The 72,089-nt window shown below is 36.6% G+C and overlaps 1 protein-coding gene across 1 annotated transcript; it reads right to left on the bottom strand.

The window, feature by feature from the left end:
* Nucleotides 1-12,735: 12,735 nt before the first annotated feature.
* On the bottom strand, nt 12,736-71,013 carry LOC149793803 (uncharacterized). Its single transcript, XM_089966464.1, has 12 exons — nt 70,942-71,013; nt 53,767-53,820; nt 43,078-43,160; nt 41,552-41,620; nt 35,582-35,708; nt 28,669-28,757; nt 28,189-28,263; nt 27,590-27,689; nt 21,630-21,808; nt 17,481-17,628; nt 15,905-16,026; nt 12,736-12,926 (listed from the first exon to the last, which is right to left on the bottom strand). The coding sequence occupies exons 1-12, from the start codon at nt 70,997-70,999 to the stop codon at nt 12,771-12,773; spliced, it is 1,260 nt and encodes a 419-aa protein (XP_089822590.1). The 5' UTR covers nt 71,000-71,013; the 3' UTR covers nt 12,736-12,770.
* Between the last annotated feature and the right edge of the window lie 1,076 nt (nt 71,014-72,089).

The raw sequence follows: 72,089 nt of genomic DNA, 5'->3' as shown, positions 1-72,089 counted from the left end.
ATGACAGATTGTGTGGGTGCAAAATCTAGGTCCAAGCAAATATATTACTCAAGATTTTTATGCGTGTGGAACGAACATCCCTCATTGAAGCAGAAAGGTGTGGGTAAACTATATATATCAAGAGTGTGCAGCGTTATTAATACAGTGTCATGCTAAAGTAAAGACACAGTGTATATGCATATACATATGTAATTACTATCAACAACATTAAGTGTCAGTAATAAGCATTTGAAAGAAGAACTTGAAACGTGTCACTTTCCACCACCTTTCTTACTAAATAATCCATTTTGGTTAAACATCCCGTCTTGAGACATGTATAAAAGAAGGACTATTGCTGATCTGCGAAAAGATTAATACCAATTGCTAGGTGTTTGACATTATTTGCTTAAAATAGATTACCACATCATATAATATGTAGGTATGAATCGGCTGAATTGACTGACCAAATGAAAATTCGAACACAATTTTAACATTGCCTATATCTTAAGAATCAGGTGTCTGACTTATAAATATATGTAAATAGGTGTTACGTATATCTGATGTAATTCATATTTATTTTAATTTAATTGTTTGTCCGTTTTAAATATTTTATTCTATTATATGCTATTATAATGTAAATTTATTCACTAGAGATGATACTTTTTCAGAAAATTGTTTGACCTTGACTGCTAAGTTGTAAATACCAGGTGTTGATCTAAATTCTGACCTTGTTTCAGAACTTGTAGATACCTTTGTAAAATTATATTAAAATGATTGGTTGTTTCCAAGGTCATGATGGGCCAACATGAATTAAGATGCAAACAATTTTGTTTTATATTTTATTTCTTGGAGTAAAATGATTGGTTGTCGTCAGGGTCATTTTTAGTGCAAACACGATTCACGTGATCTCTCCCGCCCCCACTTCCTTCGATTTCGCAATTCCGGTTTTTCCATTATGCGCATTTATTAGTTCAATATCAATGCTTTGAGAGAGATTTATCAGTTTTGGGGATCTTTACAATGATGTCAAGTTATTTTGTTGTAGCCAGATTTTAAGTTATAAATTTCTTCAGATAGGATGGATTTCAATAGGATTAATTCTTTTTTCTCTTGAAATATTTTGAAGAATGCTCACACATAAATTTTGGAAAGACATTGCTTACAGGTTTAATTTTGGATTTCCAACACCGGATTGCCATTATTTGTATTAGAATTCTACAACGAACTGTAGATAAGCACATTACTGACTACATCATATTTCATCGTCATCCATCTTGGGTTTTCCATCAGGATTCGAACTTGAAATTATTAGAACATTTGTTACTAGGACTTTTGCAAATTAATTCGTGGATTATTCTTAGATTATTTTTGGAATTGATTCTTGAAACTGTAAGTTCACCTTTTTTTTCAAATTTACAGAATCTTTCTAGGGAAATAAATTATTTTTAAATTTTAAAAAGCTTTTTGATTTCACTCTTTCCGTGTTACTGTTTATTCCAGCCTAAACATGTAACAATAGGTCATTGAAATGGAATCGTTCTGCTCATTACAATGACGTACCAATTACTGAAATGTGCCTCTGTATATGTACACACCATTAAGACACGGAGATTTGCGTGTGACATAGTGTAATAAGAATATTTAAAGTATTAATATGAAACTTATATTACGTAAAAGATAAAAACAAATAATTTCTTTTTAACATGTTACATAATGACAACACATAGGCATATCAGCTGTTCGATATTTATAACTGACGCAAGCCCAACTTTAAACGATCTTGAAAACCAGATTCTGCGTCTATTTGGTCCAGTAGATCTTAACATCACGATCATTTTTACATCATATAAATCTACAGGTGTTCAGTGTGCTATACTCGAATATACATATCATTTTATGAAACGTTATTTTCTCTGTCGATCTGCATCAAATATATTGACAAGTTCAAAGATACCAAAATGTTATAACAAAATATTTAGAACGATTCAAAACACCCTCGTACTACAGCTATTAAGAAGGGTAACAGGTATGATGTATTGCGAATACAACTTCAGGTTATATTATGTTACATACGGTGTGCTGCAAATTCTGCACATTTAAAGAGAAAATAGCAAAGGGTGGTACTTGCTTTGTCAGATCTTGCTGATATACAGAATTCATAATTGCCAGATTTTGGCTTATAAAATGGTGGATGCAGATCACTCTACTCAGCTGCGACGCTGGTACCTGGAAAGCTACCGAAACGATAGACGTGAACTGTGTTTCAAAGATAGACATGAACTGTGTTTCAAAGTTATATATATATATATATATATATATATATATATATATATATATATAGAGAGAGAGAGAGAGAGAGAGAGAGAGAGAGAGAGAGAATACATACATACTCTTAATGAGTCATTTTCAAAAGCAAATACAAAACAGAGACAAACATATAAAACAGAAAAACCGTTGTCATGCAAAACTGTACATTGCTATGACTTGTTGCGGATGCTGGAAGATATTTTTTATTGACCTAGAAATCGATGAGCCATAGAGACATTTGTTATTTGATGTAAATTTATGCATATGCAAATTATATCCCAGATATTTCATTGTTATAGTTGTAATTATTGGCTATTGGGTGACTAATAAGCAAATTTAGAGTCTTATTGAAACGAAAACATACCGGCCGCAAAAAGATAATTTTATTTGTGGATGGCTGTCTTTGTCCGCAGCTTCTCACACACACACACACACACACACCACACACACACACACACACACACACATATATATATATATATATATATATATATATATATATATATATATATATATATATATATATATATATATATATGCTTTGGTGATGCCTTACTTTGTGACAGTGTATGTTATAAGCGTATAGCACAATGTAGTCCATGCTAGAAAGCTCTCAAAGACCTTTGATTTGATATCCACGATGATATACTTTGGTGATGTTCTACTTTGTGACTTTTTGGAAATATCATGTTCCACACAGACCCAGGGTCACACTAGAAATCTGAAACCTTATCGCAAATCTAAATCTCATGTAAACGTCATATACAAGGTTGTGGGATTGATAAAGAAAGTACAACTTGAGTTTCATGACATCCCGTGTTCTTTGTCTTTGACCAATCTCCTGGAAACCCAGAGTCTAGTTAGAGGACAAATAAAATCTTTGATAAAAAATATTTTCCAAAACTATAAATTTAACATTATGAAGACAAGTTTTGGGACCGTGTTAATGCTTTCCTGCCCTTGGGTAAACAGGGGCCATATTGGAATTCCTACAACGTCCTGCAAATTTACACCCGAAACGGATGTCACATTCTTAATTTGTCTATTTTCTCAAGACAGGTTAGAAAATCTCTCTTTTTCTTCAGTTTCAGTGCTCATAACATGCTTTAATGACATTATGCAGTGTAATATAACCACCACTTTCCTTGGTAGCCGTTGACGAATACTCCATGATTACACGCTTAGGTCATATCCTATTTTTCCCAATTAGCCTCTTTCACCACACAATAGTGGAGGTCCTAGGGCGGACTGAAAGCAATACACTGCTTGTATACTATATCTTAATAACTTTACTACCTGTAACAATAAAAAGCTTGTTCAACAAATATGATTATATGTATATTTGGTATTTAACTATGCTATTGGCTCCCTGGAAGTACCGTAGTCAACTAAAATTTCAGAAACTTGACTGCACATATACATCCTATATGGAAGTGAACGACTAAGTATGTCCGCTTTATTAGCAACCGTAATAGGGTTTTGTATTTACAAGGAACGTGAAAGACATACATATATATGGACAGACACCTGGATTAAAGTTCCTCATTTTTTTCCACAGTAAATGCCCGCCCCATGTGTAACAGTCGTATGTGTAGGGACCAGTAGGGCATGCTTGAGATTGCTAACCGGACTTGAAATGAAATTACTCTGCAGAAACTATTTTTTTTTTTTCTCTTCTGTTTATACTTACCATAACCACGACGGTTAGAATCCCTAATCTATAGGTGTTTTTATTACTGTTATAAGTGCAAGCCCCATCACCACCCATGTTTGCTCAGTGAACTGTTCGTTCATAAACCAATTTCTGTTATTCACAGTGACATCGATCTTTGACGTTCTGATCCCAAAATCAATGGATTTCTTCCATGTCCCAAGTGCAAGCCATCTTCAACAGTTTGGTCCAGGGCTTTTGTGTAGAATGAATGTCATTGTGCAACAAACATTTTCTCTTTCAGTCAAATTAAGCGTGACCATTGACCATGTCTCACAAAAATAAACAAGCTTCCACCTTATCCCTAGAGCAAGCCATCCACAAAAAAAATTTAGGCCGTAAAACCGTAAAATAGAACTAATGTTATTATGAACAATCCATTTTGTCTTTCTTTCAGTCAGCAACCATAACTATGACTTTTTAAATACTTCGATTGATAGGCATCTTCCTTACAAAACGTGCAACGCACTCACAAAATATGGTGCGATGTAGATAGTGGAGTGCTATACGTTTTGTGCATAACACAAACGGCAACGAACTGAAGCGTGGACAACATCATTGCTTATCATGCTCCGATTTGTGGCAGGTGTATCAAATATTGATATGGATTGCAGACTAAAGCCATTATAGCTTGAATAATGTACAGTTGATCCATTTGTAAGAAAAAAATGTAAAGGGATCTTGCCAGTATATTTTTGAACAAAATAAGTACATATAAATTACAAACTATAAAGAAAGTGACTGTTCATTTAATATTGAGCCACGTTTCAGGATTTGAAAATAAATAAAGCATATTTCAACAAAATAATATAAGCCATGTGTAACTTTCACCTTCATACAAAATCTTAAATAGTTCCACCCAGGACAAATGACCCCCAATTAATGAAAAAGAAAAGAGAAACAAAAAAAGATTTATTAAACAGTTAAAATACGCATTTAATAAGGAATGTTCAAACCTTTTCCACTCAAATACTCTCATTTTGTTTAATGAAAGGTATATTTTTTATGATGTATATTCCACCTTTGATTTACTTTTACTAGGTAGATCTGCTTCGTACATTGTGATCTTCCACTCCAGTACACGTATGCAAATCAAAATTTATTTCATAAGTTATTATAATAATCAACTTATCCGTCTTGTGAAAATTAAATGTTGCAAGTGAGAGGGTAAGTAAATATTGATCCATCACCAAAGAAAATTTAAAAATAAATGTTGATTCTTTTCTGCTAATAACAATTTTATTCCACTAGACCATGTTACATAGTTTTGGGACTCCCTTTCCGACGCGAAGCGGAGAATCACTGATATAAACATTTTTATTATGTTTAGATATGCAGTTTCTATCGGTAGTTAAAATTTCTGTATAAACACAAACAAAGCCACACACCTGGTGGCCATGTTTTCAACATATCAAGTCGGGTTAAATAAACATGACAGAGGACCATACAAACATAAATTTTGAGAAATTATTTTGAACTTGAACAAGTAGTTTCAAAGAAGATTTTTAAAGTTGTGGATATACGTTTATAATGAAAATATACGTTTATAATGAAAAGATGCCTTTTCCTTGCATTCACAGGTTTTTAAAGTGTCTTCTTTCTCGTGCAATGACAACCAGAATTCATCATCTGCATTAACTTAACGACGTTTCTGGTTTCAGCGATTGCCTAAGCAGTTTCAGAAGAGATGTCTCTTGAAGTAAACCATTGACCGTGAGTGCTGAGAGCTAAAAACGCCATCAGTATATCACATTTTTTGATACACTGTTCAACAGAAAATACCATATATTATCCATAAGGTAATGCATGATTTTGAGTTAGACATAACGTAAATACCCAAGGTTAGCTTTTATGTTTGTCACGTGCCTCCTACGGTATTATTTATAACTCTGTAGAAGGACGCACAATATAACTTTAAGCAGCTGTAGACCCACAGCCAGCAATGTATATAAATGATTAAAAGTGAAAGGTATAACAATTTAGCAAATATCAACGTATTCAACTATTTCATCGACCATTTCTCAACCGTAATTCTTCGAGAAATACAAACAACGACCTACTCACAGTTACCAGTTACTATCCTCATATGAAATAAAAGCCTTAAGAAAGTGTGTTCCCATCCGGTGTTCGGTGTTGATTATGTGACGCATCTCTCCGCGTCTCTTTTCTCTCCTTTTGGTACCCTCGAATCCGTGCTGTCCTTGCACTTCCTGAACTCTCTTCCACGCTTCCTATAGGTACTATGCATCCACTCAAACTTCTTCCGTCTCAATAAACATCCTACGTGTTCCCAACGTGTCATTCTTTTCTCTGATTCGTTTGCTACGTTTACTAGATACATGTTAACAGATATTTTAGCAGGCTTTTGCACACACAAAATATATATATATATATACACGATCGTATCACCCTTTAAAAGAACGTTTAAAATCCTTAGCAAATCGTTGTAATATATTACTAAAATGTTCAATCGGCTAACTAACTTTCATAACGGATTCCTATAATTGATTGTTAACTAGTTCTAACGGATAAGTATATTGTCATAACGGGTTACTAAATCTTTATAAGGAAGTATTATTTATCTTGATTTACTTTAGTTGATTTGTTGCCTTATCAGCATATTATGTAAATTAATTTTTATCATATTCCCACATTATCAAATAATGATATTTACATTTTTAGCGTTAATGATAAAATTACTTCTGTTGCTTTAAGCTGAAGGACATTCTGCACTTCGTTCAATTTCCAGCTTAAATCAATCGACAGTTTGAAAATTATTAAATCCTTCTCACATATAGAACTCTTCTGTGATGCCTTGAAGTCCCAACGAAATCGTGAGTGATAGGAAGATAATGAATAGATATTCATTCAAAAGGAAATATCAAAATTATTTTACAACAGGCAGGTCAAGACATACATATTGAGTCCGTACCCAAGCTGCATGCTAAATCAAAGGCTTTGATATAAAAAGAAAACAAATTACTTTGACATATTTTTCAATGTTTGTTTGTGAACGAACGTATGGATATACATACTTGTGTTAAATTGTATCGCTGTGTTGATCTTCCGCCAAAGCCAGAGAGAAAATAAAAAATAAATAGTTTCCAGGAAACTTTAAACTCCAAAAGGTAAAATTGGACACGTTGGAATTGAGAGTTGTCTAGTATAATGATGTACCGATATGTGAAGGTAATTTAGTGCCATGTTTCACCATTAAACAAAGATAATATAAACTTTGCAATGTTAAGTTAGACATTTATCTCACGCGAAATATGCATTTGTTTCATTTGCTTCTAAATAATTTTGGATACCATATTTTAAATGAACCGATGCTGATATATTTTTTGATCTATGTTTGAAAGGTAATACATGTTTAGTTTTATCTTTCTCGTTATAGTACACATCATATATAGGTGGCTATATTGCAATGTAAATTTTTGTGCCAAGCTGTATAGCATGATTAGGGTACTAAATTGTGATGTTGCTGCGCTCAATCTTAACCCACCGTTATATACATACTTCTACTCTTGTTCCAAAGGAAAAAGATTTGGACGAAACTTCCACTGATTATTAAAAATTGCCATTGTGCCTTTTATTCGTTTTGAAGTATGAACAACAAACCACAAAACCATCAACACATATATGAGCGATACTGAAATTAAAAGAGGACAAAATCAATAATAATAATAATAATAATGACTTTGTATAGCGTTTAATCTTTATAAGCTCTAAACGTTTTACAATATTAGACAACAAATATAACATAAAAAACATATATAATGATAGCATTACACAAAAACACCATGAATTCAGAAAACGTAAAAAACATGCTGAAAATATTTAAGGCAGGAAACATTATCACGTCTTTAAGTTTGTTCTTGCAGTCAAAATAAGTGAATTCCAAGAGCACTCTTAAATGAGATCACGATGTCGTTGTGTCAAAGTTCAGTGGGCAATTCATACCATGTTGCTGGGCCCTGGTATGCAAAAGAACGTTGTCCATATGACTTCGTTTTCGTAAGTTTGAATAATTAGTATACGAGTGTCAGAATAGGAGTGTACGTATCTTGCTGGTGTGTACACATGGGTGAGGTTGGATAGGTATGTTGGACTAGAGTCTGTCAGTGAGACGTAGCACAGAGAACAAATTTTGTGTTTGATTCTGGATCTAATGGATAGCCAGTGTAGAGTAAAGAGCAGCAGGGAGGTGTGCTCTGATCGTGGTACTCTAAGTATGATCCAAGCAGCTATGTTTTGAACGTTGTGAAGTTTCTGGAGTAGATATTGAGATGAACCAGACAGAACTGAGTTACAATGGTCCAGTCTTGAAAGTACTAATGAAAACACAAGTGTTTTAGTGGCATCAACTGAAAGATATTTGCGAATGGAGCTGATGCGTCTCAGCTCAGGATATGCAGCCTTGCATATGTTCATGACATGTTGGTGCAATATGAGAGTACTGTCCAGAGTGACACCTAGGTTTCATACTGACTGTGTGAATTTAATGTTGGTGTTACTGATATGTATTGTTTGAGGTAAAGAATGTGACTGAGAAAGCCTTTGTGTTGTGATCAGACTGGCCTCGGTTTTATCATCATTCATCTGCAGCTTGTTACATGTCATCCATGATTTCTCATCAGACATGAACCTCTCTGCACCTTGGATGGTAGCATCAACTTCATTTGGGTGGCTAGATTTGTATATTTGCGCGTCATCAGCGTACAATTTGTGAGACACTGGATGATGATCTATGACACTTAAGAACGGCTGAGTATGTAGAATGAAGAGAACAGGTCCAAGAACACACCCCAGTGGCTCAAAGATAAATGACTTTAACGCGATGTGTTGGGTTATATGGACATGCATTAAACCTTGACATGTACTTATATTTTGAACCACCTGCCTTGGCTACTCTATGTTGATAGCTTGCATTTGTGACAGGTAATATATTTATAGATTTAGAGCTAAAGGTCAAAGGTCAAGGAAAGAGATACTTCAAAATAACAAAAGTCTTAAGCCACATTACATGAGCAATGTTTATGAATGGCTTGCAGTTGAGATTTGAAGAACGCCTATATATTTTGGGGTCAATAGATCATAGGTAAGTGACACTAAAACTGCATAGAGTAAGTATGGCTCTCACAAAATAATTTGACGTATGAACACTACTATTCTGCTCATGTCATATCATTAAAATTGTTGTTTCATATTATGAAAAGAATGTTCTTTATATTGTTTAAGATCTCTTATTCCCTGTCACAGGAAATGAAAGAGAACAGGTCCAATAACAGACCGATGTGGAGCACCACAACATAGATTTACTGGGCTGGAGTGTATTACATTTGCAGCCAAATTTTGTGTCATGTTGACCAACTAGGACGTGAACCACACACAGTAAGACTATATCATGAATGATAAATACATGCTGGAGACGGTGAAGTAATATGTCATGGTCTATTGTGTCAAATGCTGCAGACAAATCAAGGAGGGTGAAGACTGTATTCTTTCTGCTATCCAAAGCAGAGAGAACGTAATTAACTACTTTTAGAAGAGTAGTTTCAGTGCCGTGGCTGGGGCGATATGCAGATTGTACATTGATAAAAACACTGTTTGAAAGAGCGTTAATCAAATGTTCATCTCTACCGTCTTCATATCAATCAGAATTATTTTGTTCTAAGTATATAGTACATGTAGTTACGTCATGGATTTAAAGTTTGTTTTGGGTGGATTGTACTGTCCTTCAACGGTCCAAAGATTGCAAACCTTTACGATTGATGTGATAGAAAACGCTATACAACTCCCCACCTCACATTGACTTGAAACTATGGTCATGGTGTGATTCCTAACTAAAAATATGTGGGTTCCATTCTCACCATAGTAATGGATCGGTTCGGCTACCGTGGTGTGTCCTTAGGCAGACTAGTTCTAGCTGTCTCGTCGTGATATAACTTTAGAAGTGTTGTTGTGCATTAAAACGTCAAGCCAGGATTTTATTCATCAGAATTCATTGCTGCGTTCTAACTAACAGCTTCTTTAGGCACCTAACAAGCTTCTTCCAGACGATACATGAAAACGTGTAATTTGTTAGCGTTTTGTTTGTGAGTAAAATAAACCAATAGAGACCAAGACAGATCAATAGTACTTAGTCCACCCATCCTGACGTTTCCACGAGAGCAGTCTGGTCTGAAAAGACAGACAGGTATGTTTTTCCTTGCTGGAAAACTAAATCCTTATCGAACACTTCAAATCACAAAATATAACGAGTAACTGACCCAAATATGCTACTGATATTCTAAGACAAACTGTCATTAATATGCATTTGGCGATATTGTTTTTCTGTCCATCTTTTTCCAAATGCCATACAAATCACAGGTACCTTTTTTCAAAGTACCCACAATGATGCTCCCAAATTTTAAAATATATTCTTAAATTAAAAATAACTTATTCAGGACAATCTGATTTAAATACAAGAATATAAAGTCGATAAATTAGTATCTCATACTCTTGAAAACTATTACAGTCGTCTTTTATTCTTGCAGCTTAGGGCCGGATTGGGTTCTTCATTCGCGGAAGACCTCTTCTATTCCTACTCTTGATCATTTTGTTTGTTCTCTTTTGTCTTATGACACTATAAAGACTTATTTCCTTTCCCCTGACCATGATAACAGGTATCTTCACCTTTCGTTCATTTTTGACAGTGTGGGCATTATGGATTTCAAAATCCTTCCTCCTGAAGATATACAATTATCTTGACTTTAATATCGATGGGTGGACTAGTCAGTCATCTTATCTAACGAGTATGTTCGTATGATGCGTCTGATAGCTCTGACCAGGAGGGTAAGCCATGCTGAATATTCCATCTTGGAATGATTAAGAGTTGTCTGAATGAATAATCTGTTTTAAAGACACCAGCCCTATATATAAGAGCTCGTTTCGTGTAAAACCCAGTCAAATGAAATTTTACATACACGATGACACGCTCACATCATTTCGTTGAGAAATGACGACACAGTAAGAAGCAATGATGTGACATATCACCTCACACACGAGATGAAGTGTTGTCTCAAATCCATGCAAGCGATGTTAAGACGACATGAGCTGATGGATCTTACACCATATTGATGACACTTGGAGGGAGGAGGACATTCAGCGTTACAGTGACATCAAGCGTTACAGTGACTGCCATCGCTATGCCACAGTAAAAACTTAATTTCTCTGGACACGATGAACAATTTCTGTTGAATACTATTCAGAACAAATTCATCTGGAATGGAGATAAAATTATCAAGATGAAATTGGGACTGGTAGTGTAAAGTTTCCATTATTTGTTTGTATTTGGGTCGAATGTCTAAAAACGTTAGGAATGACAGAAATGGCCTTAGGGTATTTTCCACGAATTTTTAGTACCGAAGCCAATTAAAACGCTGTTCTCAGGCATTTACCAGACGTTCATTATTACGACCCAGACAATATGAACACATACCAACGATAAACATACTTCCTTTGGTTCTCAGGCTTCCAGCCCCTTTTGACATTCAGGAAGAAATGTTAAAGTATTGTCAATCCTATATGGATATTTTACGTTGTTGCTGTAAAGAATGTTGTCAATTGTTTCTGGAACACATAGGGATAGATACTTTGAAGGTAGCCTCAACTTTTGCCAAATCGTGCTCCTTAGTGTATCGAAACAAATGCGTGCCAGAGAACACACTGGCCATCATACGCTCTCAAACGTCCTAGTTAATCAGCCGCTGATACTCTGACAAAGTTCCGCGTTGGTTGCATTAATTGTGCGTGAAAGATGACATATGAATACAAGATGCCATTCATGGGGGGGGGGGGAGAAAATTGAAAATCTTTAGGTAGATGGCTGAGATTTAGAAGAGCTCAATACTACGAGTTACATGGACACTTATTTCACTGGTGTCCACCTATTAACCAAATCGTTACATGGAAAATCAATTAGATATGCAATGGACTATTGGTAAGAAAAAACCTATAAACGACGCCTTAATTTAGAACAACAAGCATACCGACTGGTATAAATATGGCAGCAAGACTACAATCAACGTTTCAAAACCGACTTAAGTTTAAGGGTTTTGTCGAAAGTTACGACGTGGTGGACTTGGAATCTCTGAACTCACCCAACAGTACATTTGGATGAAAACAAATGCCATGAAGGCGTGTCAAGATGAAGTCTTACTGCTCACCGACTTGTATCATCGCGTTTTTCCATACCATTATCAAGGAAAACGGATGTTTCCGTTGTGCCGTATCTGTGCCGAAACATGTACCCAAGACCAATCTTGTTACTTCCCCGAGTAGGATCACGGGATCGTTCAACTGTTTCCTGCTCTGGATATGGGATTCCATTTGTTAAAATTCAATGCAATTTACCACTTTCCCAAGCACAAAACTCAACGAAAAGGCTACGAATGCCACAAAAGATTTTCCCGGCTACATTAACCAATTTCCTAACCAAAAACAAGAATCCAGCGGCTATCCGTCTTACTTAGAGGTAGTAAAAGTTTGACAGGTGTTGAGAAAAGTGTTAAAATGGTTCTACATCTCTCTTTTCCAGTCTAAGTGTTTTCAAATTTTGTTCTATTTGAATGGTCCCAAAACATTACTCGTTAAGTTGGCATTACAAATTATCCAACAAGGGGCGAAATCTTAAACCTACAAAAACACAGCTCGAAGTTAAATTAAATTTATTTTATTCGAAATTAGATATTCACTGCTTTTATTCATCCATTAACTTTGCCTGTGGATTTTAGTTGACGAACGTGTCTATTGCAATAGTTGCCAGTTTGTTTATTGCAATACACGTCCAATTTCCTCGATTAACTTCAGGTTTGTAGCTTGAGAGGTACACGTTGTCGTCTCTTGGAAACATCACATTCGGTGGAATAAAACACATGCCATTTGGCTATAAAATTAAAAAAGTATATCTAAATTATCAAATCATGCAAATTATAGTATTTAAAATTTTACATTTACAAATTAGTACCTGCATACATGCGTACCCACATCCATTCATACAGAGCGTTAGACATACGTATGTACTGAAAACCTTGTTAGCTGCACATAAATCAGAACCTTGGGTCTAACAAAATTCGCTTTCTTTTGGACATGTGCACAGTCGATCGTATTGAAATCATTGTCCTTAAGGTTCAACGTCATCGTCATTCCTACAATTGAGTCCCAGTTTGCTACACAATATAGCGTCGCCATTGTCTTCAAATGTTGTGTGAAGTGAGCATCTACAAGGCATCCATATTTGAGAGAGAAAACGAATATAAAGCATGAACGCTGAGACGTATTTGATATTCATAGAAAATACGGACAAATATGGTATAACAACTTCAGCAGTGGTTTGTGTCGACATAAATACAAGCTGTGTTCAACATCATCTAAACCACCAAGATGTGAATGTACTTTAATTATTGATATTTCCGTTAATTCTTTGGACCTTTGTATCTTTATTAACTATTAAAAAGACGCCCATAGTTTAGTTATAACACAACATATTTTGTATTCACTATAACACTCCAATAGTTTTTCTAAAGACATGTAAAATATAATAACCATTATGAAGTGTCCCCGAGAAACAGTTGCATTCCATTTATAGGTCCTAGCATCAGTATTATATTCTCAGCTGGCCTCTTTATTACATATTTACTTTCTTGCATTGAAATGAACATGTAATTTATAATTTTAGTAATAATCTATTGCAATCACTGCTTTAGCTTGTTGTACTCCTTTTAAGAATATTATTTTCTCAAAAAGATGTTAATACATATGGAAAAGAGTTTTGATTTTATGAATTTCGATACGTGTGAATTTGTATGTGTAGTTGTGCTTATAAATTATAAGATATTCACATACCAAAAGTCCAAACATTATCTACAATTTTACACATAAATTCCATGCATAAACTCACATACGTACATACATAAATAATAAGTGACACAACGATATACTAACAAATGTACAAAGCGCCAGAGAACGTTTACACAAGCCAGAAAGAAAAGAAAAGGAAATGTATTTATTTTAATGAATATATATGTTTGCCTGTATATATTAGCAAAGACGATATAACAAAATTAAATGGAGGAACAAGGTTTTCCGGTGCTAATTGTTACGATGCATTGCCTGAGAATGCGAGTAATGCGAATAATAGGTAACACAAAAGAATTTAATTAACAAAGTAAAGATGTGGGTCAGTAATAGAACAATGAGCGCCATCGGTATGGTTGTTGAATGTTCTCCAATTACAATATCCCGATATAATATTCTGATTTTTGACTGGCTATCAGAATTAATACTAGTGTTGTTTCTAATATAGAATTAAACCCTGTGCTGTGATTAAGCAATCAAGATGCCTCCGTAGGGATTTTCATACCAAGAATCCAATGTTTCCTAGCAGGCTTTGATTCCTTCGATAAATGAGATAATGAAGTATAAGGAACAAATAAGAGTCATGTCTCAACGTTTGAATTTCGGAGTTATTTAGGATGCATAGTATTATCTTGGATAAACGAAAACAACCTTTCTCCATGAAGGGAATTGTAAAATAAATGTAAGAATATTTTTCATTGGGATGACGGCTTCTGAAAATGATTGACTTAACACGTTTACTTTTGTGCCTTTTATGAAACCAAATTTTACTGGTTTAGGATCAACCAATATGAAGTAAGTCAATGCTTTATCGGTATTTTGTTATCAATGTGTATAGCCTTCAGCATTTCAATTAATGTCTCACACACAGGTGTTCCAGCTAATGAGTGCTCTTTTTCCTGACTGAAACTTGAGCGCTCCCTCACTATGTCACTACCGTTTAGTTTGCTCCACGTTCACATTTCTCCTTTTAGCATGTCTCATTTGTTTCAGCTTGTTTCACTGTGTTCAAATACAGACTCTTGAATCGATATTTAGTATGTGTAATCATGGTACTTTAGGCTTGTAACTTTCCAAACATCGACGGAAAAAATGTTTCCTCACGAAAACTGGTTTTATTTATAGTGACATAAAATTTTGATAGACACGTTGTTCGATTATAAGCATGACACATTTCGTTCTAAATTTTTCAGTGCTTCCTCCAAAACGAATAAAGCCAGAAACCATGAATTTATGAAGGCATTCAAATTTAAATTATATGTATGTTGAATTTTGGGATGACTTGAATTATTACAAATAGTCGTAACATACCAGTTTTGGAGTATATGGCTGCCTAAAGTACTGAGAATATGGAAACTTTGTCTTGCCCATGATGCAAATCTGCATAAAGGAAGATCGTTATGTAAGCAACAAGAGAATATAAGTGTCTCCAACTAAGTTTTCCCTTTGGGTCCCCAGTCATTTTTAGAGTATAGCTGGAACGCTTGAATTGTGCATGACGTGTTCTAGTTATAGAAATGTACATGTAAATATGCAGCCTTGCCAATGTCCATTTTGTTTCACTTTGGAACTATTTGCAATGATTTTGATATTATGAATAGTCTGTACTTCTTGTATTTCTCGACGTCATTGTGTTTCGAGGCACTTATAAAACAGATGCGATTCTGATTTTAATATCCATACCAAACTTTAACTGTCTCCATTTCAGCTTTCAAAAAGTTCCTCCTGAGAAGTCCTTCTGACGAAATAGAATGCCTTTCTCTGTATGTATATGCATTAGCAAAGATATATAAATACATGCATACCTACCTACCTACCTAAATACATACATGCATACATACATACATACATACATACATACATACATACATACATACATACATACATGCATACATTTCTACCTACCTAACTAACTACATACCTACCTACCTACCAACCAAGCATGCAGACAGACATGCATATAGGCGAAATGTTTTATGAAGAAGAGAAAGGGAGAGACTAACTTACATTTCTAAAGCTCCAGTGTATTTCTGGTACTGGGTAACCAGTTACTACACAATGAAGATTAAGTTCTATGCCACTCACAGCGGGCACTGGCCATGACGAAACTGAGACAACACGGGCTGGTGCTGTAAGGCAAAAGAAAGAGATGATAACATCATTCCCATATATCATTGATTTACTTAATAATAAATTGCAATATCTCTGCTTACTGGAATAATATGTTTAGCTATCACACAACACTCCAAATAATATGACGAGTAAACAACATGAACGAACAATAATAATATCACTATTATTAGCCACTTCTTGTAGTTTTGATTATCACATTTAAAACTAGAACAAAAGTATTTCTTTAAATATTCGTGCAACTAAGGCCACAACATCATCTGATACCATTATATAATTAACAATATCACCAATATTACCACTAAATGTACTAAATAATTCAACAACTTAAACTACTTTCGTGATCAATGAAGCTAATGTCATTGACATCAGTTGGTACTACTTATCGCCACACCTATAAAGACAAGAAAATGTAAAAACAGCTGATGTTTATCAATACATACTGCTACTAAGACTACTTTCATTTTTACTTTCTCATCGCAAAACACAATATAATAATACTGCTTCTACAGTTGCAACTGTTCAAAATTGTGTTTTAATAAAATTCATTCCTGTATTTATATCGGTATTCTATTTTACCATTCTGAATATTAAGAAATTATTGACGATTTGTCCTTCGATAAAAATCGAAATGAAGCCTCTGCAAACTAAACTATGTATAGCAAGACGTTATTGCATATATATATATATATATATATATATATATATATATATATATATATATATATATATATATATATATATATATATGTATGTATGCATATATGTATATGCATTTCACACCTGTTGCAAATTACTTTTTACTTAGAAGATACAACCGAGACTTGAGTTTGGGAATCAGTTAAAACAATTATTTTATCAAATCGTGACTATGTGTTTATGGCTTACGATAGACGTCTAAGTCTTTTATATTACACATTTCGGAATCCTTCTATCAATATGTCCAGATTTAACTAAATTAAATTAGCATATGTTCTTGCTATTTTAATTTTAAAAAATCACTTTTGAAACAAATTTTTATAGAATCCCCGGATGGAACTGTTCAATATAGCTGAGTTTCTGTCATTGATTACTGTCCGTTATCATCGCTTATCGAATGTGAAGAGAATGTTACAGCATTAGTCATTTCAGTACAGCTCTTAACCATGGTCATTTAATGAAAATGTTGATGATGGAGGACGATGCATTCAGTCAGAGCTTGGAAGGGTCAGTAAATAAGAACGTAAAAGAGAAAAGAAGATGAATTGTATCCCTTTACCAACATCGACCCATCCTCAAATCATGTCTGAATATAATTAACAAATATTAAAACAGGACACGTTGGTGCTTGTTTTATGTCTATTATAAATCTCTACAGCAAACATACAGGGTGTACGCTCATATATATATATATATATATATATATATATATATATATATATATATATATATATATATATATATATATAATTACCTTCTTTAATTGTAACTTGGATAGAGGCATCTGCTGTAGATCCACTTTTAGACAAAACGCAGGTGTACGTCCCAACCTCTGATTCCGTCATATTTCGTATTACCAACAAGTTATGATGTGAAAGAGCATGTGGGGCAAGGATTGAACGCTATAATAATAATAATAATAATAATAATAATAATAATAATAATAATAATAATAATAATAAAAAATAATAGTAATATATAATAATAATACAATTATTTTTTTCTTTCGATTTCGTCTCTTCCTCCTATAAAACTTCCTCTCCCTAACAGAACAATCAAGCGTTTGGTAACATGGACTATTTCAGCCTATTTTTCACAACAGAGAGCTGTAATGTGCAGTTGTTACTTGCAAACCACGGCCAGGCTATGCAGGGTTTGCTGCTTCAGGGTGTGCTTAGGAAAGGCAGTAAACTCCCATCTTCTCGCCATGATATAGACAATATTTCTTACACAGTGCCGTTTAAAGCCAATAAGTCAAGTTTGACATAGACATAGCAGATCATGTCATCTAATCCTTAGACACTGCCAGGCGCACTGTTGGGAGAAAACTACAGGATCACTCAACTTTACGCGCTCCAGTCGGAAACGCTGCAGCTTGATTGAAAGACTTGACACCACCTGTTTCAGCTCACCCTTTTGTCAAACCAAATGCTATAGCTAGTCACTTATTACAAGTGGCAAAATCACCCCTGTAGAAACATACCGACGTCAAGAAGGAGATGATTGGCAACAATACTGGCGTCGAAAGTCAGACGAACTAGATTAAAATACTCCAGAGGCACTCGCAACAATATAATTTGAAATGGTGCTTTGCAGCATCAACCAAGACAAATCAACAGGATATGACAACATCTTGCCTGAGTTCTTGAGGCATTTTGGCCGGAATACAAAGGTATGGATCGCCACATTTTACACTCGTGTTGTTAAGGAAAAGTACATGCCGAATGTGTGGAGCCTGGAAAAGATTATTGCGATCGCAAAGCCTGGTAAAGATCTCCACAATTCAGCGAGTTATAGGTCGATCTCCTTGTTTTCATTTTGTTTTAACGTACTGGAGCGCCTGATTTCTCAAACAATTGGTCCCGACTTGGAGAACATAATAACCATTGAGCTGGCAGGCTTGAAGCGTCTTGTACATTACCAATGCAGATGCGAACTGCGAGCTTTGCATCCTCCTCAATAGGTAGCAAATAAAACATGACCCGACACCAACATACCTTGGTGTGACACTAGACAGATCGCCGACATTCTGAATCAACCTAAAGAAAATTGCAGCAAAACTTAGTAATTTAAACAACCTACTCCGCAAACTGGCTCAATCAACCTGGGGCGCTAGTGCTCAGACACTAAAGACATTAGCACTGGCCCACTATTATTCGACAGCAGATGCTTGTGCTCATCTCATATCTGGGCTCAATCACCACCACACCAAGTTAATAGATGTCAAGCTCAACGTTACAATGCGCATTCTCTCTGAAATACTAAGTCCTACTCTTTTCTGTGGCTACCGGTACTCAACAACATGCCTCTTCCACATCTGAGTATCCATGAAGTAACCACAAAATTGTTGGCTAAGGTCTATGCCAGGGAGAAATTTCCACTGCACATGGACATCACCTCACATCAAGCAATCCGCTTGACTTCGAGACGTCCAATCTGGTTAAGTTGGTTGCAGAAGGATATGACAGCTATTTCTGCATTGATTGTCGAGTGGTATTAGTCAGATGTTGTTAGCCACTCCCTCGTACCCATCTCTCTGCCCTCTTTGATTCAACTTTCCACGTCATGTGTGTACCACGCGGAACCACATTCGGACGGGACATCGTCGTTCAGCAGTCAGCCTTGTCCAATGACGTAAGGTCACTGACTATTCCTGATGCTCTGGAGCTCCAGAGATCATGTCACATGGACTTGAGGCTATGTACCTTGCTGATGATGACGCTGCTAAAGGGCTGAGCACGCAGCGCACACGATGAATAAATAAATAAAACAGTTTTGAATATAAACGAACTAAGTATCATATATTTTAATACGAGGACAGTATGTATGTATGTATGTATGTATGCTGGTATGCAATTATGCATTTATACAATTATGTAATTATGTATGTATGCATGCATGTATTTGTGGATGTATGTTAATAGTTAGGTATGTTATGATGGATGGACAGATGGACAGATGGATGACTGGGTGGATGGGTCGGTGGATGGATGGATGTACTGATGTATGTATGTTAATGCTGTGTAATGGTGCGGTGCTTGTCATGTGTAATGTTTCACTTTCTGTCCCCAAATGTGCTAATGTTTGCATTCATGTTACTTTTTAGCTTTGTTTGAGAGATTTTTGGGAGTTTCTTGAAAACTAATATCGTAACTGTAGGGATATAAAAAAGCAATTCCTGTCCATTCTCAAGCAAATAATAAAACAACCGGCCCAAATATGCATCTACGAAAAATACCTCTGTTTAAAGCATTATATAAAATGCATAAATTTACAATATTTTATTGTATTTATACACCAAACCACGGGAAGCTAATGGAATGGATTCTCACATACCCACTTTGGTCAAAGCTAAGACTCCAACCCAAGTGGATAAAGGTGAGTTGTGAGAGATATGTAAAGGCTAGTGCCTTAGACCACTAGGACGCCAGAGGCACTTGCCAAATAACTGACAATAAACAGTGCAAAACTGATTATTCGCTAGCTTAAGCACTTTTGGATATTTAATGAGCTCACCGGAATGCAGTAACAAGACAGATACATAACTAACACAAAATAAATCGTTCACGTCGCAAACCTTTACATCTCTATGTCTAATGAAATAATGTTTGAAAACGTTAGATGTTTCGTCAAATGGGTTTGTACTCTTATTATGCAATGGTAATCTAGATAAGACTGACCTACATAAAAAGAACAAAAGTGTTACATATTTTGGTTTTGTATAATGGAGTAATAGTAGATTATATTTTGAATAATTTATTATTTCTGTAATGACATCTGTAAAGCCAATACTACTACTACTACTACTACTAATAATAATAATAATAATAATAATGAAATAATATCTGAAAGTGAATGACTAGTAAAATAAACGAGCGAACCATTGAATTGAAACATACGGGCTTCAGACAGACAATGGTTTTATTTGCTTGTCGGTGCCTGCATTGAATCATTTTGGTTAAAGACGCCTGGTTTCAAGCTCCTTAGTTGGCGTATGCAGATTCCTTTTCTTTTTCTGATATCGGAACTCCATTTGGGGCTGTGTGCAATTATATTATGTATACAATCACTGATAATATGGCCAGCGGAAGAGACATGTTCTGAACCTGGACATCTACGCAGCTTTCTTGTCATCTATTCCGACCTCTGAAGACTGGTTCCTTGGACAGATTTTCGCTTTCTACAACACGCTGGTAACAACAATATTACCTGTGATGAAATAAATCCCATTCTCTGTCTTGCACGTTCTATTTGGTCTATGCACACAAAATTTGTGCTTCTCAAAGAGTTAGAGAACACATTTTTCTCTAAAGCTTGTTCACAAGTTCAGCAACAAAGGACACGGATGTGTCCGTATTGTCTTGGTTTGTGATTGGCGTTAGCTTTCGTCGTACAACGATATTGCAAAGGGTTTTCAGTCTGGATTTGGGCCTGGAATAGACTACTAGTCTTTTTTGTGTTTTTTATGGTTTATAGTGTGCCACTCCGCTATGGAAGAGTATTTATAGATCGCATCTACGGATGGTTTCAGGAAAACATTATCCCTTCGATTGTTTCCTTTTTCTATTTGTTAAGATGCTTGTTGTTTCTTTGCTTTTTGTAATGTTTCTTGTTTGTGTTGGCTTGTTGTGTGCGGGTGCCTCTGTGCTGCATCCGCTATTATGTCTTTGTTGCTGTTAGCAATGTTTTGTATTGTTTAATCGTCCGGTAATGTTATTAGCAGTGTCTGGCTTTAGGGGATGTTCATAAAATAGTGTTTTGGAAGATAAATGGATTGGAAAAGATGATGGTGTTAACCACCATAATTTGAGTAGGTGCCTTTGTGGATTATGCTTTCAGTAAGTTTGGTTGATATGCAAAAAAATACGTGATATGAGTTGGAGATATTGTTTAAAGGTCATACCCCATTAAATTGCCACGTGTACGTGACGTCATGTACAGCTGATATACATCTGAAATTTCCATTGCCATGGTATTCTAGCGACCTCAGTCCATTTATCACCGGAGCGTAAAGCTGTGCGGTGCTTGTTGGCATAGTCGTAGTTACTGTGGATATTGGTTGATGGGTAGTATGGTAGACAGCTGGAAATAATAATAATAATGATAATAATAATAATAATAATAATAACTTTAAAGCGTTAAATAAACACTGCATACTATCTGGAAGACCACCATGCTTACATATTTAGACTGAAACAGATATAAAGATGCCATCTTCTATTAGGATAAAAAAATAAACACTAAAAGCTGTATCGAAGTTTGCTCCTCGTAAATGCAATAAATGGCTACATCAGCGATTACGATTGGATGAGCTATAAATAACGCTGTCGCATTTGCACAACATTATTTGGCTATGGACTCTCTGATTAAAAAAAGGATTATACATGACGAAATAAAAGCGTACGATACAAAAACTAAATAAATGTCGGGAGGATAAATACAAAGTGGGATGAAATTAAACATCGGAACAATACTGTGTCTATTATTGAAGATTGCCAACATTGTCAATATGAAAGAGAAATCAGCTCACATAATTAAGCTAATTCGTAGTGAATTACGTCTTGAAATACTGGTATGGGCGATCGTTGATAGGTCCAATTATACGTTTAATGGTTTTAGAAAAGGTAAACGTTGTTTTACTGTCTTATACAGCGAAGTCATGAAGGCAACGAAAACTCCTCTTGAGAATAAATACTTCTTACCAGATAAAAAATTGAGAGTAAGTTTGAATATACCTTGAAAGAGCACACAAAAACTTAACAGTTAATGAGGTAGAGTTTCGTTTTCATTTTAGGCTACCTGGTACAGGAGGAAACAAGCAGGTACACATTGCCCTTGGTATGATACTAATGATACTATTAGCATACAGCGATGTATTTATGTCCTCAACTATAAAACATTTTTTGACGTCATACATATGTATTTACCACAGAGTGGTGATCAGCTTTGAGAACTACGTTTTTATCACTGTGAACAACGATAAAGACTGCATTTTTAAAAGTCGCATTTATTTTATATCAGTGGTTGCATTAAGCTATAACTTTGATATAATCTTACCACAATCTTTCATGTTGCTATTCTAGGAGATGCTGCTAATCTTGTATCACCTACTTTTATAAAATGCATTTAAAGTATACGTTTTTGCTGGTCCAACATTTTGTAAATCTTTTGGTTGCAAATACACTTATATATTCAACTGAACCTTTGTGATAATGTTACCTTGTAACGCAAGGCCACATGATGACAAAAAAGGCGTTCAAGTCTTGTCTGAGTCGTCTATTTTTGTGTTTTTATTATTGACAATCAACTGTCAGGATTTTATAAATTCCATTAACACGGCGCGACACTGTGTTTTGGGAATTAATCAAAATTATTCAGAAGTCTTGACTTCGTAATTATATATATATATATATATATATATATATATATATATATATATATATATATATATATATATATATATATATATATTACATACATACATAGACAGACAGACATACATATATGTATGCATACATACACATTCATATATATATATATATATATATATATATATATATAGAGAGAGAGAGAGAGAGAGAGAGAGAGAGAGATACATACATACATACATACATACATACATAAATACAACAAAGTCTTCTTATACATAAGATGATGATTTTAATCTCAAAGGCAATTCGATTTTTATCCTCGGTAACGTTACTGTACATTTCATTGCTAGAACTTTATTTCTTGCAGGTTTGGTCACTAAACAGAAGCCCTGTTCCTTAAAAAATGTTTCGTGCATTTTTTAAGGTTTATTCATGTTATTCGTAATCAAAGTTGTATAGAAAAATGTTCAATTAGAATTTTCTGCGTTTAATAAACAATTATGATTATAAATTAATAAGATTGTTCCCTTGTTAATATACTTCTTTTTTTATTCTTAGTGACCAAATACTTTTAAAATAATTCAGAAAACTTTATTTAAATTATCGGTATGACCCTATTGATATAGTGCTTCAAAATCTAATAATGAGCCTTGATTTAAAAAAAAATTGTGTTTGACATGTTATTTTATTTGACATCTGTTTTGTATGGGAATGAAAGTTCTTAATATTAGTAAAAATTAGAATGTCATTTGACAAGTGTTCTTCCTGTAACGAGGGCTCCTCTTTCCATGTTGCGACGTTTAGTATTGACACAATTTGCTTATGTTACACATCCAGGGTCACAAGCTAAGTGACCCAAAGAAGCAAAACCAACAAGATTTGTAACACGTAACAAACAATTTAATTATCAGTGGTACAAATGAAAACTGGAGAGGAATTACAGTATTATGAAGTGAATTCAAAATAATCCTGATAATATAATATTAAGTTCCAAAAGAATGAAATGTTCTGCATGCATTTCAAAACCGGAAATATACTGATCCGCAAAAATTTGTGATTTTGTCAAAATGGCATTTTCCAGAACTCCTTTGAAAAATTCATAATAGTTCCAGACAATGAGCACATTTCGTTTCAACTGAACAGTCCAAACAAATGTTTTGCTCTCTAATAATATATAAGTACAACATAAAGCATGTCTGCAGACTTATAGCATTAAGACAATAAATAAGAATTACTTCAACATAGGAATGGATCTGATTGTTCATTTCTCTTCTTATATACACCTTCAATTACTATTATATTTAACAGCATACCCCAATGGGACAGACCTTACTACTCAAAAAATATTTCGAAATGCATATTCATGTGACATAGCCCATCCAATGGGGAGTTATTTATTTCTTCTAGAATCGATCAATCCCCACCATCCTATTGAAATTAACCTAAAGTTGTCAACAGGTCTTATTAGTGAGATTAACTTTAGCAATTGTCAACACATTTATAAGCATCTATTTATAGAGCCTATGTAATTTTAAGCTTTTAATAATCCTAAAACAGACCCTAGAATTTAAGCAAAATCTAACTAAAGAAAATCACTACAAGTTACAGCCGTGAATACAAAGTTACAAAAAGATAGATAAAATCATGCAAATCAGTTACAATAAATACAGATATGCATAACACTTATCTATGTTAATTATGCTTTAAGATCTGGAAGCCTTCCTAAAACTTGTTTTGTAACCATATTCTGCCAATGTCCATCTTCATTTTCAGTAAGAGGTTTAACCAAAATTACCTTCATATGTTGAATAAAAGTATCACTTGTGGAACTTAAATATTATTTTCTTCAAGGTATGGCCTATATAGAATAAGGGAGTAGGCAATGCCGAAAATACATTTATACATTCTGATAAATCAATGAGATCATCAAATTTATTATTTTCAAAACGGAATAAAATTCTAGTTATTCAGCAAGTCAGCAGGTTTTAATTTATTTTGCTCGAGTTTAACTCCACCATATCGTCAATGTTAGGAAACCCATTCATTTCTAAGAGTCGCATTCAACATGTAGACTAAAATGATTTCAATGTCTGGGTTTATATGGTCTCCTCAAAATATGTTTCTTTCTGTCAAGATGGCTAATGGTTTTAATACATTATGATTTCAACCAGAGACCAAATAAATTCCTTAAGAGCTGCAATGGTATACTGTGGAGTTCCACCCAAAAGTAAGCAAGACATCATTCTTTTTCTGGCCCACTTTAACATCTCATTGTAGAAATATAATACTGTTAATATTGATATTCTTCGTAACATTAATGGTTCAAAGGTTTATTTCGGTAAATGGCTAATATATCTCCCTGTCGATACCATTGATGTAAAAGAGAGAACTGAGACATGTAATCATTTTTATGGCACTGTTTTGGGTCCTGTTAAAGAAATGCTATGAAGGACCGAGGCGAAGCATTCACAAAATCAAGATTTCAGACCATTTTCCAAAATTCCCACTCGATATAATCACGTGTTGTTGTCTTGTTTGGTACTTTTTATTTTGCTGTTTTCTTCACATAATAATTTAATAAAAGAAAGATAGGCTGAGCTCTTCCTTGAAAGTTGTCATGTTATCACTTATCATCGAAGAATTCTCTTCTGAAGCCTATCTAATACTGAAACTGATGCCATATTATAGTTAACATTAATTAACGAAGTTTGTCTCTAATTGTTTTCTTCATCTGCTTTGGAAAATATTTGATAATTCCCTGGGATGTACATTCCAAAAGTGTTGTGTGTGCCTGTGCGTGTGTGTGTATGTGTGTGTGATTTGGAGTTTTAACGTATCTTTAACAACTTCTAGTAATGTATCTATCATGTTTTCAGTTTGGCAGGTCATAATAATGTCTAGCACTGGGCATCATGCAGCATACATAGTAGCATCATGTCCCACTCAATCATAGTATCCTGACACCAGATCTGATCTTAAATTTGTAATACTGAGGCACGCAAGGCAGATGTGACTCGGCCGGGGCTCGAACCAGCGAACTGTAGCATCTGAGGCTTGCGCTCCTAATACTTAGAAAACCGGATCTGTTTCCGAATGGATTTGTTTATATATACCCAAAATTCAGAGATATCAACAAAATTCTTCACACACCCTCGGAAATCAAATTATAAAATCCAATAATGAATCCATCAGAGCAAGGAAAATTTCATTTTTCACGTTTATAATTTACATCCATACTCAGAAAATGCCAGCTTACCTTTAGAAAGGGTTTTTCAGCAATTGTACGTTGGTTTGTTTGTATATCATGCACGATTACAATCTTCATACGCGTGTAGATTACAATTAGTCTGGATTTGATACAATTTTTCACTGAAATAGTTTTGTCGAGTTATTGCCTCCTTTTGATCCGTCTTTTTTTTCTTCATCCAAAAATAATTTTTCAATTATTGTGTTGATGGAAGTTTGCTTTTTCTGTCCATATTATGTTTTGTGCCTATTTAGGAAAAATAGACAACATTATTTTGTGCCAAAAGTTTATGAACTTCAAATGCATGGGTTACACTCACATGCATACACATGCAATACAGTCATCGGGTTCCAAATGAAACTAATGTTGTTGATCTAAGCCTTTGTATGTGTGTGATATTATCATTTCGTATAGTTTATTTCTTGAAAGGAACATGATTCGTAATTAAATAGTCATCTACATTCTATATTCGTGTGAGAGTTGATGTAAGGCATGTATATATTATCTTAGAAAACGTATTTTGCACAATAAAATTCATTTTTTGGACTCATTAAGCCCTGGGACAACATTTGATAGTAACATATATTTTTCCCTTTCTTATTCTAAATATATAGATTTGGGAGGGAATGGATTCGGTTCAAGTCTTGTTCGGTCTGTTTCGAAGATATCACGTATTTGTCTTGTATAACACTATTATTGGTTTCACGCGTGAATACATACCTAAAAAAAACTCATGTCATTTTAGAATACATTATGACACTGAAGGACAAGCAAACGTACGATCCCATTGTCTGATGCTCAAACAAATATACAAATGGACAAATGGACATGACTCATGTCAATGTATCAACTCAAAGTGTATGAATCTGAGTGTGCAAACTTTACTATATTCTCAAAGTTACACATAAAATACGTATTCTTCTTGTATATCTAGCGTTCTTTCAATGTTGCTGCCTGTGCTGAAGCACATGAGCTTAATTGTTTTTCAAACATAAGACTCGGATATAATTTGACCAAAACGATTTTGAGCGCCAACCACAAGCTTTGTCTCTGCCAAAACCGATAAGCAGGGATTATTTGTTTTTGTTGTCATGACACCGCCAAAACATAGCATTAACATTTGCAAAGCAGATATATAGCTGTAGTAAATAATTAACTTTAGTTGCCAAAACAAGTATGTATGTATGTATGTATTTATGTATGCATGCAGGCATGCAGGAAGGTATATTAAAAAGACATACTAACCTGTCCAGTTTAATCCACATTTGTTCATGTTACACATGTGAGTATCACAACACTCATAGCACTGATTAATAACAGTTAAACGTGCAATGGCGTCGCATTGCTGAAAGAAAAAAACATCATTGTAACACAATTACTAAACCTGTCCTTCTTTGCGTCAACTTTATAATAATAATCAGAGAATATGGCTTTATTATACAATGACACATAGTCACCGGTGACATACAACAGACTGGCATGTATCAACGTGTTGCTGCAAATGGGTACTGTATCATCATTCCTCTACACGTTTAGTTGTTGCTAAAATTAGCTACAGAAATAGTCATTGGAATTTTAAGATGAAAGTTGTAGTAGACAATTAACAATTCAAATTATCCGTCTTCTGCAATGCCACACATAGATCAACACTTACAAACGATTGTACGCAGCGACGTATATACCTATATATACACCTGATTGTTTTACCTTCATATCAACCTACAAAAATACAATACAAACTAGCACAAATACATTGCTGTAGATGACGTTAATAAGTCGATAAACATAAACTGATGACATGAAATACACACACTTAAAGTGGGTAAGCTTCGATTTGTACTTACAAGTTTAGGAAGACAACCGGTTTGATACCGCGGCATTAAATCCGTTGACCTGTGTATTTTGTGAGAGTAGCATATCTGGGGAAAAAGCAATCATTTATTGATCAAAAAGTTTCATATTACGATAATGAAGGAATTAAACTAAGAATAGAAATAGTATTTTGGTCCAATATATTCAAATATTTTCACTTGCTAGCCATTATTCTCGGTTTTCTGCCACAAATGTACATTTTTTAACGTAGATGGCTTGCTGAAGCGGTTTTAGCTGTGACACTCTGACTTACGGGTATATTATTTGAAGAGAACCGGAAAAGCACCACCTTAGTCACAATACATGTTATTTTCGGAAATGTCAACAAATGGTATTATGTATAAGCTGTATGTACGTATGTATGTATGTATGTATGTATGTATGTATGCATGCATGCATGTATGTATGTATGTATGTATGTTGATGGTAATGTGTTTGATCTTTATACCTACATAATCTGGACTACACTGTTCAAAACGGTCGCAATCAAAAATGTTGAAACTCTCCACGCAGCTAATACATCGTAACGATGCTGCAGCACCTTGGCAATAAAACACAATATATATATATATATATATATATATATATATATATATATATATATATATATATATATATATATATATATATATATATATATATATATATTAATAGGTCAGCAAAATTATCAGCCAGGAAACCAAGTCAATATTTCTGCTTTATTTATGTACGTATCAAGTCATACGTCTACATGCAAACCCATGTACCTCCCTATATACCTATGTATGTATGTATGTATGTATGTATGCATGCATGTATGTAATTATGTATGTATTTCAAGTCAGTCTTTATAGTTTCGGTACAGAACAGTTAAGATTAATGTCCATGTTTAGTTCGTTCGTTGTGCACAACTATCAAAACTACTAAACGTGTAGCTTAGAATGGAACTCACCACAGGGTGAAAAACAGTGCATCAAGTGAACGTCCAATGCACACCACATTAACGTTATGGCAAAAGCGTAGTGCATTTTGTTTTTCCTGTAGGAACAAATTATCGGCGATTGATAAATACGCAACAATTCCCTATTTGAAAATATTCATTATGACGGCCTTCATGGCTATGCTGTCTTGTGCGTAGACGTCACCCAGGAAAAACTGGCTCTACATATTTGGAACGCTACTTATTCTACCAATCCTTGATCATGACATTACGAATAATGTTAGTACTTATTACTGCTGTCTTTGTAATTTCAAATACAATTTTGTAAAACAAACATCCTGTAGTGCATTTACTTTATTTCATTAACAAGAGCATTAGGTGGATTTAGTTGTTTTCGTCCTTTTTCTAGTTTTCTGATTGGGCAATTTTTCAACCTTGCACTATCATATAGTGATTTTACGTATGATTCTCTCGTAGTCAGTTAAAGGTCTACGAAATTTAGAAGTGTATGGTTATTTCAGTCCAGTAATTGTCTTATGAATTCCGTTTAACAAAGCAGAGGAGATCTATGATATAACCCCTGGAATTTGGGTTGGAGTCTGCTCGTATAAAACCCAACACATGTGAACAGCCTCAATGTATCTCGACCATTTTTCATGCAAAAGCTTGGAAGGAGTTTCCTTGCAACTACTGTCCAGAGAGTAAGGGAAATATGGGGAAGGGGATTGTTCATACGTGTACATGGCTATACATTTCATATCAGGTTTTAAAACCTGTATACACACTGGTTTATCTGGTATTGCGACAATTATTGAACGAATGCATCTTTGTGACTACTATATCCTTGCAACAAACGCACGTCACTGAGATCCATTTTAATGCTTCTCTGAATTCGGTTTAAGTTTATTTTGCAAGGTTTATTCGTTCTAGAGTAATCAAACTACATAATTGTACGCATCTGTATCTGCACAACGCTTTGGTCAGTCTCACGAGACCTTGGATCTGCTGATATTTGTTTGGCAGTATATACTGTGTCTACAAACTCCGATGCTAGCGTGGTAGTCTCACCATACTTGTTGCTCTTGTGATCTGTAGTTCGATTATTTCCTTAATGCTGGGCCTCTCTGTGGATCCGTTATTCTTCTGCTTTCTGCCTAAGACCACGCTCGTATTTTGCGAGTCGTGCCTGAACCTCATATTTCCAGGCATTATTATCTGTGGCGGGCTGTGCCCGAATGTTTGTTTTGATTCTAAGTACCTTTAAAGCACGCTTGCATGTATCTTTATAGCGTAGATGAGGTCTTTCAATAAGCCAATCACTGTTTCCAGCTCCCTGTATAGAAGGCCCTTTGGAATGCGGCCATCCCCCAATTTTGACACCTGGCCGAACCATTGCAACCGTCTTTTCCTGAGAAAGGCAGCGCATGTAGAATACATGAAGTTTCCTTTATTATTGTTTATACAAAGTCCAAGATTCACTCCCATATAGAAGAGTGTTTACCACACATGTTTTGTAGACTAGGAATTTGGTGTTTTCCGTCAGTTTTCAAATGGCCCATACTCGTTCTAGAAAGTGTGTTGGCAGTTTACTGAACCACTAATTAAGTTCGCTCTCAATATAAATATAGTGAGTACTGACCCCAATTACACGAATTAAGTAGGTTACTATTACCCATATTTTTCACTTTACCATGTTAGATTAAACTGTGTTTTAAATGTCTATGCTAGGAACAATTGAATATGTATTGACAGATATTTCTATTAGCACCAGTCTTCCATAAAAAGATCTTTCTGTCCTAACATTATGATTGTCTGGATTAGGTAACGTTTTCCCTTTAGTTCAAGACGATTTATGACGACTATGTACATAATATTCCTCTTAGAATGATGAAAATTGTTGAGGAGATGTATGGTGATGAAAACTTTTTTTTTTTTTTTCATTACAAAAGTGGGTCAATATCATCATAGTTGACGCTTCTATAGCTAACTTATTATAATTATTAGAATCACAAAATCGATGGTGATATCCTTCTCTGTTTGCATATACAAAATCTCCTCGTGACCTATCTTTCGTATTGGGTTGCTTTTGGGTACCTTATCAGGTTCAGTTCACAACCAAACGAGTGATTTAGCACTGACGTTTTTTCGTATGATATCTAGAGTCATGTTAAAAAAAATACAAAATTACCGAGATTAATTACAATGGCAAACATTTTGAGAGACGGATCTCATCCTATGCGCATTGTTCAGAAAGGTTATTCTTCCCATCATAATGTCACCATTAATTTGTTATTTATTTCCGTTAAAGTCAAGTAAACTACATAAAAGAATCTTACGTGTTTTGTGTTCTGTAACATATATAATCTAATTGACAAAAAGTGTTTACAAAACTTAATGTATAAATTTTATATCTGTGAACAGAAAATGGCAGTATTGCGGTGCATGTAGTAACATGTCCATACGGAAATACATGTAGTCACTAAAGGAAAACGCCATATTTTTTCTTTATTTGTTGATACAGTTATTCTGGCAAACATTTTTTCTTTATTTGTTGATACCGTTATTCTGGCAAACGTTTGATCTTTGGTTAATTTGGTAAGAGAGCAACAGCAGTATTAAACTTATTATTTCAAATCTTATTGTTCACTTGCTTCAAATGTTAATATATGTATATTTTTATCCAACTAATATTTTCATATGTATTTTATCATTTTCATATATATATATATATATATATATATATATATATATATATATATATATATATATATATATATATATATATATATATAGTGGGCAAAATGAATAAGCAGTGTTAAATGTGCTGTGGGTACAAACACTTCAGAACTTTTAATGCATGGGATTTAATTATTATTTTTTCTTACGCGTATTGTGTCAAGTACAACGTTTCTAAAATTTCAAAATCCTTTGCAAATCATTTAGCGATTTCTGAACAATGAGAGAAGGAACAAAGCTTCCATTTATGTAGATAAACGTATGATTAAGATTTCGTTTTCAAATATTTTTCAAGGAAAGAGTATTGATTAAAATCATTACTAATTGATTCATTTTGAATTGCAACGGTATGACAACGAATTTGTCAATTGCATATAAATTTTATCAAAACAGTTTAATTATACAAGCAAATTTTCTAAAAATATTTCCTTTATTGAAACAGTTTGCTTGAATCTATGTTAACGACAGGACATATAAGAAATCATCGATTGTCTCCAAAACATAAGTGAATTAAGATGAAACGAAAATTGAAACTTTTTGAAAGCTGCTCCATGTTCTTTGAAGAAAAACCTGTTCAACCAAAAATTGGCAGATATGTTTCTGTTGGTTTTTGGAGGTTTTTTCTCCACCATATATGAAAGCTGATCGGTATTATGACCATTTATAGTACGGCTCTCTCTCTCTCTCTCTCTCTCTCTCTCTCTCTCTCCTTTTTGTTCTCTATACAATGAATACAAGCTGAATACAATATATGAGACAGACCTTTCTATATGTATTTCGTAGGAAAACGATGTATTTACAACATTCATCGATATCGCAATAAATGGGTCTTCTTCGACCGTGAAACATGTGGAAACCCTGTCAGAAATCCCATAGTCTCATGCCACAAAACTCAAGCTGGCAGACAGAGCAACAAAAGCGTTTAATCGATTTATGGATTGATTGAAGATCGATCCTGTGATTTATAAACCGTAATATATGTCGTTATACTGCATCATCTGATCCACTTATAGTCTTTCCAGGTGATTTAAACTAAATGAAAACAAACCCAACAAAACAACATGTACTCGAGTTTCTTTATCCAAAGAAGATTACAATGTTTTTTCTACAAATGACTTTTTATTCTCAGTTTCAATCTAATTCATTCTTGTAATACTGAGCAATAGAGGATAGCTCCATATTAGTCAAATGTATTGCGTATTCCTAACCTGACTACTGTATATATAAATAAAGTCTGGTCAATCATTTGAAAATGATATTGCAGGTGAAATTGTTTTACGTTAAATATGAGCGTTGACCACATCATCCCCGCCATGAAACCACAGAGAATGTAGCCAAACTATGCCAGTAATGCCCAAAATGATGCCAATATATAAGCACCATTATTAGATGTATTGGTCCATAATTATCCCTCTTTGGTATGTCATAACTGATTTGAGCTCTTTGTATGCCTTGGTGGCAAGACAGAAGAATGACACAACTGACAATAGAATGAATACTTTATAGCCAGTAAATCTGGTCGGTGACTGTAGGTAGCACCGTTATAATACACGAATTTAATATTACCATGGTAGGTGATTAGAAACTTTTGTGACCAATGTCAGATGCCTCCATTATTCCAAACTGTATGGTGTTTCCTCAACCTCCACCGGCGGTTAGGTAACGCAAATAGACTTGTTTAAATGTTAGATATTCCTTACCAATAGTTTTTCTATTCAAAGAAACTGAAATAATTAATAAATTTGTAAGAACATATACTTTAAAAACTAAATTATTCCTTCTACAAAACTTCTAATCAAGTGCTGTAAGATTCACGACTTTTGTCATATACCAATATTTGTATAACTTTCCAGGTTTAATTGCTATAACACTGAACAAATAAATACACACATATATCAGTGGTCCGATTTTTGTTTAAAGGTCTCTTATTTATCATCTTGATTTTATGTTTAAACAAGGTTGAGTCATTAGTATGGCTTGCCAATAAATAGTCCACAGAGTAGAGAAATGGTTCGGTATGACATGGACGAGATTTTAGATACTGAAGTTATGTATATATCTACCTGCTGTGCGGATACACTATAGCAACTGGGCTTCTAATTATGTAGAGGGCGTAACATATAAGATCTGCAAAATGTACATTAAATGTGTTTGATGTCATGTTTAGATTTATATAGCATGTAACATCGATATTACACTATTTGGTGGCAATGTTTTCACTTCAGTCAGCTAAGTGAATTGAGAGATAATGTTGTTGTTGGTGGTGATGTGGTGATGTTTTTGGATTGAGTTCTATTTTCAGCACCTGATAGAACGTGTATAGCAGACAGTATCACTGATGAAGGAAGAACGCTTTCTCAAATAACCCGCCTGAGCCGAGCGGGCCCGAGACTGTGACCTACTCAGACAAAAGTGAGATGACAGTGATCGGTAAAGGCCAGCGCTTTAGACAACTTGGTCACCTGGATCGACCGAAGAAAACGTGTTTGTGTTTGTATATTTAACGTAGCTTGATCAATGTTTAAAGTCATATTGCTACATACACTGAGGAATCAAACCGCAGACATGTAGCATAATGTCCCACCCAGACACATTATCCTGACGCCAGGGCGACCAATCCATGTTTGTCTTTTGCATAATAAGCCCGGAGTTTGACGCTCTAACCACTTAGGCCACCAGTGCGATTTAAAAAGAGGTAGGTACACATTGGTAGATGAAATTTACTGACAACAAATTTAAAGTGTAGGCTGCAAGCATTATGGAATTGCTAACTGGTTGTGGTTTGAGGGTAACATACGTGCTGCTTGGTTCGAATTATGTATCCTAAACAATGAACAAAAAATAGAACTGCATCAGTTGGGTGGAGGTGGGTGCTCAAGGTATGGAGTTTACTTGTAAGCAAATAATGCAATGCTTTATTTAACCGCAGGCTCAAGGAGTCCTCGTTGTCAAGTTTAGTCTTAATGGTACTGTATGTTTACGGGAGGGCGCGGGTTCGAACCACGGCCAAAACATACCAAAGACTTAAAACATTGTACTAACAACTTCCTCGCTTAGAGCACATTATTAAGAGGTTAGTGTTAGGACTGGTGTGACTAGGTGGGACATACTGCTACATGTCTGCGGCATGATGCCTCAGTGCTAGACATCGCTATAAACTGCCACACTACAGACATCGTAGCGATATGACACAAAAATAGTTAAAGCTACGGTAAAAATCCATATCATACACGCACACTCTGTAGGTATGAATATATGTATGTATGTATGTATGTAGGTAGGTAGGTAGGTAGGTAGGTAGATAGGTAGGTAGGTAGGAAGGTAGTAGGTATGAATGAATACTTATAGCATATGAGTTACCCATATGAATACTTGTGCACATTTTTATCATTTGCAAAGTTCTAATTTTCTTGGCAAGACATTAGAAAATTTGGCTAAACGGAAAATGTTTGCTTCAATGAAACAATTGGATTCCTACAAAGTTTTGTGCTATTGTATTGAATAAGTGTTATCTAGAGGATTTGATTGTATTGCTGATATGTCCCTTTTTCACTTATCGACTTCGTCTTCTTTTTCTTCTTATTCTTCTTTTTCTGCTTTTCCTTCTCCTCCTTCTCTTTCTTCTTCTTCTTCATTTTGTTGTCATCGTCGTGATCACATGAAATTTGCTATCAATTATATTTACTACGGCCATATTATTTCAGCATTACCTGTACCACACAATCCAATGTTGCAAAAATCGCTATCACAACACTTGATGCATGCAGTCTTTGCCTCTTTTTTTCCTATCGCGATTGTTGACGGTCTAGGATCATTTGCGTTCCTTCCCGTACAGACCTGAAATAATAATAATAATAATAATAATAATAATAATGATAATAATAATAATAATAATAATAATAATAATTTATTATTATTATTATTATTATTATTATTATTATTATTATTATCAGTAGTAGTAGTAGTAGTAGTAATAGTAGTAGTAGTAGTAGTAGTATACGCACACAGCGAAACTTGTTCTGTTAAGAGACGAAACGGATCATCAACATAGTTAGAGATTTACAGAAATTCATTCGAAAGTATACCACTTCCAATAAGCAAACGGACTATTCTGCTCGATATCAAAGTCATGATAATGTTATAGATGTAATGGAATAGGAGTCTGGGCACCATGATAGCTATAATTTTATAAATAAATAAAATAGAAGCAAACAGAGAGACAAAATTAAAGATAACTGTCATCAATGTCAAGCAAAAAATGACACTGTTCTTCAGAATGTCCCAAGCAAGTAGAAAACAATGTGAAGGAGACACGCTGTTCTTCAGAACCAGAAACAGAAGAAGAAACAATACCCGTCAGGAAATTAGCGAAGGCAAGACGAACGAAAAAGAGTGAAATGGAATAACATGTACCATTAAACAGTGACATAATGAATGACAATTTTGATTTTTGTAATGTAGTATAACATTTCATTGTGTTTCTGATTACAGAGGAATAGAATGTGTAAACATCTAGGTCGAGGAGGTATATTTTTAGTAAAAGTTGTTGTATGCATTTTGTCAGTTCATTAATTTCGCAATTTCTTTTAACAAACTCGTCTTTTGATTTTCATTCCATTCTATTCATTGTTCAACATGTCATCTTCTCTTCTTTTCTGCTCTTTTCATTTTAGATGTTTTTGTTCCTGTTGCTCAAAATTCCTGTTAATCTTCTTTCTGACTATGGAAACTCCTCTCTAAATATTCCTTGTCTTCGTTTCTTTACGAAGTCATCAACCACTGTTATTGCTGAACAAGGAGATGACGGTGTTAGCCAAAAATATAATATGAAATCAGCCAAAGCTAAATTGAATCATTCTCATCTGGAAAAATACACTGGCCACAACACCAGTAGTTGTTCTAGTCATAGTAATGTCACTCCAAATATATTACGTATCCCAGGCAGGTGAATCCCACCAATACAGTGACTGCACTCTTTAGCCATAGGTATTGTCTTTTAAATGTTCCTCAATGGCATATCGAAGCAACGCTCGTGTTTTTATATTATGAAAGTGGTGTCACACGACCGTTCTGAGTTCAAGAGAGACATCACGCCTTGAATGAATTAAGGTCCTGATTATATATCCAATAGCAATGTTCCATTGTTTCACTTATTCTCAAGACCAAGTCAATATCTATCCATCATATATATATATATATATATATATATATATATATATATATATATATATATATCACTGGTAAATGATCTACGATCATTTATGGGATTATGTTAAACCTAAACGACCTGAACTACCCGATGTAGGTGAAGGTATCCTGGTCAAATCGCCACAGCAGTAGCAGATATTCGAAAGAGCAGAGTGCATGTACAAGAAAGGGATGCCTCAAGAGAGTGATGGTGTATGGGCCCATTGTAACAAGTAGCCTGAGCAGAACAAAGGGAAAGTGGTGCAGTTTGTATTTGGTCTCTTATCCTGTGGAAAGCACCCAACGACCATTTCAGGACCAGTCATATCGCTAGAAAAGAGAGATATAACTCAGTTGCCAATTTGTACCTGCATGTTTGTACACGTTTTGCGTATGTGTACTTGAATCTCTTTGTCTGTTTTAACAATTAAAACGTAGCAAAACCCATCCCATTCATTTTGTGTGTGATAATTTATTTGTATGTAAGGGTATAGAGAGTAAATAAAAGCTCACATCGTTGCGTGATAGTTTAGTATATTTTTGCAAGTATATACAGTGTGTTTATATAAACTTCTATCCTTGTGTAATATCGTAATATATTTGTATTAGACCTTGTTTGTATGTTGAATCCATCCCATTTGAGAGGCTACCCATGTCGCGCGCGCGCGTGTATGTGTGTGTGATTTTTGGATTTTTAACGTCGCTTTAACAATTTTGCAGTCATACGGCTACGATGTCTGCAGCGTGGCCTTTTATTGAGTTGTCTAGCACTGGGGCATCATGGGACTGTACAAATGACTTTTGGACAACGGGTCAAAATTAATGGGGACAAACAAAACTTTTAAAATTAAAATATTATAAACCATCCAACACTCGCCATATCCAGTAGCCGGTTTTTAAATTTTGCTTTTAGATATAATCCAGCACACCGCAAATGCTAACAGCTACATCGCTAGGAGCTCAGCATTAAGAGGTTAGTGTTCGGAATAGTCGGCCTGGTGTTAGGATAATGTGACTGGGTGGGACATCATGCTACATATCTGCGGCATGATACCCTAGTGTTAGACATCCCTATAAACTGTCACACTGCATACATCTTAGTGATATGACTGAAAGGTTGTTAAAGCTACGTTACAAATCCAAATCACACACACACACACACACACACACACTCCTGCTACTCGTCCTCTGTTGCAGAGTCTATGTACATGAGCTTAGTAAAGCTACGTTACAAATCCAAATCACACCCACCCCCACCCCACACCCACACACTCCTCCTACTCGTCCTCTGTTCTAGAGTTTATGTACATCAGCTTAGCTTAGTGGAGGTTACTTGGTAGAACAGTACGAAAATTCTTGTTTTTCGGTCAACAATATTATTATTATTATTATTATTATTATTATTATCATTATTGTTGTTGTTGTTGTTATTATTATACATGTCAGAGAGAGAGAGAGAGAGAGAGAGAGAGAGAGAGAGAGAGAGAGAGAGATTGAAAGTTCGTGGTTAACAGTGTGTTAGTCTAGTTTCAAATTCAACTCTGTGTATGTAATAGTAGTAGTAGGTCGCAAATTTATCCTGTTATTTTTCTTTTAATATTTAATAATTCATGACTACACTCACGCAATTAAGCAGGATATAGCAAAGAAAGCTTGCACGAATTATTTAAAACAGTTTGCCTGTCAGCTTTGAAACATGTTTAAATATAGGTGTATAAAACACGGACTTCTCTGGTGGTCTAGTGGTTAAAGCGTCCTCCTTGGATGCGGAAGGTCGCGGGTTCGAACTCCGGTTGAGTCATACCAAAGACTTACAAAAATGATTCTAACATTTGCCTGGCTTGGCGCTCAGCATTAAGAGGTTAGTGTTAGGACTGGTCGGCCTGGTGTCAGGATAATGTGACTGGGTGGGACATCATGCTACATGTCTGCGGCACGATGCCCCAGTGCCAGACATCACTATAAACTGTCAAACTGCAGACATCATAACGATATGAGTGAACAGTTGTTAAAGCTACGTTAAAGATCTAAATCACACACACACACACACACACACACACACACACACACACCTTAAACAAGGATGACCCAAACCTAAGACGAACGGACTGATGAACGGACACTGAGTGGCCTATTTTTTATTCGAATGATGGTATATGAAACTTATTCAATTATAGGATAGTCGAGCTATATGTGCCTATATACGGCCAACATTAAGAGGAAGTTGCTACTTATTGCTGAACGTTTTCTTTATAATTTTGGTTTGACTCTTTTACTTCTTTATTTATAACTAAACGATTACTAGCCCCAGTTGTAAAGGGACAAACTAGCTTATCCCAAAGCACAGCAATGTCTCCATATTTCAGTTGCTTATTTTCCAAGCAAGAGGATGCTTTTTATATAGAAATTATACAATTTTAGAATTGTCTCTCCATATACTAAACCATAATGCCCAGTCAAATAACCATAACCAAGAACAATATATTTAATAGCGCTATGATTACTATTAGTTTTCTGCTGAAATGTCAAAGAAACGAGCATAATAAAAAATCGTATTTTCGACAGACGTCTTTATCTTTGATATATCGGCTTAATTCTAGTATGTTTCAAAGTATTGGGCAGAAAGAAGTATTTTTATTGTACGCTTTGATGACATGTAAATCAAGATCCTTTGTATAAAATACTGACTTAATACAAGAATGTGTTTTTATATATGTATTTATTTATTTACTTATTTATTCACTAAAAGTATTATACTAATCTTGCAAAATAGATTCCTGATCAACTAAAGTTTCCATGGACTAATTGTCTAAATCTTTTAAGTCTTTGGCTCTTTTGAAAATTAAACGTTGGCTAGTGAACTAAACACAAATTAGTTTATTGATCAATAGATTAGCAGATGCGTGTTCAATTATGTATTCATGCATGCGCCTGCGCACATGATATTTTCACGACAACTGTAAGCATAACTATACGTGAACGTAAGTGAAAGTGAGAAAATTACAATTTATTTGTATCGAAACGGATTGACAAATGCGAACAATATTAATTAAAAGCTTACTTTATATGAAGTTTGAGACAATCAGTAAAATATTACAAAATGGAAAACCATAACAAAGCTAACGTTGGGAATAAACGTTATGAATGAATTACTGGGGAGGTTGAAGTTGAAACACGAGTTAATCAGTCGAAAGTATACGGGAAAAGGCCTTACGTATACACAACAAAGATACGTCAGGGTATCCAGTTAACTAAACATTATTCCACAACGACTCACTGCAACTAAAATGCACGCGCAAATAACTTACATTTATAGTAAATCTATATGGATGCATTATCAAATAGTACTAGTACTGCGCGGTCTCCACAATAAAGCGGCGCTGTGGTATTAGTACTAGTGCTAATTGTAGTAATGGTGGTAGTGGTCGTAGAGATAGTAGTAATTATATTTGTAGTAATTATAGTAACATTAGTGGTAATTATTGTAGTAGTGATCGTAGTAATTTTTTTTTTCTACAGGAATCATATTATTAGTAGTAGTCGTTTTTGTTGCAACAGTTGTTGTTAGTTTGGGCTTAATGGCATTTTTCAGTACACAGTAGACTATACATAGGAAACCGCGGGAAGAACCACCGGCGCACTGGAAGCTACTGGCAAAATTTCGCACATACCGACAATAGTACATCTAGTAGTTGTAAGAGTAATTTATTCACTAGTTATTTTTAAGTATTTCGACTCAGCGATTATCAACACACACACACACACACACACATTATCAAACTCCTTAGGAATTTTTTCTTTCTTTTCTTTTCTTCTGACGTACTGTGCTAAATATAATAATGCAATTTCTAACACTGGCTTTATCATATATTTGCCGTAGTTACGAAAGGTGTTTTTCTCATTTCAGTACACTTCCTGGAGCAAAGAAGCATATATCTTTTTGTAAACACTTGACTAGTTTTAAATATTCTCATTGGTCGATATTTTTAGAAATGAATACAATACTCATAATTCTGACATCATCAACGTTGTTCTCAGATATATATATATATATATATATATATATATATATATATATATATATATATATATATATATATATATATATATATATATATATATATATATATATATTAATAATTGATCAAAGACAACTACAAACATTATATCAGGTAACATAAACAAAGGATGCAACTAAGTTGGCAGAAAATTACTTCAGGGAAACGGAGAGAGAGAGAAAAAAAAAATACCGTTTAGACCGACCTATGAACAAATAGAACAGACGAAAAGAGAAAAGAAAACAAAAAAGAAATACATACTTATGGAGTTAGGGATGATGGTAAAATACTAATAGACCAACAGACAGCGAGATCAATACTGGTGGAAAGATGGGAGTATTTACAAAAAATATAAGGATGTATGACGAAGTATACAACAAAAAAAAAAAAAACATTAGTTACCACGCACATATAAATTGTACATGATATACTTACTAGTTTTGACATGCAACCAGAGGTATAAAGCATTGTAGTGCCATCTATCACCATTTGCTCAAAGCATTCCTGGAACAAAATATGCAACATAGCTCAATGGCAATCTTTTCACCACTACAAGCGCAAATTTAAACAGAGGCTCGACGATAAAATTCATAATTAGTCTTAAAAATGCATAATGGTGCAACACAGATCCCTTCGTGTACTATATAAAAACTAGAGTTAACTTTTCACATCGGCCATTGAAAGACGTCCATGAGACAGTGAAAATCTTCTTACATGATGATGGGCTGATCAAACTGTATTATGTTTAGCTAGTGGATAAAAAAACATGTGGTAAGCTTAAATAAAGTGAAGTCGCTTTGCGTGACCAACAATTCACATCTTCAGCTACTAAAAGACTAATCAATGTCGTGTAGAAAAAGCTTGTCTCATAGCGTATCTGCAAAATTTGCTTCATAACCTATCAATTTGTCGATTTTGCATCTGTTATTCGTTCAACATAAATTTTCACAACTCATGGCCTTTATTCCTTATGTGAAATGAAAGGTTTCTTCTAAAACGGAACTAAACTAATGCATTAATAGTTGGCAGAGCTCTAAGAGTTGTCAGTCCCCTGTGTCAAAAAGTATTTTGTTTCTCTTGAGGAAAACTTCAAATGTAAGCGTGTGTACTTTGTTTTACTTTTGTTTGCTTTAAATTGTCTACACGTACCTTACTTTTACCAATTAATTGGGGGCCCCGAGTGGCCGAGTGGTCTAAAGCGCTCTCCGTTATGGATCACTGCCATCTCACATCTGTCTGCGGCGGTTCGAATCTCGGATTCAGCGAAAGTGGGTATGTGAGAAAGCTTGCCAGTAGCTTCTCGTGGGTCGGTGGTTCTTTCCGGGGTTTTCCCGGGTTCTTCCTCCACATTAATACTGGCCGCCATGTATAGCCTATCGTGTGCTGAAAAATGGCGTTAAACCCCACTACAACAACCAATTAATTAATAAATTAATTTCATGTTATGAAGTAGAGAATACAAATTGTTAAACCAGTGTGCAAAACGTCATGGTGCCAACAAAGCAAAACGTTAGTTTTGACAATGTAACAGTACCAGTTTAGTATGCCTCCCATTGCGTCCATCCACTCTTGGTTTTTAAAATATTATCATTACTTGAAAATAAAACATGGCAATACAACTCAGACATTTAGCCTGGATATAAATTAGACATTTTCATTAAAAGGCTACGAAAGAGGATATGTTTAAAATAATTATTCTATATTAACAGGTTATGATATAATTTAAATAATTTTGTTCTTCACTTTATTCAAGACAAATTGTTAGCTTATGGTATGCTAAGTTGTAGCTCTACAATTGCATCAAGACTGATACTTCGATTTATAGCAATATGAAAGGAAAATATATTGTCATTTAGGTAATTACTAGTGCAGAAAGATAACGTATATTCGTGTCATTGTTTCATAGACTTACCGCCATCTGAAAAGAAGCATATAACGTTCTCATAATATAATAAACGTACCTCGTTGTAACCGCATTTTGCAATTCTATCGCAATCATCAGAAGATGCAGCAGAATGACAGTTATAGCATAGTCTCAATGCACCTGCAAGGCAAACAAGAATAACACTCACAAATAATGTAGGCATTTGAGCAACAACAAATGGGTATATATATACACATATATATATATATATATATATATATATATATATATATATATATATATATATATATATATATATATATATATATATATATATATATATATATGGGTATTTTACCGTGTTGAACAATCGCTGGAACGTTCCAATGGGAACTTAACATTATTCAAAAGTTTACATTATAGACCATTCTGTCGTCAAAGGAAAATCTGAAGCGAAAAATGACATTAGTTTATTTTTATTTAGTAATAGCGACACCACTACTAATTTTGTTTTTCTCTAATTCTTCACATAATGATGGGAAGTGTCGCTTATGTGAAACTTGTTATGAGTAGAAAAAAATCATCACTCTTGATGGCTATATTTATGTAATGTTATATTACTTCTCCCAGGCTGTTTATTTCAAGAATATTGTCGAATCTTTTATGCAACTTTGCGCTCACTCTGTGCTCTGCAAAAAGTCCAACATGGACTTTTTGGCTTGACTGTGGAAATGTCATTCATCGCTGACTTAATCTCGAGTGAAATCAAAGTGTGTCGTCATGCAATGTCGTCATTTCTGCATTGCATATATATACCACGTCTTCGTAGATTTCAAAAAGGCCTTTGATAGGGTATGGCATGCGGCCTTATGGCTATCTATGGCTAAGTACAACATCAGTTAAAACCTGGTTCAGGTTGTTGAACACCTCTATGACAAAGCCACCACTGCTGTTCTCATCAATGGCAGCAGAAGAGATTGGTTTCGTACAACAGTTGGAGTAAGACAGCGATGTATACTGTCACCTACACTCTTCAACATTTCCCTGGAAATGATCATGGATTATGCCTTGTATTATAACGAGGGCACTGTCAACATCGGAGGTAGAACAGTGACCAACCTTCGCATAGCAAATGATATTGATGACTTAGCAGGAGATGAAAAAGAAATGGATGACTTAGTTTAGCACCTTGACACAACCTCCACCGCATACAGTAAGGACATTATAGTGGGGAGAAGAAAAATAAACTAATGATAAAAAGCACTAATTGCGTCAGTGGAGAAATATAGGTCAGTGGGCAGAAGCTGGAAAGAGTCACAAATTTCAAGTACTTGGGATTAATTATCACAGATGAGGGTTTCGAAACTAGATTTATTTTACAGGATTGCCCAGACAACGGCAGCAATAACAAGGTTGACACTAATATGGAAAGATATCAGCATTGTTTTTCGTTCCAAAAAAGGCGAATGCTCTCGATTTTCAAATCCATCTTTCTGCATGCTTGTGAAATATGGATGTCACATGAGATAGACAAAGAAGGATCCAAACGTTCGGAATGAGATGCTACCACAAGATCTTGGGCATCTCATATATGACCATATAACCAACGAAGAAGTTCACAGCAGGATCCAACGAGCCAACCGATACTATGAATACAACTTGACCTATGTAAAAAATAGCGCTAACTGAAGTGGTACGATCATGTCTCAAGATCAACTGGACTGGCAAGAACAATCATGGAAGGCACAGTGTGAGGATGCAGAAGAAGAGGCAGACAACAGAGAGGTGGGAAGAAAACATTAAAGAATGGACAGGCACGGGATTTGGAGATTCCAAAAGGGCAGTAAAGAACAGGGAAACATGGAGAGAATTGGTTGTAAAGTCAACCGTGGTTTCCCAACGATCTCTTGGGTTAACGGATTGATGATGCTGATGATAATCGACGTACGAAATGCAGTGGCTAATGGTGGTTCCTTCAGAGTCAAGTAAGATATCAATGAATTTTCCTGGGTAAAGTTCGGAGACTGGTGCACAACGGTAGACAGTTTTGGTTACTTTAATCAATAACACGTCAAATGGTAAAACTGATCGTTTAAAAGGGTTATGATCAATAGTTCCACCGGGCCCATCATTGATGACGATACCAAAGAACCAACGGTTGCTCAGTTTGCCACGAAAGATTTTAAATCTCTAATCGAAGTCCAGTAGCAGAAACAAAGATTTTGCCTTCCATTTGTCGCATAAAATATTTGACTCTAGTTCTGGTTAGGGCTTAGGCGCTGTCTTTGATTTGATAGCCAATGCTAGCGACTATAACAGAAGCACCGAAGAGGCCTTCCTTTCGGTGCGGCGTGTGCAAATCGTACCCAAAGTTTGAAAATATTCCAAATTACCATCCTATGTTCCATTTATAAACTTTACAATCATATAAAAAATCTGATGTTAATATACAACTTTTCTGTGTAGGAAAATAAAATAGCGCAGACGTCCAATCCTCTAGTCCATCAAAATACTATATTTTGGGATGTATACATTGTGGTGTACCGCATTCACGGCAAACCCCAAATACCCTTCTCAGGTCTCTGTATATGTCTGAACCCATAATTGGGCGATAGATACACATTAATTTCATTGCTATCTGATGTGTGGATACAATTGGTTGTTAATCTTTGTGTGAATACATTTATTACATTTTTTTATCTAGTCTCCTTTCTTAGCCATTTGCCTGGTCGATACAAATCTCTTTTCATGAAAATGTTAACATTAAGACAACATTAATTTTGTGTCAAGAAGAAGGATGATCGGAACGTATTTCATATACTTCTCTTTTTATCATTGAGTCCAATAGACCAAAGAAAAGCTTGGTTGAGAAAAGAAATTATAAAAGGTCAAACGAGAGTTTAAAATAAAGTCCCGCTGGTGTTATCGTATGCGATATAAATGGCAGTAATCATAGCTTTTCTGTGCTTAAATACGAGATTATCAAGTACCTTTCTCTTGTTAATGCGTGAATCAGTCTTACCGTCATTAGCAATTTTTATTTTATTTTTAAATAAGGTTGCACAGAAAATTAGATTAAATATGCGAGATTAAATTTGGTTACTGCTGCTGGAGATAGGAAAACTTTCCTATGAAGAAAAAGGCCCGACCTTACCAAAAATATTTAAAAGCTTTGGCACGAGCTTCTGATTGTAAATATTTGACAGAAAGGAATCATTTATCCATACATCGTGGTATCTTAAAGCAAGTCGACTAACATTAAAATGAGGCAATTTATCTGTATAATATATTTCTATATTAAACAGAAGCAGCTGTTTTAATGGAACCCAAACCAAAATTCGAGCAAAAGAATTAAATTTTGATGGTTACAACTGTCATCAAGCCTACTTTGGTTACTGCACCGTTACGGTTTCTAAATTTTACTGACAAACGGCATTCATATGTTTATTGAACAGCGGTTTATTATTAATGGGGTTAAGGTGACTGAATGTTGCAAGGATAGAAACAAATCACTTGAGCCATATTGTTCCGCAATTAATTTAAATAACAAAAAGGAAATTGATCCTGTCGCTCTTGAAGGTTAACTGGTCGAATATGGGCTTAATACAGTTTGATAATCATGTAGACAATCTAAGAGAAGTTTGTTTCAAACACAACAACTATGCATACCTTTACATAGGCCTAAAACATGTGTTGCTTCGAGAAAGACTATTCTTCTACAGATGTATTGGCAGAGGTAATGTAGTTGCTAATGATCTTGAACAAACCAATATTGTCAAAACTGGTCAACACTTACATTTATGTGGGCGATTTAACTATTCTTAGTCCTTGTGTACTTAACATAAAGTGTATACGTTTGCTGATATACCACGATCTTTGTACACAATCGCCATGCATGGTTAAATGTTGAGTTTGTTTAAAAGTCTCTGTTAGGCTGTCTTTGACAAACTGAATAGGTCCTGGACATTTTTTCGAATACTGGCCTATCATACACCTAATAATCTATTCTTAATGAACTCTGATGCATATGATATTAGATGGCAGCTGTCCTGTCACAAGCATGCATTGGTGCAGAAAAGCTTATATGATCCTATACTAGAACAAGAAGCAGGGCTGAGACGAAATAATGTACCTCGTTGATAACTGCTACCAATGAAAGCTTCAATAATGTTTTTGCATCCATATCTGTGAGGAGAACATTAAAGTTAGAAAAGTGTCTCGAACCTAAGTTTATCGTACCAAATTCAGGCTGCTCGTTGGATTGTATTGTGTCCTTCTATCAGTACAGTATAGACAGTGGCATGTTAGAATGGTGGCTGAATGCTATAGAATATATACGGTTGCTGGCGCTAAGCATACCAGCTACAGAGATTCCGAAACGAGAAAATAACAGAACACACAATAATGATTACGTAACAACAATGAAAGGTAGTAACACTGTGTGATTGCGAACAACAGCATCCAATACAAAAACAGCAAACACCTTGGGGTCTCATAGGGCCTGAGTTATCCTGAATTATCCTACAAAAATGCGTGTATTAAGTGTTATTGGATAATATTTCACTCCTAAAAATGTATCTTGGTTAAAGCCACAAATTTGACATAGTCCAAAGTAGAAAATCAACATTTTAAATAAGTATTCCCGAAACTTAACCTATGTTGCTGTGAAGCAGGTGCCCAGTAGTGTAACAAGCTTTTCATGGGATTTTGAAAACACTTTAATACGTAACAGAAATATACTTCTGACAAAGTAGAATAAAACATTATTATCATGTCTGTAACCAATGACATAAACTACTAATAAAGAATATAACCTTAGCTATCGTATAATGTAAGGACACTTATTGAAAGATATTTAATCGAAATGGTTATAATTGTATGATTGGACCGATGCTTAAGAGTATCAAAAGGCATTTACATTTATTGGTGGTGACCGACTATATAACGAAATGAGTTTATGGTGTACCCCAGTGCCTGGCACACCATCACCAGTTACGTTCTCGCCAATTTATTAATTGAGAACAAGCAGTTTTATTCAGGAAGTTTGTACAATATTCGGACTAGCCATACAGGCCAAAATGTAATCCACGGTGGAAGATGTAATAGAACAATTAAATATATACTCAAAAATTTTATTGTAAAGAATAGGACAAGATGATGTATATGTCTGCAGAGCATGGCTCAATAGGTGTGAGATTTTAAACGAAATATACATTTACCAATTGATATTGTTCCTGGCATAGATGAAGATAAAATGAAAACCTTAAAAATGGATTATGCTTTCTGGATTTAAAAACAAACACATTAGAGACAATACAAATGTTTCAAACGAAAGGATTGCCCTTTGTTCAGAATACACTATTAACTATCATAAAAAAATTATCGAAATAAATGTTCATGTTGTATGGCTGTGTAACACAAAAACAAAAGGCAGTGGTAAATAAAGTACTGTCCATGTACAGGTCTGTTTTATACTGAAAACTAACAATGGCTTTATCTATAGCATACAGAGTTCATGATTGAAACGTAAAACAGTTCGTCATAATTTACTTAAACTATGCAAATAAGAAAAGACAACACAAGTTGATTGAGTTACCAATAATTGCTTCCTGTTGCTGTAGTATGACTTTCATCGATATCGATCTTATATGATTCCATATTCTCAGATAACACGGTTGAAGTGAAGTTTATGTGGGGATATATATTTTGCCAAGCTTCATCACGAAAGAAACGTAACACTGTATCGACCTGGGCACAGGCTTTTTAGTACGTTCACCGCAGTTAGTTTGCGGATATGTTACCAAGCAACGGTCATGCCCAAGATTTACTCTGTCCCTTGTATGAAAATCACATATGCAGTTTGGCTCTCGTGAAGAAATGGGGTATAATTAGGTTTACCAGAAACGCCGACAGTATGCTTAATTTGTGTGAAGTGAAGCCAAAAGCGACAATAACAGAAGGCACATTGGATCCAGGTGGCGGAGAAGGACCAGCCAAGGAGATAGTTCTGCATACACTATATCAGCAAAGATGAAACAAGGAGAATTAATACATATAGAACGATCCGCACCGTCGAATAGGCCCCATCCATTGAAGGAGGGTACCATTGAGCTCAGCTTGAAACTTTAACTAAATAAAATGGCCACTGCAACAACACCCATCCCTATGCCATTAACTGAGTAGTGGCGGGTGAGAAGGGAACTAGCTATTAAAGATAAACACCATCCATTCAGACGAATTAATTGTTACAGCTGAGTATGGCAACAACAATACCTTCTCTTATACAATCCTATGAAGAGGATACAGTTTGTAACTACTTCACATACCATGACCTAAAGCATTTTATAACCGTACACAATTAACTCAAAATTATCAACATTGTCCCTCTAGCCTGAACGTTACCAGCTGCTAAATATAATTAAATTTTTAATTGCATTTGACAGAGATAGTATTTTAAATGGGTTAAAATAAGTTAGAACTGTTCATAAATTCAACCAGACAACATTCACGATGTTTATTCAATATTTGATATTGGTGACACTATTGGTGATATAAGAAAGGACATAATTCGAATATATAATGTAAATACGATATATTTAGTGTGTTTTGGAAAATCATCTTCTTATGACTATATCAATTGTTTATGCCTAAAGTATAATCAGGAACGGGATAATTTAACGAATCTGTAGTTCGTACGCCATCAGTCTTCCTAATAAAGTCATACAAATGTATTATTCCCTCTCGAGGTAATTGAAGGTTTTCACGAGATGCAACTTTGACATGTTTCTGGTGTGTTTTGAAACGAATTAAACATGCCATGTATTTACATTGCGATAAAATTCCATTTTAAATGTTACTTCGTCAATTACCGTTGTCTGGTCTTAATAATTGTGCAAAGTATAGGCATCTAGCAAATTGAGCAACATTCTGAAACAAGATGTCATTTCAGGCCAGTGTCTTCTTTTGAGGAGACATTGGAACTACTTCACGAGGCGGAATGAAAAGAGCGTTTAGACTGGGACACCTAACATAAGCGGTTGTAATAACGCAAAGCTAATACAACCTGAGTTTGTTAATGATACAGATAGTATTGAATCTAGAATCAAACAACATTAATATTATAACACCATTTTACATTGTTTTGGAAAATATTCCATACTTATCCCCCATACATGGGAGCATTCTTTTATCCATTCATGTGAATTCAAAATCCTGGGTAGAATATTTGAGTAAATATATGTTATTTAAGTGTAGGAACTAACAATATAGATATATGTGGCGTCTAATACCCACATAACGAAATTATAAAGGGTAAGCGAGCTCTGAAATATGTTTTCACGTTTATCTTGAATCACGCTACAATTCTGCTAATGAGGGTTCCTGAATACTGTGGAGCATGCGCAATGAGCATAACGAAGTTAAGAATGCGGATCTCTGTCTCTTGTTAACGTTCAATGTATCAAAGGAGCATATTAGCACGATAGTACTTTTGCTTGTTCTTGCATTTTATGTAGTTTATATTGTTTGTTGTTATGTCTCCGAATGTACAATTATGATATACATGACTACCATGACGATATCGTTTTTCCTGATGACTCATTATTATTTATACAAGCATGATGTAAACATGCTGGATATATCTTCAATGATTTGCATTCTCGGTTCAATTGTTGGAATTGTTTCATGTGAGGTCGCTTATAAGACACTCGACTGACAATTTGATTTTATAATGTACATAAGCAATAACATGTCTGGGAACTAAACATTCACAGCATTTACAACCACAATGAAAATACTGGACCATTTATCTAAATCCATGGCCACATATGTCACATTAGTTACAGTATCCAATAAATCATGTGATGCCATTATCTGTATGCACCTTAATTTTGTGATGAAGAATAAAGCTGTAGTTTTCGTCTATAACTGGGGTTCTAAAAAATAGGAGATAATAATGAATGACTTGAGGACAAAGTTTCAAGCATTATGTTAAATAAGCAGATTATGATGTTTTCTAGGATGTTTTAGGAACTCAAAAGACGGGTTCGTTCGAAATCACTACTTGTTCCAGAAGTATTTCAGGCTTTCGTTGTTGTTTCGCTCAAGTCCATTTAACAATACTTTTCCGTATTCTTTCGCATTTCGCAACAACGGTTTTCAATGCGTTTGTTTCGCTGCGTAAGCGCCAGCGATCATAATGTCTGGGCCTAAATAAGTCAGATATTGGTCGTTGGAAACATGTACCATACTCACTCTGTCAGTCATTTGTTTACCTACGTATACGACTTTACGTCGCCATCTGCCTGAGAGAAGTAAAAAATCGTAAGCCATATAAACGTAGCTTTTACATATATCGTGACAAATTCATTATTGGATTGTTCGACATGTTGCATTGAGTCCAAAGGTAAGGATATAATAAATCAGCAGGCATTATAAATCCTATTCAGATAGGAAATTTGTTGTTGACATTGTCGTTGTTTTTGGATTTAACGCCACTTTTCAGCACCCGATAGGCCATACATGACGGCCAGTATTAATGGTGGAGGAAGAAACAGGGAAAACCCCAGAAAGAACCACAGACCCAAGAGAAGATACTTGCAAACTTTCTCACATACCCACATTGGCCGAATCCTAGACTCGAACCCACGCAGAGAGAGGTGAGAGATAGGAAATTTAAAACTTGTGTGAGGAGTGGACAGTCGCAAAGGGTTATGGTCTTTGGCTCGATGCTGACGTTTTAACTTCTCTTAAATAGATTCAGGTTAGTCGGTGATAAATGCAGCTCTGACTCAAATGGGACTTTGGTCTGCAACTCTTTAAATGTGCCCTTGTACATGTAAGAGTCAGTTATACAATTTCCAGTTATACAATTTCTGAAAGTAACGTTATCAATAGGTACAATGTAAACCTACAGAACGATTGCGTTCTCTGATTTTGATTATCTTGGCCTTAGACAGGAACAGGTTGGTGCTTAGGATTGCGATTTATCGTGAACTTCTTTCACAATTGCTAACGTGAAACACATCCCAGTCCCATTGCTGCTGGCGAGCTAGTGAACACTGCCACTGCTGGCGTCTCGCATGTAGTTAATTTATTCATGGATTTTGTATAATTATTAGGTAGTGACCGTGTTTGTCTCATGAGTTTCGCAAGACTAACTTCATACATACCTCCGAAGTGTTTTAGCTTCGCCAATGTTTTGAGTTCTCTGACTGAATTATGTGGACAAACTTGAAGTAATCAGTATATCAAAGAAAAAGATCCAATCCCTTGTTCCCTATTTTCTTACAATAAAACAAATAAATGCAAACGCCTATAACAATCGTTCTGAGTAAAGCGCAGAAATGTGTTATATTTAGAAATGAGCATGTAGTTGGGATTCGTTTGTCTTGTGTCAGGAGGATTTTGCGATTATCAAACTAGGAAATCTATACGAGTATAGTATTTGCTGCCTTCAAAGGTTGTTGACTGGGATCTGACTGTGTGCTTTTTCCGTTTGGTTCATCTTATCTCGTTGTAATTTGAACTTACATGCGTTGCTCTTTTTTGTTAGTTTTTACTATATATTGACAAATAAACAGCTAAAAAAATGATAAAAGGAACGTCAGTCATCGATATACATATGTCAAACAAAACATGAAATATGCAAAACTATATCGATCAATAGCAAGGATCATTTGAAACATGACAAATCGATATGGAAACTAACCTTAAGGTGAAATACCGAAAAAAACGAAGAACCTTTTGGACTGAACAAAGGAAACCTGGAAACCGGAATCTAAACACATACGTACCGATCAAAACCAAAACAAGAAATAATATTGTAATATTGTACTTTTCTATTAAAAACAATTCACAAAAACACAATATAAAACGGACGGTGGGGTGTGTATGGCGGGGAATACATGCATACAGCTATGTTAATTATAGATCAATTGAGGACTTATCTCATATGTCAGTTATTCTATCGTATCTTAAGGTCAAGAGCTGCCCAATGAAAAACGTATATCATTTCAATCATTTTGTTCTATCCAGACTACCGTACGGACGTGGATGTTTTGTTGGCCATCAACACGATCACATACACTGCTGTATGAATGAAAATAGTGTATTGAACGACAAAGGTGATTGGTCTATATTCCCTCAGTGCATAGAACATTGAGAAGAAAAGTGAAGAGGTATAATTGATGTTAACCATTTTGATTAAACATGCAACAGCCCTATTATGGGCTACCCAAATGTCTCGGAAAAGGATACAGTACTCAATCATTGCAAACCTATTTGTTTCATATCTGAGAGTATCTTCTTGACTCTTGACTTTAAAACTAAAATATTAAGCCTTCTCCACCCTTCCGTATTATGCATAATAGCCTATCAGTATTTGTATGCACATGCGCGACTATTCCTGCCTGCTTCTCTCCTTTGAATCCACTTCTAACTTTATAGGTATGTACATGTAAGTACGGGAAGTAATTTTCTCTAGTCTAGGCGTTAGTTCATGGTTTAAATTGCAATCCATCCACAGTGCGTCCATGCAGCTAAGATGGTCAAGACTGTAGGTTCTGGTCTGCAGATGGGCACAAGGTCAGTCATTCAGCGTTTTGGATAATGGGTGTTAGTGTTGGTGAGTAGAGGGTAATGGTCAGTGGTTATATGTGTTGGTCATTTGTGCTGGGTACTGGCGAGAAGATGTGAGTTCTTTTCTGCCAGCCGGTGAAGTAGTCAGTGAAAGCGGACGTACATTTTGTATCTATCAATATTTTTACATTAGCTATGAAGTACTTACTGCTCGAAGATACGTCTATTCCAATGACAACTCCCAGAAAAATTAAAACGTTCCCTGCAATTAAAAGTTGCAAATTTGAATGAAAAAGTATATTTTGTACCAGCATTGATATAATCATATTCAAATGTATTAATTTCATTTTGAAATCAATCAATAACTCAATAAGGTACTGAATAGTTGGATGTAAATGGAAACATTCATAAAAGCTAAGGGTTTCTTACTTATATGAATCTTCTATAATGCTTTATTCACCATGGTCATTTGATATTATAAATAGGTTTTAAGACGTGTATGTATGTATGTATATATGTATGTAAGTAGTAATGTGGGATACTAGAGGGTCTAGGGGATTTTAGTGTTAAAATAGGGTCTTTGTACTATAGGGTCTATGTAAATTTAACATGGGAGCACAGGATATGTACTATAGGGTCTAGGGGAATTTAACATGGGGAATGAGACTGTTGAGGATCAAAGGGAAATTTAACATGGATGGGACTGTAGAGCGTCAAGGGAAATAGAACATGGTGGGACTGTATAGTGTCAAGGGAAATGGAACATTTTTTAAAAAAAAGAAAAAAAAGAAAAGAAATGAAGGCATGAAAGGAAATGTGCAAATATTGTCGCTTTCCTGCAGGGCACCCGCAATTGTTAACGGAACACATCGACTTGGACTACATTCGACAATACGAAGGTCTGATCAAGTGCAAAGTTTTGCCTCCTACGGACTTGTACCATCCCGTCTTACCTCACTTGTGCCGAAACGTGCAACCAAGATCAGCCTTGTCAGCACACCCAGGAGGAACACGCCTTGACGAGGACGTGGGTGAGCGTGGAATTGTTAAAAGCTCTGGACATGGGATACCAACTGTTAGAAGTGTACGAAATTTGTCACTTTCCCGAGACACAACAATGCCACAAGGGTGACCAAACTGAGAAAGGCATTTTCGCCGACTACGTGGATGCTTTCTTGAAACTGAAACAAGAAGCCAGTGGCTATCCTTCTTGGTGTCACACTCCCGAAGACCAAAACACATTCAAAGAGAAATACTGGGTACAATAAGGCATCACTTTAGACCACATCGAGAAAAACAAGGCAGGCGATCGTTTGCCAAAGTGATGTTAAATTGCTTGTGGGGTAAAATGGCACAACGACAGTGTTTACCCAAGACGGAGTATTTGACAGAACCTTCCCGCTACTTCCAGATGATTCACGACAAAAAACCAAATACATGAAACACGTGGACGTCGTTCGCGAGGATTTGATCTTAGTCAATTACGAAGAAGATCTGGACTTTGTAGAAGCCGACGAATTTGGAAATGTCATCATTGCGGCTTACGTGACAGCTCATGCTCGCTTAAAACTGTACGAAGCTTTAGAACTGTTAGGGGAACGTGTCCTGTACTTTGACACGGACGGTTGCATCTACATCGAGAGCACAGGTCAACATCACCCTGACATCGAAGCGGACTGTTTAGGAGCCTGGACAGACGAGCACCCCGACGAGAAAATTTTAAGTTTCGCGAGCTGCGGTCCTAAAATTTACGGCTACGAATACCGGGACAAACAAGGAGAAGTGCACACGGAGTGTAAAGTGAAAGGATTGACTCTGAATTATCGTACCAGTAGAGTGGACAACTTTGGCGTACTGAAAGAAGCCTTGCAGTCTAGATAAGATGACCAGCTACCAACCAAACAAGATTGTACGTTTACCCACTCACCACATTGTCAGTCGACACTTGGAAAAAGTTTATCAAATAGTGTACCAGAAGCGAATGCGACTTCCCAATCACTTTACTTTACCGTATGGGCATGTTGGTATAAAACATTGGTTGTAAGAGGATAGCCACTTACCAGAATTATGACTTCGCCACAGCAAGAATCGAGTGAGAAACCCAATAAGAACTCCAAGTTCAAACCCCACCATTTTCCGGTCTTCTTGCCTGACTATTGTGATTGTGCCCGTCGATTGGAAACGTTTAAAATATGGCCCACGGATAGGGAAGGATTACCTACTTCGAATGTTTTAGCTAGAACAGGATTTGTCTACTTGGGACCTGAGACTGGATTGAGATACGAAGTACAGTGTTTCAGTTGTGGCCTGAATTTACGAATGGATCTATGTATCTATAAAGATTCAGCTATTCTGGAACATACTCGATGGTCTCCGCACTGTCCTTACCTTTCTATGGCCTTTCCACCCATTACACTACAATTATGACGACACCTTAGAGACGGTACCTTCCAAAACAAGACATAAAAAAGGAACGATGGACAAGCTTGAGACTTCATTGCGGCTAGTATAAAAAGGAATAGGCAAGATCGATAGTTCATTGTGACTACCAAGACCAAGCGAACAAGATGAATACTTTCAGAGAAACACAAAACAAGTTCAGACAGGCACAATTCAAGTTTAGGGCCTCTGAAGTGGAATGTGATTGTGAGCCTTGCGATGGGAGCGATGCTGTACGTTGTGACCTTAGCGATGCCGTAAAGCATCATGGGAACTTTGTTCTCACTACCCCTATCACGGAAAGTGATGCTGTACGTGTCGAACCTGATGGATGCGAAAGCGATGCTACTCGTCCTCTTGGACACTTTACTGAGTTTCATTTTAAATAAGGATGTCAACCTTCACGTCTAGCACCCTACGGATGTCATCCAGCCCTGAGCAAACTCCTATCGATGTCACCCTGCCATCAACGAAACGAACCTGTGAAAGACGAATATTCGTTCCCTGTGCATTTGTCTGAATACTGCGACTTTGAAAATCGTCTTCAATCGTTCAAAGGAAAATGGCCTAAGTATCTGGGAGGATCGGCCCCCGAAGAATTAGCCAGAGCCGGATTTTTCTACTTGGGTGAAGGGGATAAAATCAGGTATTTCAGTTGCGGTGTGTCACTTCACCACTGGGAACCACAAGATTCGGCCTACCTGGAACATGCTCGATGGTCACCGAATTGTCATTACTTACAATTTGTGGGACCGAGACATTGAAGTAACTTACCATGTCGTTGAATAAACCAGACTGGCTAGGAGTCAAATGTTGGACATCACCGAGACCAGTATTTGAACTTCATTTAAAAAATGATATTGAATCATTACCTAAAGAACTGAAAGAGATCTACGAAGAAGTTTGGCAGGGACTTGCCAGAGTGAAATCTCAATGGGTAACTGTAGAACTCTTGTGTCGAGAAATTCACAAGAGGAAAGTGAACAAAGTTAACCGATGTGTTAGATATCTCTGGATCAAGGGTGCGTTCATCCTATTATACCGCTTTAGACCGTTTACATCACAAGATTTCAGTGACATTCTTGGACGTTACCCTGAATGGCAGTGGTCAGAAATTACTTACTATGTGGATTACTTTTGCTCTAGGAGAAGATTGTAAATTCAATCGTACTGACTGACCTATTCATGGATACTTTACAAGAGAACTGGTCAAAATACAAGTGAAAACTAAAGAACAATTGCATCTGTTACGTCACCGGTGTTTGACTCATTGGTACCTGAATGCTATAAAAGGATTGATTCGTCAGAAATTGTTTCAGTGGTCAGACCTTGTTCAATACTTCCAGGTCGCCAATGATCGACATGTTCGTGATTTTGGTTACTTCGAGATTCACCTAGAGCAAAGAATTGAGGAAGAAGAGTTGAAGGATTACCACCATATTTTACGTGGAATCTACTTAGTGGAAGAGGAAACTTCTAATCGAACTCTGAAGTGTAGGTTACAGTTTGGAGGATTTAAATTTTCTACTGGAGAATGAAGATCTCTGGCTAGAAAGTACGTGTATTGCATCCAAAAAAGAGAATATAAAAACAGGCTGCCATGTCAAGGCTTTTATCACATATGATTGAACAGATTCCGTGGAAGGAACTCAATGACAATATTCAAACCGTGGATCATTACCATCAATTATTACAAGAACTGATTCCGTTCAATTTGGGTCGACAAGTGGTGTGTGTATTAGTGACTTGTTTTCTGGGATTTCGTTGACCAGCCGATTCCTTGTGGACGCTTTACGAACAGTACTTACCACCCAAATGGCCTTAATGTTCACGAAAGACTCCTTTTGCTCAAAGCCTTGCGTTTTCATCGTAATACTTCTCGACCTCTACAGGAAAAAAAGATTCGTCAACTTTTAGCTACCGAAGACGTATATGACGATGTATGTGTAGCTTGTGACTTACACCCCCATTGGACAGATGTACGTGCCTGGAAAAAATGGGGTTTTGAGGCTTGGACCAAAGAAGTGGCCCAGTATGCTCGATAGTTGTAATCCTTCCTTTCAACGTCCAAAGAAAAAAGTCACTTTTCAACCTGTGTTAGTGACAGTATCAGAAGAAGAACCCGCCACCCAGGACAGAACTGTCGTGGACATTCCTGAAAGGCCCTTTCGGGAGGACACTTGTGTGACCTTACCCCCTGTTGAACTGGTCAGAACATTACCCAAAACATGTTATACAGAAACTTGTTTTTATTCCACGTTGATCGTTTTCATGTGCCTTTTATCGTTGCACTTAAGCCTTTGGCTTTTATGTATTTTATTCTTTCGTGTTCATGTTTAAAACATTCAATAAACGAGTCCTGAAAAAAGTATAAAAACTCTTGTCTTGTCTGTTTTCGTGTCACAAGTGACATTCCTAACACTATGGCTGCCTCTGCTGTCTCTGCTCCTTCTTTCTCCACTGTCAAAGTCATCGACGAACACTTAGATCGTGCGAGTTGGGAGGCTTTGCATTTTCGCCATCCCTTTATCATGCTCATTGCTGGACCTAGCGGTTCAGGCAAACCGAATTTGTCAAACGTTTGATCGAACATAAACATAATTTGATCGATCGTCCACCTCAACGCATCGTGTGGTGTTACAAAGAGTGGCAATCGGCGTACAGCCTCTTGCGAGAACGTCAAGGCGATTCCGTCGTGCTTGTGGAAGGCATTCCTAAAGAAAACGATGGAATCGTGTCTGACTCCCGTCAAACCCATTTGGTCATTTTCGACGACATAAAGAAGAAATTAAACTTTGGTTTACACGCAAAGGGCATCATCGTAATGCCAGTGTCGTTTACATAGCTCAAAATTTGTTTCACCCCAGAAAAAGAAAAGCCCCCAGAAAAAGAAACAGAGAAAAAGTCCCCAGAAAAATTAAAGCCCACAGAACACTAATCGCAAGAGAGGCACTTCGGCCAGGACACAACCATACACTCGCAAACCACGACCTGCAAGGACAGTGACCGCGTCTCTGGTAGCCTCAGGTTCATTCACTTCTCCGTTGATGACACCAAGAACTGAGAAGTACCTGGAGACGTTGATAACACCAAGAACTTCTCCGTTGATAACCCAAGAACTTCCCCAGTGGCAGGACCCTCCAATTTAGTGGCAGTGGCCGCTGCTCACAAAGTACGTTCTAACAGAATCAAAGTCCAAGAGAGATCGGGCATGTTACAGAGTTTACTGGATTTGTCCAAGCAAGAACTGGCTCGATTTAGTCCGTTGCTTACAGCTGCACGACGTGTCATGCCTGTCCTTATGTTAATACGGCGTAAAGACAATCAGTGGCGACGCATTCCAGTATAAAAAAGGTCTGTGACAAAGTAGGGTATCAGTGTTTTGGTGCTCCTGAATACTCAAAGATGTCACCCTCCAGAAAACATTCCTCTTCTGAACCCCAAGGAAAGAAAAGGAAAGGACTGCCTCCTCGTTTAGTCAAACATGGGGACATGTTATCTGTGCTGTCCAAAGCTTCTCCACCCCTACGAAAAAAACTCATTCAAACAGCCTCCAAAGAGGTCATCGATACCGTGTGCGAATGTTGTTTGAACGTTTTGAAAGGCACGATCCCTTTGTCCAAGCACCAGAAACAATGCTTAGGTAAGCATTGTCACGTTCTTCGTCAAATGGTGCAAAAGAAAATACCCTTCGCCAAAAGAACAAGATGTTGGTCCAACGTGGAGGAATTTTGCCATTCTTGTTAGGCCCTTGGCTGAAAGGAGTCTTGGAAACCATGTTGCGAGGACTGGTGAGAGCAAGATAAAAAGAACCTCTGAAGTCCCAAGATCTCAGACGTAACCCTTGACATCCAATAGAAGGACGAAAACTAGTTTTAATGCCTTACAAACGATGGATGGAATACCATCGTTAGCAAGAACAACGGACCCCGCATTTATCTCCCAATCCCCATTTGACCGAGATGTCTCAGTTACAACACGAATTACAAACCTTGATGGATCGCCAAGATTTGTCCGAAACAGAAAAATCGAAAAAGTACGGTCAACTCTTGCAACGACTGCAACTCTTTCACCAGAAAGCTTCAGACGAAACAGCTTTACCCACTCTGAAAGATTTTAAGACCTTGATGAAAGGTCCACCACCACCACCACCACTAGCAGTGACCAAGACAGACAAAAGAGAAGAAGAAGAAGAAGAAGGGTTTCAAACTCCATCAGAAAAAGTACGCAAGTTAACAATACCACCTACCTCCAGAATTGGATGGATTAAAAAGATGATGACCAAACTTCTTTATCAGACGAGAAAAAGAAGGTGAAGACAGAAGTGAAACAAGAACCGATATCTCCTATTCAGACATCCTCCTCTTCGACACCTATCTCTGGTCGCACACGCAAAGCATTACAAACCAAGAAAATACCCCACGAGAAAACGAGTAGCATCCTCCAAGAGTGGGTGCCTTATCAATAAACAAAAAATGGAAAAAGTGTTAACCAGCATTTACTACGATCCATCCCATCCTGCAGGTTACGGAGGAGTTCAAAAATTGTATAGTGCTGCCAAAACGCGACTGAAAAGTCTCCGTTTACCTCAAGTGCAACGATGGTTACAAGAACAAGCTACCTACACTTTACACGAACCCATTCAACGCAAGTTTTCCAGAAGTCGCACCCAAGTGGAAGGCATCGATCATCAATGGCAAGCCGATTTAGCCGATGTCTCTCATTTGGCCAGCTACAATCGCGGCTACAAATATTTGTTTTGTGTCATCTACGTCTTTTCCGGATTTGCCATGGTCGTGCCATTGACTTATAAATCGAGCCACGAGTTAGTGCGAGCCCTGCAAAGGGGGTTGAAACAAAGCGGTCGTCACCCTCTTCGATGGCAAACGGACAAAGGCACCGAATTTCTGAACCAAGCTTTCCAAAAAGAACTAAAGAAACGTGACATTCATTTTTTTACCACCGAGAGTCCTGAAACCAAAGCCAGCATCGTGGAACGTTTTCACTTTGAAAGAACGCATGTGGAAATATTTTACGCATCACACTCTGAAGTACATCATCTTACCACACCTGGTGCAAGCGTACAACCAATCTTACCATCGAAGCATCGGACTTGCCCCGCAAGAGGTAACTCCCGACAACGAAGTGTTGGTGTGTAATCGCCTGTTTGGTACGTTCCCGACGAGGGCTGTCCCAAAGAAAGGTGGAGTGTTGGCCGCAGGAGACTGGGTGCAAATTGGCAAAACCAAACGCAATTTCGACAAAGGTTACTTACGTAACTGGACTACCGAATTGTTTGGTGTCACTGAACGAGTGCATGGTCGTCATTCTGCGGTCTATAGATTGGAAGACATGAACGGAGAGGTGTTAAAAGGAACGTGTTACTTACCCGAGTTACAACGTGTCACCAAAAAAGAAGACGACGTGTACGACATCGAAAGCATTCTCGAACGCAGAACCCGTAAAGTAGGTAAACGACGTGTCAAAGAAGTCAAAGTACGTTGGAAAGGATATCCACCCAGTTTTGATTCTTGATCGACGCTTCGCAAGTCATTGACTATAAAAAGAAGTGACCATCATTCCTTTTCACACAGACGCAGCTACTGCGACCACTCCTTCACCCAGTTCTTCTCTGCAAGATTTACAGAAGCAACCCTTGTGGGTGTGGTGTGGAGAAAGTGAGCCTAAAACACAAATCGTCTTTTTCTGCCAAATCTTCGTGGTGTATTGTGTCATCGGTGCACCAATTGCCAATCTGAGTTTGCAACAAGGAGACAAACAGTTGTGGACCATTTTATTGAGCAGTTGCATCGGCTACCTGCTTCCCAATCCCTCCCTGAAATTCTCCTCGAACGGGAACAACGGAAACCTTGTGTCCAGTACCAGTGCCAGTCACCACTCCAACAACAACAACAACAACCCCATTTTGGGCGGAGACACTCCTCTGACTTCCAGTAGCCCCTCGGACAACCCAAAAACTCTGGAATTATTATGAGCCACACTAACCAATTTTACTTAACCTTACCCAGGTACAGTTCCATGGAGGTGTTTCCCAACAACACTTTGTGCTGTTACACGGCCAAATCACCTCAGGCAATTCAATTAGATCACGAAGCCCATTGGGAAGTGGCTTTGGTAGAAATGATTCACCCGACCCAAGTCCTTAATGTCCTTCCCAATCAAAATTTTGTTTCAGTGGAAGTTCATGACGAGCCAATGCAACAGTACATGAATACCCATGTCAAATATGATAACGAAATACATAACCCAGAAACTCAGAAAACGACCTATCGCTTGATCATTCCCCCAGGGTATTATTTCAGTGGTCAACATTTGGTGAGCACCATTGCCTCCAGGTTTAATGCCTTGTTTCTTAAAGCTTTGGAGAGTGTCAGCAAAAGTGTCACCCTGGAGTACAATAAAGTAGCTCGCCGCCTCTTCATGAAATTTCCTGAGGGGAACAAAGTGTTGTCTTTTTTATTTTGTCCTGAATTGTTTGACATGTTGGGTGGGGACATGGAGTTGAGGATGACCATAATCAGGAAAAACGAATTACTAGTCATTTCCGACAACAATTCATTGTCCAAGTTCTTTCGTTTCCCAGTAGAAATGAACCAAGGACTGAATTTGATTTTTGTGTATTCCGATGTGGTGGAGTATAACGTGGTGGGACACACCTCCGTACCGTTACTGCGTGCCATTCCTTTCAAAGTGGATTCTGCCACGCTCGCTGACGAGGCACGTACACCGCGAATTTGTACATCCTCATTATTTGCCCGTCAGCAAATCTTATTTGGATACGGTCAACATTGCTATAAAAGGAGATCTGGGACAAAATATTCCATTCACCAAAGGGAAAGTCACGGTGAAACTCCATTTTCGAAAACGGTTCTCTAACGACTCGTAAGTCATGTATCCAGTGTACCGAGGCGTTGCTAGACAGCGAGGACACGGTTTAGGAGATATGTTAAAATCAGCCTTTCGTTCGGTGGCCCCCGTATTGAAACCGATTGTGACAGGCGGATTGCACGCCTTGAAAGATGCGGCATTGACGCAAGGCAAAGAATTTCTCCAAAATCTCATCATTGACGAACAAAGCCCTAAAGAAGCCTTCTTGAGGGCAGGTAAAAATGTCTTGTTGCAAACGGGCAAAGACCTTTTGGGCCGACGAGAAACACCTATGAATGCCCTGAACACTACCGAGTCAGGCATTCCTACTTCCCTGAAGCCACAGCAAGGACAAGGCAGAAAGAGACGACGAAGAAAACACCCTTTCACCAGACTTCACACTTCTAAAGCTAGAAGGACAAAGAAAAGAAGAACCGTTCGAAACTTATACATTTTTGATTATTAAAATATTGAGAAACAGCAAAAAGTGATCCACCGAGAGTCTTGCGCCTGTTCCAAGTCGGAACTGGATCTGTTTGCCATGCCCCCGACCATGATGACGATGCAAGAATCCCAATGGGTGGAATTTCATCCCGTCTCCTCTTTGACGGATTCCGCTCCCGTCGAGTTTGAAATCAAAGGGCAACCTGAGGATTACATCGATCTGAACATCAGTTACTTGTATTTGAAAGTCAAAATTCCAGATAAGACTGGAAGTGCTATAGATGACGAGAAAGTAGCTCCCGTCAACAATTTCATGCATTCCTTGTTTGGTGGAGTGGACTTGTACTTGAATAACAAATTAGTCCGTAGCAGCATGGATACTTACCCTTATCGTACCTATCTGGAAAATCTCTTGACGTACGGAATAGACGCCAAGAACACTCATCTCAGTGCTTGTGTGATATGGGAACTGACGATGCGGGCGAGTTTGACGAATTGGAAACGGATTCAAGCAAAATACACAAGGAAGGATTTGTAGAACGAAGAGACAAAATCAAAGAGGGAAAGAGTTTAGAACTGATGGATCGTTTCCATTTGGACAAGTGGTTGCAAGAAAAGTATTTGCTGAACGGGGTGAATGTCCGTTTGAGACTGAATCGTAGCAGTACCGCTTTCCATTTATTGGCTGATAGTGCCGATTACAAAACCATCATCCAAGAAGCCAGACTGTACGTACGACGTGTGGAAGTGTTACCTAAAGTGGGAAACGACATCAGCCACACGTTGAGCAGAACGACCGCCAAGTATCCAATACGACGGGTGGAAGTTAAAACCTTCACCATTCCCACTGGAAAGCGATCTATTATTGAAGATCATCTGTTCCAAGGACAGTTACCCAAACGTTTAATCCTTGGTATGGTCAAGAATACAGCCTTCAACGGAGTCCACAATCAAAATCATTTCCACTTTCAACACTTTGACGTGTCCAAGATTGAAGTCAGTCGCGATGGCAAGACCTTGTGTACCCGACCTTTCGAATCTGACTTTGACAAGAAGAAATACTTGACGTCGTACTTGTCCCTGTACGAAGCCACGGGACAGTTAGGAACTAACACCAGTCACGGCATTACGTACGAGGATTATGCAGGAGGCTATGCTTTGTGGGCTTTTGATTTCACTCCCGACCAAGGCAGCGACGAGAGACATTTCCACCCTATAAAATCCTGTCAGATTCGTGTGGAACTTCAGTTTGCAGATCCTCTACCCCAGACGGTCAACGTCCTCCTGTATGCAGAATTTGACAATACGATAGAAATCAACAATTTGAGAGAAGTCATTCTAGATTATTAGAAGCCATGGGAGACTGTTATCCCTCTTTACCTAGTGGAGAAACTTTGGACATGAATGTGAGGAGACCATGAAAGAAAAATCTCAAGACAAAGACGACGAAGTTATGATGAAATCCCGATGACTAAAACAAGAAGTCCATTTAGTCTCCTGTTTTGCTACAGTGCTGGGAGATAAAATGAAGGAATTGATCAAGAAAAATTGCTATGGATGTCAAAACGATCATCCCAGCCAAATTCAATACGATAAATGTCTGATGCTGAGTCAAGAAGAAAAATTGAAATAGAATCTGGACGAAGCTTGGGGTCTCATCGAGATAGAATTCGTGTTGGATCAGTGGTATAAAGGCTTACGGAAATATTCTTCTCCTCCATTAACGCCTCTGGAGATCCGTCGCATCGAAATTCTCTTGGACCAGGGTAAGAAGTCGGAGCTAAACGCCTTTTACTTATCAGACATTTTCCAAGAGAAAATCAGGATCTAATTGATAACTTATTATCACCTGTGAAGAAAAAACACAACACAAATAAATGGATACCTGGGAACTTTATTATCTTTTGAACCACAGTTCGTATACTGCTTCTTGGAATCCTGTCGTATGTGCTAAAGATGAACTCCCTCATCGCAAACCGCAAGACCATCAAGCTTATGTGATCAACACGGACGACAGTCATCTCCCAGGAACCCACAGGGTAGCCGTCTACTTTCCTCAAGAAGGATGTGTGGAATATTTTGATTCGTATGGATTGCCTCCTTTGGAAGACGATATCATTGACTTTATGAGAAGAAATGCTCAGACCACACGATTCAATAATGTGAAATTACAAGGCACAGATTCCTTGGTGTGTGGACAATATTGTGTGTATTTCCTGCATCATCAGAGCCTGGACTATTCCTTAGAACATTTAGTGACTCGTTTTGATCCTCGTTCTTCTTCTAGAAACGATGTGAAAGTAGATCGGTTTTTTTGTGACCATTATACTTATCTTTTGTCTCAAGCTAGGAAACGTAGTGTCCATCAATAGCCTAATGACTTCCAACAGTGGAAATCACAATTTCATTCACAACGTTGTCAGCCCTGTCCAGAATAGTGTTAGTGATTTGAGAAAAATGTTTGTTAGTTAAATTAGATAGTCATTGTTAAAAAAATGTTTAATGTTAAATTGAATGGTTAATGTTAAAATGTTATGGTTACTTGTTAGTGTTAAGTGATTTTGAACAAAAATGTTGTGTTCTGAAGAAAAAATGCCCTTGTGGTTAGTTTGGCTATATCTATCCTGATTCATGCTCTTTGACTTCTCTCTATCCCTCCCATTACAGTATTTGAACGTTCCGACTCGAAAACCGTGTAGGGATGTTTTCCTTCACGTCTGCGCTTTGACCATAAAACCGGGATGATCTCCAGTCTGACCTTCCATTGTCGACTCATCCTCCTACGAAGATGTGCTCAAGATTAGCTAAGCTGAACGAAGCCTACGTGAATTTACATCGTGTCAGACACAGTCTGATCCCAAAGCCTGAAGAGATAGAGAATGTTATAATGTTGAAAGTCACTGAAGACCTAATAGAAGAGCTCTTCAGAGAAGAAATTAACAGGGAGAAAGAAGAATGGACAGAAAAGTACAGACTTCAGAAACAGCAGAGAGAACAGCAACAGCAACAACAGCAGCAGCAACCTGAACCTGACAGAGGATTTGTCGAATGTCGTATCGACACCAAATAGTTCTTCTTCTCTTTCCGAAGAAGCAGACCTTATCCTGGGAGAAAGCCTATCGTCAGAGGAGGCCGCCATCTTAGACCCTAAAAGATTGCCCTAGCCTCAAGTTGACACACAAAAATCCCCCCAACCCTTTTCAGGGTTATCCCAACCTCTCGAAAAGAAATAACAATCCATTGCCTATGATAAATTTTAAAAAAATAGAAGTGCTTGTATAAGCACATGAATTTTTTATCTTGGTTAAAAAGGTGTATGTGTGTATTTTCTTTAAGTGGCTTGTCAAAATTTTTAGAATAGTGATGGGTAGTATATAAAAGTGAGTGAGTGTTTCTTTTAGGTCCGCACGTTTTTGGTCATAATCTAGGTAATATAAGTTTTGTGTCTGAGGGGATGTTTTCCTTCACATTCGCGCTTTTCGTACAAATTGAAAACCGCTCGGCAGTCTGGCTACCCCTGTTGATTGATCAACACTAGAAAATAAGCAGCAGACTTGAAAAACCTTTAGAACCCCAGAGGCGCCTGGCCTATTTGCACCTGGAATATGCCAGGCGCCTACTTAATGAACTGGCAGCGGAGGCCATAGTCGAAGAGGGAAGGATAAAGAAGGAAGAGGAGGAGAGAAGACAGAGGGGAGAGGAGGAAAAGAAAAAAGGAATCCTGCCTCACAGAATAATGAGGCAAAAAAGTGAGGTGAAACTCTTGGTAAGGACATCACCCCAGCCAGTATCTACACCACAGCCACAGGCACAACCTCTTCGACCACAGACACAGCCACAACAGCATCCACGAATTCAGCACAGACAGAGGGAAGTCTTCAGGGCCCCAGAGAGTGAAGATTGGGATTCTGAAGCCAATCATCCCCCTTTTGCGATTCCAGTCACAAGGATGAATTGGCAAGGAGACTGGAGTCGGAGATGCGTGTGCGGTGCCAGGCCAGGGAGGTGCCAGCATTAGATCGGTGCATCTGGAGTTCAAAAACAAACAGCCCTTTTAAGGGCTGCCCAATACTCTAAAAGAAATAGTAATCAATTTGCCAATGTGTGAATGTGGAGTAATGCGAAAATAAACACTCACTCTTTTCCTGGTATGACTGTGTGTGTGTGTGTGTGTGTGAGAGAGAGATTGTAAGCGCTCAAGTACGTATGTGGGGATAGTAGATTATGTTTATGTTTTATTTGCTGCTTGAAGTGTGTGGATGGTAGAGTATTGGATTTTGTAAGTGCTACCTTACGTTTGTGTGGATCGTAGATTATGGTTATGCTTTTTGCTGCTTGTTGTGTGTGGATAGCACATTTGGGTTTGATTTTGCTGCTTGTCGTGTGAGGATAGTATATAATATGAGACGACAAAAGTAGGGGATGTTTTCCTTCACGTCCGCGCTTTTTATATAAGAACCCATAGTATTTGTCATTCAAGCCATTCTACAAAGAATAAAAAAGAAGATGGCTTCGAACCACCTTGATAAAATGAAGAAGTTACAAGACGTTTTGGACAATTTGGGCATGATTGAGCAAATGTTAGTAAAACTGGACGAGGATCGCTATTCTTATAGTCCACATAGAATAAAGATGGAGATCAACAACATAAAAAAGCTAAAGGAAATAATCAGTGGTCTGCTGAAAGAAATAAAGGATGAGAAGAAAGATGAAGAGGAAAGGATAAGGATGAGAGCATGGAACGAAAAAATTGAAAAGGAAGAAGAAAATGAGAAGAGGAAGAAAGAGGAAGAGGAGAAGCAGAAAGAGGAGAAAAAAAAGAAAAAGGAGGAAGAAAGAAAAGAAAAGAAGAGAAAAAGTGTAGGAGAGAAAATAAGAAGCTGGTGGAGGAATAGAAGACATTAAAAGAAGAAGAAGAAACCCAAAGACCCTTTTCAGGGCCACTCCAATGCCTCGAAAAGACATTCCCTTTCATGCCTACATTTCTTTTTTTTTTTTAAAAATGTCTGTTGTCTATTATCTGTGTTCTATAAATTTCCCCTGTTCCATAACACTATACAGACCCACCATGTTATATTTCCCTTGACGCTCTACACTCCCATCCATGTTAAATTTCCCCTTGACCCTGAACAGTCCCATTCCCCATGTTAAATTCCCCTACACCCTATAGTACATATCCTGAACTCCCATGTTAAATTTACATAGACCCTATAGTAAAAAGACCCTATTTTAACACTAAAATCCCCTAGACCCTCTAGTATCCCACATTACTACTTATGTATGTATGTATGTATGTATGTATGTATGTATGTTCGCTAGCAACAGGTTGCCGATCCGTATCATTCCACATCCAGAAGGGTACTAACGGTGACAAAGGGTGATGTCTTGTGGCGACAAAACTACGGACGCCAGGGGTCTTGCGTTGCCAAAAGTCCTTCAGGCCTTCATCATCGCAACGGGCGTCATTGGCCCTCAGTACGCCGCCGTCTTCATTGAGCTTTGATATTCCTATTTAGACTAATCTGGTAATCTGGTATAGGATAGTTTCCTAAATTGTTCCCTGCCAAATTTCTTAACGTATGGCTATGATCCGAATTGTTCAGCGTTATTATTGTCTAAAAATTAACATATGAATATATCTGAGAATTGGGAATTACAGTCTGTGGTGTTCTTGAAACGGAAGTGAGGCATATACACCTCCCATAGGTACTTTACCGTATGTTGACAGTAAAATACCAATGGTCGCCAAGGAAGCAATGCTAGAAATCTATCAGTAGACACGTGGAATCAAGACAATCAGGATATGGTAAAATGACATGAATGGAAGCGATTTCGAATATTAATCCACCTGTTTAGTAGACGATATTTTTCACAATCATTGCATTGTGAAACGGTTTGCCTTTCGACTGTGAGCATCACTTGTGCCAATGTAGACCTTCAGACGTGACAAATATAGCTATACCTTTCAGATTGTGGTACAAAATCTGCATATGCTATGAACTTCAATTGACTTGTAACGTCTAGTGAATGATATTCGCACGTCTTGTTTTCGTTTATAGCTGTCCAAAAATCCCTTTTTGATCGTAATAGAATAGGTTCAAACCTTTAATGAATTTTTATATTGCGCATGTTGGTTCCGCGTCAGAAGTTTGCAATTGCACATGTCGCTTATACCCTAAACAGTGTTCTGAACAAGTGCTACCTTGTGATAAAATATTTATTACACGTTGCAAGCCAAATAAATCGACCAGTGCTAGAAATTGTACCGTGAATTGTACGTCATTCAATATAAGGGTTGGCATTATGTCTATATCGCGAATCGAAAAAAGCAAGGCTGTATGCAATGCTGAATTAGATAAACTTATATGTGGAATTTGACATTGTGCATAGAGGCAGGTTCGATTATAACCAAATATATACCCATGTAAATGTAACCATTAATCTGAATGAAGTAGTTGCTTTCAGCTGGAGCCAATACTGTAGTGGAGCGGATGATGTTGCTTTAGCAAGCGTCATATACCAGGAATCCACGTGTAATGGATCGGATGCACGAGCTTTGGCCATATAAAATGGCATATATTCATATGTGTGTAATGAAGTACTGTTCCCTCTCACGTATATCCTGTGGGTGATTAATTAAACTCGTTTTCCCTTCAATTCGTTACATTTTACATTTATATATGTGCTCCGTTGTTATGATTATAGTTTCCCGTTTCAACAAGGACTTTACTGCGAAACATAAAAAAGAACTTCGAGTTATTGTGCTTTTTGTCTTTCTCAACAGACAGACTATTGACAATTTTCGCATTTCGTACGTTTCCGTAGGAGATCATAGAACATTAGCTGCAATAAAAGAATGTTAGTCGATAACGACCATATTGTGTTGTCAGTAAAGATAACAATTCAAATTAGTATGGATTCTCGGCAAGATTTCTTTCAAGCAGTAGGCGATTTACTTTGTTCTCAGTTTTCATTTTTCCTTCAGAATGGAGAGACCAGTTTTAAATGTGTGTACGTACTTCAATCATGTACAATCAAAAGCGCTGTTTCAACTATTTCTACTACTACTACTTCTACCACTACTACTAGCAACAACAACAACAGCAACAACAACAATAATAATAATAATAATAATAATAATAATAATAAGAAGAAGAAGAAGAAGATGATGATGATGATGATGATGATGATGATGATGTTCGCCGGGCTGTGATTCGGATTCACGCAAGCAGATGTGTGGTGTGACTCATCTATCAAGTTGTTCACCATCGAGGCCCTCCCCAAAACTATTTTTCACTACTGCTGCTACTCCTACTACTACTACACCTACTATTACAACTGCTATTACTACAACTACAACAGCTCATACAGATATCATGAAATCACATATGAATTTGGGTTATTTAAATATATTTTGTTTATACTATTATACCCTAGGCCTCTATGAATGCGGTCGTTAAACCATAATGAAACCTGAATTATACATATTATGTTATCAACTAATGATTTTGCCTTTTACTACACAATGAAGCATATGAATTCAAGAGCCTTACGATTGAGTCCCTTTGCTTTGCACGGTTTGTACTATAAAAAGTAATATAGTCTGATTTACCTCTCATTTTCCCGTCAGTCGTTGAGACAGTGTCCGTGCATTGTACATGAAATGTCATTTGGTAAATAATAGAATCTTATCTGATCAAGCCGTCCTGATTTAGAACAAGTAGGTGGGCTGAGACAAAGGAAGCTAAAGTGGGTGATATGCACAAAGAGTATCTTCATATTAATAAATAACTATATGATTGCAATCACGCGACAAGACTGTGTGTTGCAAATATAATTGATAAAATTAAATATTTAAACATTACATATGTATATGTATATGTCACATGCAGAAATATGACTTGTATGAAATGGACTCGATAGCCAAACCTCCAGAATGATAGCTGGAGCCCTATCACCCAAGTGGACGTTCCATATAGGTACATGTTATAGATAAATATAAACCTCGTATGTTATGCTTTTTTTTGTAAATTTGCCGACATTGGGTGCTGGTATTAACTAAACAGAGCACTTTTTCCTGATTTTGTTATTCGGAATAATGATACAAATATTAATAGAAATTAATGAAAAAAATTCAACGGATACAAAAGTATAATTGTTCTTTACAGCAACCTTCTCGTGTATACATACGACAATAACGTAAACATCAACATGGAAAGTTCTAGCGAGACACCAACCTTCTCGTGTATTGAGGCGGCAAGAACAAGGTAAATCTTGAGATCGATGTTGTGACGAGCATAGCCCTTATTATCCAACATTTCACGTGCGTGATTACAAAAACGCATACTGCGACATCGATGTGCTAGCGAGTATAATCGTGTTTATACCGTCATCTCGAGTATTGCTACGTCAATACTAATTCAAAATTTAACAAGGGAATTACAGTAAGTATAGTTGCTATTACACCAATCAACTCGTGTAGGTATATGACATACTAATATTAGGGTCCAAAAGCTATATCTCGTATAATATTTTACTACTAAATCAATTTAATATGTAGACAGCAATACAATAAAGCCCACTCACGTCCGAATGTATTTTGACTTAGGAAAAATGTTTAAATATTGACTTTACATAAAATATCTACCTTTAGGCTATGATTATAATTATGTTCAAAATAATATCCTGAAAATACGCGAGATTCACAAGTATATATGTACGTATGTATGTATGTATGTATGTATGTATGTATGTATGTAT

Source organism: Sinohyriopsis cumingii, chromosome 8 (genome assembly GCF_028554795.1).
Source record: "Sinohyriopsis cumingii isolate HCF-2022 chromosome 8, ASM2855479v2, whole genome shotgun sequence".
Lineage (NCBI taxonomy): Eukaryota > Metazoa > Mollusca > Bivalvia > Unionida > Unionidae > Sinohyriopsis > Sinohyriopsis cumingii.
Note: the sequence above shows the minus strand (reverse complement) of the source record. Positions and strands in the feature narration are given on the sequence as shown.

Bases quoted from the DNA above. Each gene is read 5' to 3' on its own strand.
- LOC149793803 (XM_089966464.1), bottom strand. From the start codon at position 70,999: ATGACATTTCATGTACAATGCACGGACACTGTCTCAACGACTGACGGG. The intron at 35,709-41,551 runs GTAAGTATATCA...TTATTATTTCAG, and splicing joins CTGGTTGCATGTCAAAACTA to GTCTGTACGGGAAGGAACGC. The intron at 12,927-15,904 runs GTAAGTTAGTCT...TTAATTTTATAG, and splicing joins TACACTGGAGCTTTAGAAAT to CCAAATGGCATGTGTTTTAT.